Source organism: Porites lutea, chromosome 4 (genome assembly GCF_958299795.1).
Source record: "Porites lutea chromosome 4, jaPorLute2.1, whole genome shotgun sequence".
In the NCBI taxonomy this organism is placed as follows: Eukaryota; Metazoa; Cnidaria; class Anthozoa; order Scleractinia; family Poritidae; genus Porites; species Porites lutea.
The window spans coordinates 23334913-23394144 of NC_133204.1; the positions used below are offsets into that span (position 1 = coordinate 23334913).

At 41.6% G+C, this 59232-nt stretch overlaps 4 protein-coding genes across 4 annotated transcripts; 1 reads left to right on the forward strand and 3 right to left on the reverse strand.

Annotated features, from left to right (window-relative positions):
• Window positions 1-12782: 12782 nt before the first annotated feature.
• On the reverse strand, window positions 12783-15849 carry LOC140932990 (uncharacterized). The gene is made up of 2 exons (XM_073382497.1): window positions 13810-15849; window positions 12783-13164 (listed from the first exon to the last, which is right to left on the reverse strand). The coding sequence occupies exons 1-2, from the start codon at window positions 15455-15457 to the stop codon at window positions 13013-13015; spliced, it is 1800 nt and encodes a 599-aa protein (XP_073238598.1). The 5' UTR covers window positions 15458-15849; the 3' UTR covers window positions 12783-13012.
• A 3346-nt stretch (window positions 15850-19195) lies between these two features.
• On the reverse strand, window positions 19196-21177 carry LOC140935163 (uncharacterized). Its single transcript, XM_073384695.1, has one exon. The coding sequence runs from the start codon at window positions 20882-20884 to the stop codon at window positions 19268-19270; it is 1617 nt and encodes a 538-aa protein (XP_073240796.1). The 5' UTR covers window positions 20885-21177; the 3' UTR covers window positions 19196-19267.
• An 8965-nt stretch (window positions 21178-30142) lies between these two features.
• On the forward strand, window positions 30143-36488 carry LOC140934417 (uncharacterized). The gene has a single exon (XM_073384044.1). The coding sequence runs from the start codon at window positions 30147-30149 to the stop codon at window positions 36486-36488; it is 6342 nt and encodes a 2113-aa protein (XP_073240145.1). The 5' UTR covers window positions 30143-30146.
• Window positions 36489-55701: 19213 nt separating this feature from the next.
• Window positions 55702-56196, reverse strand: LOC140934418 (uncharacterized). Its single transcript, XM_073384046.1, has one exon. It carries the CDS (start codon window positions 56194-56196, stop codon window positions 55702-55704), a length of 495 nt encoding a protein of 164 aa, XP_073240147.1.
• Between the last annotated feature and the right edge of the window lie 3036 nt (window positions 56197-59232).

Sequence of the window (59232 nt, forward strand, 5' to 3'; positions counted from 1 at the left end):
ACCAGGGAGAGTAAGATTTTAGGGGGAAGTGGATGTTTTTTTCGATTCTCGTATTTCATGTTCGTGACATGTTGTCGTCTCGCCTTATTTCAGACATTTATACCTTGTTTTAGATGGTTTTAGATTGTTTGCGAGTGGTTGTAGATGTTTTTGAGGTAGGTGGTTGTAGATGGTTGTAGGTGGTTGTTGAATTTTTTGAGGTGGTTGTAGGTGGTTTGTATGGCGTTCATTTCTATTAGTTTTAGGGGGTGTATATATAAATGCAAAATTTGCAATAAATTCACACTGTAGTTATAAGAAAACTTTAGCCATAAAGTCACTTTGTATATTCTACAAACCGAGAATTTAGCCATTAATTAACGGCTAAATATTTTCCTTCTTATAAAATTATTTAGCCATTAATTAACGGCTAAACATTTCCTCTATATATGTAGTAAATGAAAATTAGCCATTAATTAACGGCTAAATATTCCTCCTATATATATATGTAGAGTAGGTAAAATTTAGCCATTAATTAACGGCTAAACATTTCCTATATATAAGGAGAAGGTTAAACTTAGCCATTATTTAACGGCTAAATATTCCTTTTATATATGTATAATAGGTAACATTTAGCCGTTAATTAACGGCTAAAAATTTCATACATATATGAAAAGAAGGTTAAACTTAGCCATTAATTAACGGCTAAATATTCCTTTAATATATGTAGAGTAGGTAACATTTAGCCGTTAATTAACGACTAAAAATTTCCTATATATATGAAAAGAAGGTTAAACTTAGCCATTAATTAACGGCTAAATATTCCTTTAATATATGTAGAGTAGGTAACATTTAGCCGTTAATTAACGGCTAAAAATTTCCTAGATATATGAAAAGAAGGTTAAACTTAGCCATTAATTAACGGCTAAACATTTCCTATATATATGAAAAGAAGGTTAAACTTAGCCATTAATTAACGGCTAGACATTTCCCATATATATGGAAAGAAGGTTAAACTTAGCCATTAATTAACGGCTAAACATTTCCCATATATATGGAAAGAAGGTTAAACTTAGCCGTTTATTAACGGCTAAACATTTCATTAAAATATATGTGTAGGAAGTTAAACTTAGCCGTTAATTAACGGCTAAATAATTCCACTATAGGTTAGAGAGAAGGTCAAACTTAGCCGCTAATTAACGGCTGAATAATTCCTTTTTGTTTATAGAGGTTTAACTAAGCCGTTAATCAACGGCTAAATAATTCCAATATATACCTGAGGGAGGTCAAACTTAGCCATTATCTAACGGCTAAATATTTTCAACATATATACATAAAGGAGGTCAAACTTAGCCATATTCTTTAGGAGGTTCAACTTAGCCATTAAATAACGGCTTATTATGTACGAACTATAGGAACCGGGCGGGGGAGAGGCTAAAGAGGTTCAGCTGTGAGGGAAGATCAAAGGATAAAGCACGTCAGAAGCCAATAAAACCAGGAGAAGGCGACTTTTGTTGTGCGGTCTATTTGGTTTTTAGTAAGGGTGGTAGAGAAGGGGGGCTTTTGCCAGGAAAGAAAAGTCTCAATTTGGAAAGAAATGCAAGGCCGAATCATGGAATGACATGGAAATTATCCCTCCTCCCCGGGAATTTGTGGGGCTTTTTTTTTTTTTTTCAGAACCACTACAATTGCCCTACGGTAGAGGCTGGGGGCCGGGGATTCATACAAAGACCTCACGGTGGGGCTGAAATAAGTGTGCAAATGCCCGACCTCGGGATAACTCTAAAATTGCATTTTATTGTCATCTGTGGTTGAGGCCTAAACTTCAGCAATGTTATCAAATTTTATTTGAAGGAGATGTTTACCTTAACTGTATACTACTCGCGAGAAATGTTGTGTTTAAAAGTGGATAGATCGACTTTTTCATATTATGGAAGAAGGGGTGGGACAACTAAAACTAGCAACTCAATACCCATTAAAATGTAATTTATTGAAACAGCGTGATCAATGATTAAGATTTAATCTTTTATAGTGTACACGAAGGAGATGGTGTTTCAGCAAAAACTCTTAGAAAAAGCCTATTTCAATGTCGAAATGACTGGTCCAACCATGGTCCGGCCAGCCACGCAGTTCTGACTTTTGGAAAGCGCCTTTACTATAGTATCAAATGACGACTGATTAAAAATGATCACTTCAGAAAACAACAACCTATGGTGTGGTGTATTAACGGCTAAGTTGAAACTCCCATTTATACACGTGGAATATATTAAGCCATTCATTAAAGGATAAATTGATTATCCCGTACCGTGGTTGTATGTAGGTAACGGCTAGGTTGTACCTCCTACGGCTCACTCAATTCCCACCCGCCCCGGGCCTTTCTGTCAGGGTGGTGGGGAATTTGTAAATGATAAAAAATAGCGGCTAAGATCTTTTTGCGAAGGGTGCTTCACTGTCAGGTTTTCATCACACAATAATGGCTCCTATCATTTGCAGGTGATTTCCTGGTGTTGTCCTGGGTTGGGGCATTTAAACCCCTTTATTAAGCTCCATCGTGGGGTGTTTGTATGAACCGCCTAGCCCCATCGCCATTAACCTCCTCTTCAACAATATATAATAACCTCCTCTCCATATATGTATTGGAAATATTTAGCCGTTTAATAACGGCTAAGTTTAGCAGTCTCTTTATATGTTTTGGAGGTATTTAGCCGTTAAACGACAGGCTAAAAACGCATAATACTTATATAATGGGAAATAGTTAGCCGTTAAATAACGGCTAAGTTTAGTTGTATCCTTATATATATCGGAAATATTTAGCCGTTAATTAACGGCTAAAGATGCATGATACTTATGTAGTGAGAAATAGTTAGCCATTATTTAATGGCTAAAAATGCATGATACTTATATAGTGGGAAATAGTTAGCCGTTATTTAACGGCTAAGTTTAGCTGTATCCTTATAGTCATAGGAAATATTTAGCCGTCAATTAACGGCTAAAAAGGTATGACACTTATATAGTGGGAAATATTTAGCCGTTATTTAACGGCTAAGTTTAGCTGTGTTTATATATATATCGGAAATATTTAGCCGTTAATTAACGGCTAAAAATGCATGATACTTTTATAGTGGAAAATAGTTAGCCGTTAAATAACGGCTAAGTTTAGTTGTATCCTTATATATATCGGAAATATTTAGCCGTTAATTAACGGCTAAAGATGCATGATACTTATGTAGTGAGAAATAGTTAGCCATTATTTAATGGCTAAAAATGCATGATACTTATATAGTGGGAAATAGTTAGCCGTTATTTAACGGCTAAGTTTAGCTGTAGCCTTATTTATATGGCAAATATTTAGCCGTTAATTAATGGCTAAAAATGCATGATACTTTTACAGTGAGAAATAGTTAGCCGTTATATAGTGGGAAATATTTAGCCGTTAATTAACGGCTAAAAATGCATGATACTTATATAATGGGAAATAGTTAGCCGTTAAATAACGGCTAAGTTTAGCTGTATTTATATATATATCGGAAATATTTAGCCGTTAATTAACGGCTAAAAATGCATGATACTTTTATAGTGGGAAATAGTTAGCCGTTAAATAACGGCTAAGTTTAGCCGTATTCTTATATGTACGGCAAATATTTCGCCGTTAATAAACGGCTAAAAATGCATGATACTTGTATAATGGGAAATAGTTAGCCGTTAAATAACGGCTAAGTTTAGCTGTCTTCATATATATATGGGAATTATTTAGCCGTTAATTAATGGCTAAATTTCTCGTTTGTATAAATATTTATGAAAATTTAGCCGTTAATTAATGGCTAAATTTTTCGTCTGTATAAATAGTTAATGAAAATTTAACTTATAAATAGTTAATGAAAATTTAGCCGTTAATTAATGGCTAAATTTTTGGTTAGTAAAGAGTAAAATTTAGCCGTTAATTAATGGCTAAATTTTTCTTTAATAATAATACAAAGTGACTTAACGGCTAAATTTTTCTTATAACTACAGTGTGAATTTATTGCAAATTTTGCCATTGTCTAAACACCGGTTGAACAAATGCGGCGGAGCGAGCTAGACTGAAAGGAATAGGACGTTTGGTATCTTGATGTGAAGGAATAGTCGCGTGTGAATTTTATGGTAGGGTGAATTTCATTAAGAAAGGAAGTGAATGTGTTAAGGTCCTGTACTGATCGTGTCCATATCATAAAGATGTCAAGCCTGCGAGCAAGCTCTCCTATTTGGGCGAGCGAAGCGAGCCTCGCGAGAACGCGCGCCCCTCGAACTTCGCCGCTCGCTCGCGCGTTCTCGCGAGACTCGTTTCGCTTGCCCAAATAGGAGAGCTTGCTCGCAGGCTAAAAGATGTCGTATGTAACGCCACCGTATGAGGGTTTGGAAAGGGGCACGTGATAAGGTGTCCGTCTCGAATTCGGCGAGAAAAAGGTTGGCGTATGAAGGAGCCATCCTTGTCCCCATAATCGGTACCATGTGTCTGTAAGTAATGTTTGTCATTGAAAGAGAAAATGTTCATAGTGCGAATCATGCGTATGAGGTCACAAAGTGTTCCAGTACTAGTGCAGGCACTGGTACTGATGGATGAAGCGTTGCGATCGCGTCTATTGAGAAAATAGGGACTTTACTTTGCGATAAAGACTGAAAGAACGCAAATTCACTTTTAAGCGACGTTCTCATTGCCGTCGCGTCATTGGATCTTAAAGTCCCTAACGACCGTTTCAACGAACACTGCAGACCAGTTGACAACCCATGTAATGTCTCTAAACCCACCACAGTCTCCACTTTCTACAGTACTTTCTTTATTATTTTTTTTAATGATCACTCTGCAGGAGCCCATGGGCTCCTGTCCGTCCCTAAATTTTCACGTGTTATTATAGTATCATATTGCACGCTATTCTTTATTTCAAATTGTAACGTCTTAGCTAGACTTCCTAGAAGTCGAGCTCTTGGCGAGCGGAGAGAGCCTTTTTTGGCCGCAAAGCCGCTGACCGCGAGCGACGAAGTCACAAGAGGTCGACTTGTCTCGCTTGAAGAGTTTCTATTGGCATTTCGCCCCAAAAATGGGGAGTGGCGTTTCCCTAGTCCCTGTACGGCGTTTTCCCAGTCCCTCTTGGTCAATTCGTTTCGGTGACGTATCCGAGGCGAACAGGCGGGAAACGGCCTCACATTTTCGCATGGACCACGTGACCTGAAACGCTTTGGTCGCGAGGAAAAATGAGGCCTATGGACTAGGCGAGAGTGGCGAGACATTTGTAGCCTGAGATCAACCTTAGATCAGGCCCAATTTACCGCTAAAATTGGGCCTGATCAAAACTCATTCACGTTTGTGCTCGTTACGGCCAGATCTTGGGCGTAACGCTGATTGGCTGTTAGAACAATGCCACAAGATCTGATTGGCTGTCGGAAACGCCGGAAGTTGAAAGTGCTTATTCTTCGCGTGATTGTTTTCGTGAATGACCCGTCGTCGCAACCCTGGGAACGAGGTTGCCGTCATCGGCGGAGAGAAGGATCGATTTTGCTGTCTTTTTTATTGTTTTATGGTCTTATGGTAGGAAAATATGCCTTAATATGTGCCATGGAAATTCAGAAAATTCATGTGGTTGTTCATGTCTTCTTAGGATTTGCTTTATTCACAGAAAATGAGTGTATCGCGGAGTTGAATCCCTCTGCAAGTTGTTGACCGCTAACAAGTTAGTTCAAGTTGCCTTTTGATTTACCAACAAACGAGTGCAAATCAAAATACTGTCCATCTCAAAACTGGTTTCATTTGAAAGTTTAGCCGGGAATGACTTCTCTGAACGGGGTACGCAAGCGGAGGCTCACAACGAGAGAAACCTCAATCACCAACTGTGAAGTATTAGACGAAAAATATTGCATCGCTGTTCAAGGAATTTTCAGTGTAGGTATTCTTATAAAAGCTGGTGGCTAAAGGTAACAGACTGGTTGTTTGCCTTCGCTATTTGTAAAAAATAAACCAGGAAAACCGGTGCCCCCGCTCGTTGGCTGATAGCTTCTGTTTTTAAAGGTTTATGTACTGAAAATCGGGGGAAATTGCCGAGGAAAATATTAAGGCAACAGAAAGATAGAAATTTCAGTATTTTAAATTCGAGCGCGCCAAGCCAAATAGAACATCGTGTCGTCGCCGTCTTTTCGAAAACTTTTTACCTTCTACGCTAACAGAAATAACCTTCGAGATCTCCCTTAATCTCGCAAGAAGTTAAATGTGATTGTGCTGACTGTTTAATTTATTTTTAGCTGAAAAAATTAACAGATAAAAGCTATTTTTGAGGTCAGCCTGTCTGCATTTTTCCCACGCGTGAAAAATTTGCATACTCGAAAAACAAGCAACGGAAGTAATTTTGGTTGGCTGATTCGGCAAATGTCAATCAATCAAAAAAGTGGGCGGCAAACGTTTCGTAGAAGGTTTGTATCAGGCTCTCTTTTCGTTTCGCCATGCCCGCCGGAGTGTAATTTTCAAAGCGAAACGAAAATAGTAACCTGCGAAAACATCCGTTTCTCCTCGCTCTTCGCCGCTGGGGCCGCGGGAAACGTCCCTAGCGGCGAAGAGCGAGGAGAAACGGATGTTTTCGCAGGCTACGAAAATAGAGCCTGATCTCAGGTTATGACATTTGGGGCTTCAGGTTTTATTTGCGAGTCCTTGACTTCAATGGCGGAATGTGCTGATTCCACCCCGACTAAATCTATTGAACGCACGTGTATCTCCACCATCGAAAGAGCAAATTTGTATACTTTGCGAAAGTTGTCTCTTACAGTGATTTTAGGTGATTTCATTTTAGGTGACGAAAAATGTGTTGTAGTCAGGTCTCTTAGTGCAAAATATAGGCCGGATCGTTACAGACGTGACAAAAGTGTCAAATTTGGCACAGAGCTTACTTTGCACCTGCCGATTAATACTGGAGGGGGTGCCCGTTACAAATGGTCCAAATTACAGATAAAAGGGGGGGTTAACTTTCACCTATAATAGCAGATTGGGTTCTCTGTGGTGAGTACTCTTCTTGTTTGATTTGGCTAAAAAACATTTGCTTCAAATTTTTAAGTTTTTAATTTTGTAATGTTTAGTTGTGGTTACACTATTCAAAATAGTTTTACATGTACATAATACTGACTAGTGCCCAATCTCCACACGGTAAGTGTGGCCATGTTCACTGTGCAGCTATCAGTGTAACTTCTAAGACTTGCCAGTGATCATATCATTACGTATCATTTTAAACAGATCACAAAGCCAGCTTTCAAAGATGTCATACAATAACATAAAACCCAAATGTATCACATCCTAAACGATAGAATCGTTAAATTTTGACATGCTACATGAACGACGTCATGAACCGTAATTGACAACGCGCCCACTTTGTAATTGTGCAGCTAAGATTAGATTACTAGGAGTAATCGGAGCCTAGGAGAGTGCGCTTGATATGTTTGTTAGGCGTACAGGCAGGTAACAGTTGAGAGGGAAGACTGGATGGTTAATTTGCTTCGTTGGCAACCCCGTCCTTGAGATAATGATTAAAACATGACAACCTCGTCCCCAGGGGGAAAAGGAGGAGCAAGGGTGGCACAGTTGGTTAGTGCGCAGCCTTCGGTGCGCGAGGTCCCGACTTCGATCCTTAGTGTTAACACGTCCTTATTTCACTTCTCTCCTTTCTGAGTAGCTTTGACTAGCTTTAAATACCCTTAAAACGGAGCATTAATGGAGAGAGGGGGGTAAAAGGAGCGCACCGACTACCTCAAGTTTATCAGTTATTATTACTGTCACGAGTTAGTATAGGTAATAGCATGATTTGTAGTGATATTTGGCATAAATACCATGAGTGATATTTCGAAATTGTTAAACGTAATTTCACGAGCCGTTAGGCGAGTGAAATTTGAGACAATTTCGAAATATCACGAGTGGTATTTATGCCAAATATCACGTACAAATCATGCTATTATTTGTTTATACTACTACCCGCAAAAGGTTTGTAATTTTCACTTGTAGGTATTTCAAATTAAGCTGAAATACCACTGCTCTAAGCCAATCAAATTGCAGAAATTTCTCATGTAGTGGTATAATTGATGTAAAATATAGTCGCTTTACCTTTTTCTACCTTTGTATTAAGCCCTGGGGACGAGGTTGTAAAACATGCCTCTCCAGGAATATTTAACACTTTATTTTTTACACATTTGCATTTAAAAAGACTTGTATGAGGTCCCTGCATGCCTAAACACCTGTAGGGAGCTCATTCACTTCAGAGCCCTTGCACCAGAGTGTTAATGTAGGTCTATACGGTCTTTCAAAAAAAAAAGGAAGGTCGTCGCGTGTGTTACAATTTACAAACAAACTAACTTCAGAAGAGCTGAAAGTTACAGGAACATGGCCTCTTTTAGCTAACCAATGATACATCATTTATGAAAATGAATGTAATTTGTTTGATGCAATTAGGCAAATACCCCGTGGATACGAAATCTTACAATCATGAATTCCTCAAGAGCAATTCAGTTACCAACTTTTCACAAAATAATGCTGTGGAAAATTACAGAAAATACCAAAAAAGGCAAAGGTCAACAATAATTATGGCTTGGTCCCTTATAATGATGGAGTGGTCATGATAAAGAAGCCCATCAGCCTCAACTTTGACCACTCAAACAGATTTTTGACAGATTACATACCGCAAAACTTTGCATTCACTCATGCCTATGTTGCCACACCAGGAGCCTAGAAATCGGCTCCCGGTCACACCTTGTTTTTATTGCTGAATATCATTCTAAAGTTCTGGCTTTACCAAATAATTTTTTAGCAGGGGTGTTTTGAACATATGATTGAAATTAAGAGATGGTGACAAAAACGAACACAAAAAAAGTCACAAAACGAGACGCATGAAACAACCGCAATCTAATATTCGTGTTACACTGATATAATGGCTCCTTTGGCTGCTATGCTGACGTTTTTGAAGATGGAAGTAGTATCACCGCTAGTCCCGGGTTAGGTATTATTACCAGTTTCACGGTTCCTGAGACTTAAGGCCTGTTAACATAAAGGTGGGGGACCCCAGGTAGGTGAGGTAACCTGCTCAGGTGGGGCAACAAAATAACCCTCCTTCACATGCAATCTTACAACTCAGCCACCCTGGGGTGCACTTTCTCAAGATTATTGAATGGTCGCTAAGCACTTAAACAAGAAAAATGCTGGCAAACCACGTCTACGCTCACTTGATGCTCTTGCTGCAACCTTCAGTGTTGTGGCTTTCTAATGTTACCTTTAATAATTATGTGAAGGCAACCGGCGCTAAAGTGAATTTTGCGCGAATTTGATGTAGAGTAATTAAATGTTTACAACCGACAGAGTAATGTATCACGAATCCGACCCCGACTAGCCTGGGTTACCTTACCTTGAAACGTTGACATGGCAGAATTTGACCTCAGCTGAGAGGGTTACCCGGTGTGGCAGACCGGGCTACCCACCTTGAAGGGTCACCCCACCTATCATGTAAACGTGATCAAATTAAAATGAGAGATTATATGGACAGGCGGTTTACCCCACCTAAGTGGGTTGCCATGCCTACCTGGGGTCCCCTCCTCCATGTAAACAGGCCCTAAACGTTAGCCCGGCCCCCTTTCTACAGTTTCAGCAGTTAAACTATTCACCATTTATCATTTGAGTCAATTTTATACCACTTGAGTCTCACTTTTACGACTTGATAAGCTGTTATTATTTTTGGACATGAGTACTTCAGTACCAAATGTAGAGGCTTCATGATAAGCTGTGCTGTTTTTTGAAGCCTGGGCTAACTTGTTTCTTTTTTGCGTTTATAAGACCAGATTCTTTTTTGTTTGTTTTTGCTCTGTAAAGCTTAGACAAACGGCGGGAATTGTGCCACGATGCTTGCTTCTCTGTCAAAACATGCAGATAGAGAGAGACTGAAAGGCATCCAGGCCTATGTTTAGCTGAAAAATTTATTACCTCCTTAGGAAAGAACTATTTTGGGTTCTGTCATTTCGTTATTGGCTCTTCATGAACAGCTGTCATAAATGTAGTGTTTTGAATTTTATTGTAATATTACCGTAATTCTTATCGCCAAAGGTAATAAATAAAGGTATTATTATTATTATAATCCCTGATAATATGTGATACATCAGACTCTTCGACAATTTCTTTTTTCTGAAATTTTGTGTCTGAATCGCTATGCCATGCGCTTTCTTTAGCTTAAAGTGACATGTAATGACAAGTAATACGTGATAAATAAGGCTTAAGCCACACAATAAGGCCTCCTCTAATTGAAATACATTAGAAAAGGAGAAGAGAACCCGCGAACCTGAGTACTTGCAAGTTATGAAGCAAAGACGAGGCCATCTTAGAAATGACTTATGAAAATGTGGGCGGACTGTGGACTTGCTTTAAGGGCACAGTAATAATCAACTTAATTATACAATCAATAAGCTAAGAATGGATGGGAATGCCAGATGTTCGAGTGAAATTTTTGTTTACAACATCAGAAGAGCATTCTGAGTGATTTAAGGTATTAAATAAAAATTTTCAATCAAAACACCACAGGGACCCCAGCATGTGAAATTTAAAATAATTAAATCCTGTTTAGCACGCTTCAGTGGCATATTTGCATTGGGCACCCCCTCTAATATTCATGGTAGTGCAATAAGCTATCGCTGTGCAAAGTTTGGTGCTTTTGTCAACTCTGTAACGATCCTGACCTTAAGAGACCTGACTATTGGTGATAGACCTTGTCACGGTTTTCGACGCCATCTTGACGAGTAGGCAAACGCGTGAGAAATTACAGTGTTTGTATGAGAATCTAATGTCGAATAATTTCCGTAAAACGGCCGTTCTGAAAAAAATATTAATTGCAAACTAAAGCTACAAAGCAAAGGAAGCATTTGGAAGCATTTGGAGGTGTACCTGTGCTTAAATTTCTCCAGAGGCTTGCTTTAGATTTTCCATATGTTTGTCTGTAATTTTCGCCGGACTTTCCTACAAACAAATGTATAGGAAATTTAAAAAGTGGTTCTAGGCCTTCTAGAGCATCTAACGCCCTCAAATTTTCTCAGGAAAATCCTTAGGAGTGAAGCTTTAGTTTACAAATCATATTTTTTTTCAGAACAGCTGTTCTACGGAAATTATTCGAAATTAGATTCTCATACAAACACTGTAATTTCACACGCGTTTGCCTACTCGTCAAGATGGCGTCGAAAACCGTGACAAGGTCTATTGTTGAGGTGTTCTGCCGAACACTTGTCTCCTACGGACGATGCTCTAATGCCACGGGAATTTAGGTTTGAGACCTGATCTTTATTAGAGAAATCAACGGAACAATCACAAACACGATGGCATAGCAATCCTCCCCAAATAAACGATCGAAAGTGTATGGAGCCAGCTCAAAAGGTCAGACTCTTTCCAGCTCTGGTTGGAGCAGACAAAAAAATATCCGTCCCCGACATATTTGCCTGCGTGCAGACGTCTCCTATTTCCTTTGTTGCACGCGTGCAACAAAGGAAATAGGAGACGTCTGCACGCAGGCAACGACAGATTAGCCTGCGAAAACATCCGTTTCTCCTCGCTCTTCGCCGCTGGGGACGTTTCGCGCGGAGGAACGTCGTTTCTCCGCGCGAAACGTCCCCAGTGGTGAAGAGCGAGGAGAAACGGATGTTTTCGCACGCTACCGACAGATATGCTTCGGTAAAATAGCCTGTGCTCGAGAGCATCTTTCATCGCTTTCGCAATCGACCCCATGTTGGAATTTGAACCGCAAGTCACGTTTCAATGCGCTTAGTACTTGTGAGTGACAACTTTATCCCCAAGGGTCCTTGGGAGGTACTTTGATTGGTCCAAGCGCACCGACCGGTAGGAGAGAACCCCTGGGAACGAGGTTGCGACCGGTTTTTGAGTCGGTAAAACTGGCGCCAATCAAGTATGAAAAGTCCTTCGTCCCGCGCCATATGAACTACGACGAACGACTTTTTTGAAAGTCTACGTCTTAAGCTTAACCTCATCATTGTATGTGAGACCATGAAAGGAAGGAAGGCTGTGCCTTCCGAAGTGTTGTTGTTCGAAATATTCCCGACTGTAAAATCAGCCTTGCTTCTCTTGTTTAATATCTAGCTTTAGTAGCCCATGAGGTGTAGTATCTTTGTTGCCTAGTCCCTAGCTAGGCCTCATTTTTCCTCGCGGCCAAAGCGTTTCGGGTCACGTGGTCTACGCGAAAATTTAAGGCGTTTCCCGCCCGTTCGCCTTGGATACGTCACCGAAACGAATTGACCAAGAGGGACTGGGAAAACGCCGTACAGGGACTAGGCAAGGGCACAGTTTCTCCCAATACACGGCCTCCCAGCCGGTGAATTATATTTATATATTTTTACGTGTTGCTGACTCCTCCGAAATTTTAGTGATATTTGGCATTTAAGTATCGGTATACCAGTCAAATCTTTGCGTTTGACTTTTTTAAATGTATTGCCAAAATCTTCTGGTGATATTTGGCTTGGTGCTAGGCGGGACTCGCGTCATTAGTATCAAGTAGACCGCTGACATACCAGTGTCAGATCCATCCAGGAATTTTTTATTGGGCTGGGGGGCGGGTGGGAGGAGTCCAAACTTTGGTTAAGAAAGGACTGTTGAACTTTTTTGTGGCAAATTACTTCTCACAGAGACGACCACGTGTTTCTCAATCTGTGAACGCTGCTTGCCGTTGGCGCGGGAAATACTGCTTTGCGAGCAGAGACGAACAGATCCCAAAAACCATTACATTTTTAATATCCCCGAAATTTAGTTTAGTGGCAAAATGCAATGCGCGTTTCATTAAACAAATCTAGCCTGTGTACAGACGTCTCCCAATTTTTTCCTGGGGGAGGGGAGACGTCTGTACACGGTCTAAACAAATCAGCCAGAGTGATATAAGATGCCGTCGATGTAGGAATTTGAGTTTCAAACAAGCGTCAGGTCTGAAAGTGGGGGATCCGTACCCACCGGATACTCTCCCTGGATCCGCCACTGCATACTCCTGGTGGGCTTTTTTCATTGCTTTGTGCCTGATGCACAATCTTGCTCCAATCTTGCTAACTTCGACAGGCTGCAATAAAACGCCGAGGTTTCTGGCGAATAAGTCGTTTGATATGAGAATTCATCCAAGTAACAGACTTTCTTCTCCTCTGGTGGAATACTACAAACTGACGCAAGCAGCAAATTTGTTAAATTTTATTTGTTGGGCAAAAGGATTTTTAAAAAATTAACTAAGGAAAGCGTAAAAAGTAACTCACATGAGAGATCTCAAGAATTTGTTCACATTCTGACTGACAACATGAAGTCAACATGCGTGGCGTTTTGGCGCGGATACAGAGTAACTAAAGGGTTGTGTATTTCAGATAACATGGCTGCACATCTCAATGGGGTGAATAGGCCCTTTAAAGAGAAACTGTCACATGGTACATAGGCACCCTACTGGAGGGCAAACAATACAGTGGGAAAAGAAAGGATATTATTAGCTCTTTGAATGATAAAATCTCTTTGTTTTTCTTCCCCCACTGCACTGCGTCGTTTGCCCTCCCTTTTCGCCCCATCCTTTTCGCCGGCTTTGCCAGCTTGCACCGGAGCATTTCCCCGAAACCACCGGTGAGACTGCTCGCAGGCTAATGTGACCGTTTCTCTGCAAAGGGCCCATTCCAGCTTTTTCCAAGAAAACTAGATGATTATAGAAGGACCATTGGAATACAGGTAAAAGATTACCGCGGAGTTACGTTTTTATAGAACAGACCGGACATCCTGATATTTTATGAGCGACCATCATGTTTCAGACACTTTTTCTAAGTCTTCACCTTTTTCTTTCTCGTGTAACATTCTATCATGGAGTCGATCATCCGCTACTTTTTTGCGAGCTCTCTCAAGAACAGGCTGTGAGTCTGAATCACTGGGAAACTTAGGAATATGTACTTTGACTTGTTTTCCCTTGACGGTCATTTGCATAGTGACGTATCCTTTACAAAGCGACCGACCTGGTCGCGCGTCGTAAGCGTAAGTGACCGCGCCAGTCAAGCGACTGCTGCGTTCTGGATCCGATGAAAATGCGGTCACTTTGGATTTACGAATGTTCATAGACTGAGAACCAACACTCATTCTTTTGGATTCTCTACCACTATTTTCTCCATGGCTTTTAACAGATTCTTGACAGTGAACACCACTAAAAAATTTTGAAGGCAGCGTTACTCTTCTCACAGGACCAGCCTTTTTTGACAACTGTACATGTGGTAAGTTTTCTGCGTTATTGCCACCCATTTCCATTTGAGCGCTAGAGCGTTTCTTAAACGTGGTTTGTTGATTGTTAGACGTTCCTTTCAGTGGTTCAACAAATGCTAGCCTTATCGGAGTCCTACTAGCACACGTGGCGTGTTTTCTCATTGGTTCATACGCCAATTGGGATGGTTTAGTTACTCCTGAAACAGCTGTTAACTTGTCTTCTCTATGATAGCTTATCACATCACCTGAGGCGCTGTCATTTAAGTCTGGATAGCTGTCTGGTGTGCATACTTCCGTCATATGATCCAAGCTCTCACACGACTTTGATATCAATTTCGTTGATTCTTTAGTCCCTAGGGTTGCGTCACTTGAATCACCACTTTCTGTAAAAGCCTGGTTTTCTTCTGAACAGAGCGGGATTAGCTGGGGCGCACTTGAAGGTCTTAACTCAGAAATCTCCTTTATAATATTTTTCCTTTTCTGCGAAATAGATCCGTCACATGACTCACATGATTCAAAATGTTCTTCTCCTTGATCTATATCAAACTGTGAGTTATTCATCAAAGATTTTACAAGCCGTGGCGACAAGATCTTACCCCGATAATCTAACTTTATATTAGAATCAAGTAAAGTTTCTCCTGATTCTTCGTCTTCTTTCTTCTTTAATTCCTTTAGTTTATCATTGGAAAGTTGAACAAAATTACGTCGTGATCCCGGTCGGCTCGGTGGTTCAATAATCCTAAACTGGTGTCTTGCGCGGGACCGAGCAAGATCTGTTTTCGGGGGTTCTTCACAACCGTTTCCTGTCTCCATTTCTCCTGTCTCTTGTAATTTAAACTGTGTTAGTCCTTTGACTATTTCTCCGTTGTTCAGGATGTGGTTTTGCCTATTTGAAGTTCTCTGGTTAGTCAACTCAGGCATGGAATATTTCTTGATAACAACCGTGTCATCGTTGTTAGTCGAACGTGTATCTATTGTGTATCCTTGAGAGCGGAGAAGTTTCCTTCTCTCAACACTGATTCCCAAGTTTTTTCGTACGGACTTGATCTCTTCCATCTGCTTTCGAAGAGAATGTTTCTCAACGTGAAACTCCGCATTCTTCTGACTCTTTTTACAATCCAACACCTTAAGTCTTTGTTCAAGAAGGAAAGATTGAGTCTGGTTCAATCGTCGAGTTCTTATTAAACTATCACACTTAGGTGGTGTTCCTTGCTCCCTTGGAATAGCCATGTTATTATTGTGAACTTCATATAACTTTGTTGGAGGTGACGAGACAGCAGCAGCTTACGTTTGCCGATTCTGAGCAAACACTGGATTTCACGGTTAACTTAATAAACGCGTTTCAGTTTTAAGGCACTTGAATGTCAATCACTGAACCGTCAACTTGCCCCAGAGATTTAGGTCATTTAGTGTTGCGTGTGGCAAATCACAACACGCAACAGGTATCGAAAATTTTATCCGCTGCTTTTGTATTCAGGAAAGCTTTCTAGCATCGAAGGTAATAATTTTTGTCGGCAACGTGTTACTCAGCCGAGAAATCTTACTGTAGAATGATAAAGCTGGTTTGAAGCAATCGGAAGTTCTTAATTTACAATATCACATTGACATAGAAAGCGAGTGTGTCTCAGTGTTTAGGCGCCTGTTCCTATGGCATTATCATTGAAAAGAACAGTTCATTTAATTTTATTTAGCTGTTTTTTTATTACAGCTAACATTGTTATTGGATTTGTAATTCAATATTTACATCCACGCAAATTGTTTCATCTATAAAAAGAAATTGCCAAATGGATGTTCATAGTGAAAGAGACGTGATTTGTGAACAAAGGGTTAACCTAAGTTCTAAAGTGCGCATAAATATTCATAATTAGAACAATTGACTGTCAAAACGCATTAACGGATTTAAAAATGAAAAGAGCAAATTATAATTTTGTGATAACTGTTAAACAGCTGAATTAAAATTAATCTTAAAATTAAGAGAGGCCAATATCGGACAGGTACCACGTAACGAATCTGTGATTTTTCTAGTATCATGATGGGAATACGGTATAGTATAATGAAACAGGTGATAATGTATTGGCCGGCATTGAAGTTCAGTCCATAGTTCCGCTTTGAATTATAAACAAAACAGTTTGTCACAAACTTTCCACATACATTTGAGCAGCCCCTTTTGACAGAGTATAACTGAAAGGGCTTTGATTGAGGTGGTTTTGAAACGGCTATAGTTCTACCAGTCTTACTGTAATTGAAACTTCAAGATTAACTCCTTAAAAGTACTTTTGAGTGGAACCTTAAAAAGCAAACAAGAAACTAAAATTACATAATTACTTATATTTTGAAAAATGGATGTTAGAGAAGGCTCTCAAAGCATAAAAACCTATTACTTTGTAATAAAAATTAATGGCAAAGTAAATTGAGAGACTCGGCTGAGAATGAAGAATGACGTGAGGAAGAGAGGCCTTTTGCTCTTTATACTCTAAGGACTTGCAGATGTTTCAGATCTAATTTGACGAAGAGATTGAGCGTTGCATACTTAGCCCTCCTACGTGACCTAAATAGACTTTAAATATAAAAGTCCTAACTCGGTCCAGTAAAAAGGACGAAAGGGAGCAATTGCAAATCATTAAAGCTGCTCACGGTCGATCTTGTACCGGTAAAGCTCAGTCTGAATTCTTAATATATTTATTACACAAAATAAGACCCCGCGATCATCGTTTCTATCTAGCATTGTTAGTGAAGGCATGCATTCAACAGTTTGAGGGCGGACTTCCACCAGGGGCACCCAACGACAATTTTCGGAATAATATCTGTTCGGAAGACGATTTGAGATCTAGAATTTTGGAAACATTTGTTGTAAAATTTCTTGCTTGCATGCCTCTCCTAGGATTTTCGAACATCTAAAAAATGGTATAATTGCCCATTTCTAACGGATTTTTACCCTAAAAAGGTCACCTGGAATTTTCAGGGGCCTTTTTTCTGACTGAAATTTTCGAAAAGGTAAGTTTTGATCCCTATAATTTTCGGATCACTAGACTTTCAGCTAGGAAATCCGAACAGATGAAAAATTTTTAGGGGATGAAAATATGCCTATATCTACTGTTTAAATACTAAAATACGTTTAACAATGCTATGTTTAAGTGGTTTTGAACTATATTCTCGTTGGGTGCCCCTGTTCCACGAGCCACTAGGCTTCTTTTGCGGCTTCTTTTACGGCTTAAGTGTACGAGCCAACTTCTGCAACATTTAGCTCCATTTACTAAATTTGAACGAACGCAGCTATCAACCACGGATTTCACTGAACAAATTAGATTGAAAATGGGCGTAAGGTCAACAATCTAAAACCCAAACGGCGGAAGTTGAGCATGGGTGACTGATTTGCTCAAATTTCACTTCCTTGTCTGTTAATCGCTAGCGCTGAGACTTAATATCACCTCTACAGGCGGACACTACAACCACAAATTTGCACAGTAAAATCAACCACAGACCTATTTATCACTTGGCAACTACTTTCAACATTCAACAACAAGAGACTTAGGTTTATTTTACATTCACTGGCGAAACGTTTTCTTGTACTGGATAAAAGCAGTTCACTTTGGACAACCTCAATCTTAAAACAGACAATTGATAATATCACATAATCATAGCCGGATTAACTTGTCTCGTCTCACCTACATGCAAATCACAGAGCCTTTTTTGAATCTCAAAAGCCACTGAAAAACGTAATTAAAGTAGAAATCTCGCGAGCGTTTAAGAAAATAAAACCGAACCAGAACACATTCTTATCAATAATCAAAAAGAAAATAGGATCATGGTCTAGAAAGTTTGTTTGATAGTTTTTTTAAAAATCCATCATTGCCCCAAAACAATGTGAGCCAACCATGTGGGTAAAAGATATACTAGATATTGGCCAAGTTCGTTTTTTGTGTTTTTTTTATTTACCTGGTTTTGGTCCATAAAATGCAAAAACAATAAAGAAGAACAAGGCCAATTTACCGAACAAATGAAAATCTTCCTTCGGAAACAAGGCGGCAAATCCCGAGCGGTGACATCTTGCCCGTTCGGGTGATCAAACAGAACGCAACATTTGCTTTATCTTGCCTGCTCGAGGAGCCAGCCAAATAATTGAAGTATTTTGAAGCTGAATTCAGCCATTGATTTAGTGAACAACTTTGTTTTACTGGTCGGTCTATGCTTAGTCAGCTGTTTAAAGGACGAGCTAATTCAGTTCTCCCTGTTCAGTACTTTGTTCTCCATTTGATAATGATTTAATTACTGATGTGAAGACTTATTCGGGTTATCCCCTTTTAAAATTTTGTTTCAGTGGAGTCTGAGACGATAGGGGACACACTCTCAGCGGGCCATTTCTCATATGAGAAGGAAAAAAGAAATGACAAATAACGTCTTATCATTGAAGTATCACTAAGGACGCAATTAAAAAGAGGCTATTTAACACTTGAAGCTGATAAAATATCATAATATGAAATTGAATTCATTAGTTCTTGCCGTATCCTTTCCGAGAGATAAAAATAGTCCGACATAATTAGTGATTTAGGAGAAAGATGAGCGATTTTAATTGCCGCAAAATTATTAATCAATGTTTAAGGTGGTGCTACTATGAAAAATGCAGATGGTATAGGTCTCAAAGTAACGGTGAAAGGCAGAAAGTAGCTCACCTCGTAGCCTGGCTTCCCGTAATTTCAACTCACGTCAGTGTGTCCCCTGTATTCACTTTTACTAATTTTCTACTAAGTCACGCAGGCTGACTTAACGAGCGGAGGAGGAGGAGGAAGCTGAAATTCAGGCCACTCACCTCGGTGAAGTCTTATTTTACTTTAATCCAATTGAATGAAATGTTTTCATTAAAAAACACATACACAATGTTAAACTCGTATAAAGGTGCTTTAATATTTCATTAAGTCAATTACACTATTGGTAACGGTTTTCAATAATGTCATCCATTAGAGCTATATGTTAAAGAAATCATAGAGTTTTGTAGTGTGGTGTCTCGCTCTGGTAAATCCACGTCCGAACCTGGCGTATAGGTTATCTCCTATTTTTCAACGGTCGGCCCTGATTACCTACAGCTTTTATAGCTGATTTTGCTCGAGCTCTCTCGACAACATCATCCAAACAATCAGTAGAGAACTTAGGTACATACACTTTGACCTGTTTATTGCCAATAGTCATTTGCATGGTGACGTAGCCTTTGGTCAGAGCCTTGTCGGGTTGTGCGTCGTACGCAAAATTATGACTGGATCGTCTGGATACTTTTCTGGAAGACAAACGCGAATGAGGTGCACTTTGCGCGCGTACATCGCAACTTGTTCGACTTTTTGTACTCATTACACTTTCCTTTCTACCATCTCTAACAGCGAAAGATTCCGTTGATGGTGTCGGAGAACCATTGAAGAGACTGCTTTCGTCAATCCTACTTTTGCGATCGTCATTTAAATTATCCTTCCACGAAACTTTCCTTTCGGTGAATTTAGACAACTTTTGTTCCACTTTCTCATTATCTTCATTTATTGGACTAAATTCAGGAGTGTCCGGCTGAAACCATCTACCAGCCGACGGGGAAGATGGAAGACGAATAGATTTATCTCTGTCCAAGCTCATTCTTCTAATACCAACAACGGTTCGCGAAATACCAGAGTGGGATTGTCCTGATACCACGGTCATCGACCTTGCCCTTAAACCTGGTCTAACGCTCGGACTCAACGGGATAGTCTCTTCCAAAACTACGTTGGTATTCAGGCAAACTTCCTGCTGGTTGCCTTTTGCCTGCATCATCTGCTCTTCGGTCGTTTTCGTTGTGGTGCTTGTTTCATTGTCCACAGAGGGATTTCCACGAGACTTTTTTCTTGTATTTCCAACAATTCCTGAATTTTTTCTGGATATCTTCCTATAAGGGGCCGAGGTGGTTTCGCCGGATTGTACTTCGGCCGGGCAGGTGCGACTTCTCGGACGCGGTGAAGCTTGACGATCTCTTTCCCTTAAATAAGCAGTCTGTGGCCTTAAAATTCCATATTTTCTTTCCATGCTGCTGAGTTTTTCAAGAAGTTTTTCTTCATCTTCCGAATTTTTTTCCTCGACGTCCTTGAAGTTTCTTCTAGATCCTGGCCGTAAAGGCGGTGTTATGTTCCTGTAACGAAATGGTCTATCCAAAGATATGGTATGACGCCGATTTCGACTTTCAGGTAATCCGGAATCCAATAGCTCTTCACCATCGGAATTTTCTACATCAAGGCATGGAGTTCTAGCTGATTCATGTACATCGATGCTAAGGCGTTTCCTCATGGTCTCTCCATCGTAAAAATCTGAGCAAGAAATAATAACGTCCTTGCCTTGTGGGGTCCGCACTTTGAAGTAATCGTCTTTGTCGTTATGCTTAACGGGCAAAATTCGAAGCCCCTTATCACGCAATAGTTTCCGCCTTTCTACGCTAACACCAACATTCTTTTTTACACCTTTTATCTTGACTAAATTTTGGCGAACCCCATCAATCTCGTCCGAGATTTGTGAATAGTTATGCTTGCTTTCAAAGTCAATTGTTTTCACTCGTTCCTGTAGCCGAAAATTTTCCACTGAATTCTTGCGATGAGTTCTCAAGACTCGCGTGGACACAACAGAGGGTGATTCTCGAACGCTTCTTACAAACATCGTGGATGCAAAAGAGTGCGGAGAATCATAATTTGTCCTCTTCCCACTCGCTTGTTTACCATGTTACGAGTTATATTTGTTCTTCACATCGATATCAAAGCACTATATCGTGCATTATTATTAATCCAGTTAATTAACTTGTTAGTCCCTTGGGAGGATATTGTACAGTTCGGCCTTCATTGAAGTTACTAGCGCAATGGCGCCACTCTACAGGTTAAAAGATTAATTATTTACCCACTTATACCAGTTGGTCAAGCGCTTTCTCCATTTGTTTCTGCAAATAGCGTTTTCAAACAAAGCAATAAATCCGAATCGGATTACCTCATTCGTTTTCTGCATTGTTTCTGTCTGGACGAAAACAGCATCAGTGTAAAGAAAATGTTTGTTTTTGTGAATTGTTAGCTACTATTAAAAAGGAAAGGAAAGAAGTGAAAAGTAATGCTGATGCCGGTTATCAATTCAGGACCAATGAATAACAAGCTAACATCGACACATCTATTAATTTGCACCATTACTGTTAATCGTCTCACATTAGAGTGTACATTATTTGTCTATCTTTACTGGTTAGAGTGAGAAAACGTTCAATATTTATAATGCTCCTTGTCATGCAGCTTCATACAGTAGGTACGTGGGGTATAGTGGTCTTCTTGAAAATTCAAAACAACAAAATCCTTTCCATCAGGAATAAAATGATTTTTCAAATTTGTAAAACTAACAAAAAATCCGGCGTTATAAAAAACTCTTGTATTTAAAAACTTAGCTCAATTCAAGAATCATAAGTAAGCACATTTTGCCTATTGAAGTAAATTTGCCGTTTTCTACATCAGAACAGTGAGTAGTTAAACTTTGCGACTTTTAAGCTTTTTTCTGCACCTACAATGTCACATAACTTTGTGATACATGCATTTTGTATGTAGCACACCGCTCCCCCCTCCCCCCCGCCCCCGTTGAACATATGGACCTTAAGCGTCGTTCGTGCATAAAGGTGATGTTACACGGGACGATTCGCAACGACGATTTTTAGCGCAACACAGCTTCGCAATGCTGGAACAACGTTGCGACCATCCGAGACAATATCGCAACAATGTTGTAATGCTGTGGTGCGCTAAAAATTGTCGTTGCGAATCGTCTCGTGTAACATCACCTTAAAGTGACTTCTCGCTCGACTCCCCGCTTCAAATTTAAAGGGCTTATTCCATCTCTTTCAGTTTGTCAAATGTTGGAAAATGTTTTTTGGAGTTGAATTCTAAGAGACAGTATTAAAGTTGAGGAAAAGAAAAAGAAAATTGCAGTCTTGTGTACGAGTCCTCCACAAAACGTGAAATTAGGCACTTTCACGTCGTAGTCTTGCTGTGACAGCAAAAGCATGATGCAGGTGCAAAGTTGTTGTCTCGCCAATCTAAACCGTTCTCGTTCTCTATTTAGCTTAAGCAACGAAGACGGCGACATCAACGAGAACAGCAAAACAGAAATAAGATAGGCAAAACAAAAACTTTGCACGTGCATCACCATTTTTCATACATTTCTTAGCTGTCACTGCACGACTCCGAGCTGAAACTTCCCAATTTCACGTTTTGTGGAGAACGGGAACACAGTTTTTCAGAATACAACTCCAGAAAACATTACCAACATTAATCTTGACGAATAGGTCATTTGCACTAAGAGTCACGTGACATCATTTTAATGAAAATGAAAGTTATATGATTTTGCCTTCAAAACCGATTAGTGGGTCATATCTTAAACAAAATAACAGTGATTTAGTTTTTCAAACCCGCATCATTTTCTTAAATGAGTAAGTTCATAGCTGGTCACGAGACCAAAACGTGATTCTTAACTTATGAATTACCTCTCTCTGAAAACAAAATGTTGCACTTAAACTTCAAGGAAAATGTTGAAAAGGATGATGTGGTAACGTTTACAGCACATCTGAACGTAACTAACAAACGTTTAACAAGACACAAGCAAAAAGTAGTTTTGGCCGCCATGTTGGAGGACAAGAGTATGCCCTCCAACATGGTGGCTAATACAAATCATAGTACTTTGTTGAAAAATTGAAGTACCATAAAATATCTCCCTTAAATGCGTTTCCTTTCAAATTTCGGGTCAGTGTAAGATAATTTTTATGCGCAGGGCGAATTCACATTTTAAGTGACGTTTTCGTAGCCGTCGCCGTCAGGTGTTTGCAAGAGGGACCTTAACGATCCGACAACGGCGACGTAAATGAAAACATCGCTGGAAAATAGACTTCGTATTCTTTTAAACTTTTTCGCGATTATCCCAATTTGCCTTGTTACTTAAAAGAAGGGAATTTTGGTTGGAGCGGAAGAGAAGGAACCGCGGCCGAGTTCAGAGAGAGATGGTAGAATTTATCGCCTTGCTGTTCCCGTTCCCGTTGGTCATTTCAAGGCGTAGTTGTGCAGGGACGGGAAAGAAATGTGCAAAAAAGCATGATGCACGAGCAGAGTTTTTTTTTGCTCATTAAACCTATTGCTTTTATGACGTTCTCGTCGCCGTGGCAGTTTCGTAAGGTCGCCAGATAGAGCTTAAAGGTAATGTTTCACGAGACGATTCGCAACGACGACTTTTAGCGCAACGCAGCCTTGCAATATTATGACATTGTTTCAAATTGTTACAACATTGTTCCAACATTGCAACGCTCTGTTGCGCTAAAAATCGTCTTTGCGAATCGTTCCGTGTAACATCACCTTAAGCAACGACGACGGCGAAGGCGACGGCTACGAAAACGTCACCTAAAAAGTGAATTCGCATTGTCTCAAATTTTATCGCGCTTACTCCATCTCGTTTAATTCGTCAAATGTTGACAAATGTCTTTGAAGTTGAATTCTCAAGCATTGTATCAAAGTTCAGGAAATGAAAAAGAAAATTGTTGTTTTGTGTTTCCGTCCTCGACAAAACGTGAAATTAGGCATTTTCACGTTCTAATCATGCAACGACGGCAAAGAAATGTACAAAAAACTGAGCGTGATGCACGTACAAAGCTGTTATTTTGCTAACCTAAAACCTATCGGTTTATTGCCGTCTTGTTGCCGTAACCGTCGTCGTTGCTTTCGCTCCCTAGTAAAACGCGGGGTTGGGGTCTATCTTTTAAAATTAATATTTGATTTAAATAAATAAATAAATTAAATAAAAAACGATTTGGAGGTTGCGATCAGGTGAAGTAGTCGATTGGCACTGCACATAGTGGTTCTTCGCCTACCTGATTCCTGGTCGAATTGGAATTTGGAAATGTTGGTTTTTGAGGAAAGGGGAAAACTGGAGTACCTGCAGAAAAACGTCTCGGAGCAAAGGAGAGAACCAACAACAAACTCAACCCACAAATGGCGTCGACGCCGGGATATGCACCATGCACTGCACCACCCTTGCTCGACCCCCTTGCTCCTCATTTTCTCCTCTAATATCTGAGTGAATTGTAAAAACCGCTTTGGCTATTACATTAAAAACGCTGTCAGTTTGGTAACTGAAAGCCTGAGACATAACGAAAAGTTCGCAACGTGATATACAGAGGATGGGATGGTAAGTCCGTGATAAAATCAGTGCATTGTAAACAAGAGAGGACAATAGGACACAAAAGAAAACTTTCAATGATCCCTTTTAAGTGTGAGACACATGGCACCAATGCAACGACGAATAGTGCTCGGAAAACAAGACAAACGCTACCTGAATAGAGGTGTCCGTTCAATAAAGGTAGCAGATACACAGATTATGTGGACGTTTTTCCGACACAAAATTTTGTGTTCCCTGAATAGAGGTGTCCCAAAGGATAGGTTCTACTGTATTTGTATATTACGAATTGGAAATAACTGAGACAAATTGTTCCGGTTACCTTAAACTTGCGAATTGAAGGTCTGGAGTGGTGTAGCTAACATTGAGACCCATGGTCGAGAAAAAAAATCGAAAAAAAGGGGAGCCAGGAGGTTTAGCAATTGTTTATTTCTCGTCTTCGATTAAGTTTTTTTCCATCCTCATTACCTCATATTCAGTTTCCATCTGCCCTTTTCTTTCTTCATTACTGTTTTTCAAATTCTCTTTTTAACCATTCGCAATTTTGAATCCGCTATCAGCAGGTATGAGGTCTGCTTTAAAAACTTGCCAATTCTTTGAACACCTCAAAGGTTGTGCCTCATTGCGACATTAGGCTGTATTCATTGTGTACACCACGGGGGGTGGGGAGGGGGGGGGGGGGAAACAGAGGATTTTTGGGGGAGCCTTAAAATTTTTTGAAGGGAAAAGACGGGTGGTAAAAAGTTTTGAAGGCAGGTAGGGAGGGATGCCAATTTTTTTAGATGCCATTCAAAGATTATGTATTTGTAACATTATTGATAAACCACTACGCAAGTGAAGTTACTTGTTTTCTAGTTTATTGAAGGATGTTTTTATTATTAATGCACTAAACTGCAATGCCCTTTACTTTGTGCATTAACCATCTCTATTTAAATTGTCATTATCACCTTTACTTTTATCCTGCTTTATAACGTCAGGGATTGTTTTCATTCTCATAATCGGCATCATCATCATTGTCATCATTTTCATCATCAGCACCATCATTATCATCAAAATTAACCTAGTTTTCTCACTTTCAAAGCTTTTAAAGTTATGATTTAGTCCTCAGCTTTTATGTTCCCAAGATTTAAAATCAACTTTCGCAGCTTAGAAGGAGTGATAATGATCAGTAATATTTGTTTGTTGGCTATGCAGTTACGCTGCAATCAGAATGATATACTTGACTATTCTCACTGCATATATAATGAGCGCGACACGGCAACTCGTTAAATTCTTGCTTGGTAGCCTCGGGTATGATCCTTCGTTTGCCCCTCCGGGCATAAAATCCGTCTGCGTTGCATGAAATCTCACAGTTTGACGGGATTGCCTCTTGGGGTACACTTTGTGCTTCGCTCTCCGTGGTCACCGCCACCAGGCTACTATTCTTTCTTTGTGTCAGCTTTTCTCGTCTCCCGTTATGGCTGAACTGGCTTTGCCGCCTTTCCAGGACCGTGGCCGCGAACCAGCAGAAAACCCAGTTGTTGCGGAGCCGGCTGTCCCACTCGCCGAAGCCGCCGTCCCTCCGGAGGGAAATGAGGTAATTTCTTAATCCATTACTTGTTCGACGCTATTCTTCGCTTCGCTTGGCCGCCTTGTATTTACCTGCATGTCGTTGGTTTGTTTCTCTGCGTTTCATCTTCGAATTTCGGCTTTATGCGCTTGTAGTTTTCTAAGTTAGCGTTAGTTTATATGTTGGTCGTTCGCTTTCCCAGTGGACTTTGCTTGCGCTCCTTTGTTTATATATTCCACCTCCGTTGTGGCTGTGACTGGCGGCACATGATAGCCGTGGCGATGAACATAATAACAAAACGTTTAATGATACACGAGGCTGAATCAACTCACAAGTATCATCACAAACATCCGTTAGAAAGCTTTAGAAATCCGTAGCACGAGAAAGAAAAACTGAAACAAACGACTTACAAAACACTTGGGAAACTTAAAGAAAACCTTAGTAAAACTTCAGGTTATTTCACGGTGGCCTCGTGCCCGCCAATGTCGAGGCCCCGTGCGCATGCTCCTAATAAACAAGGGGGTAAGCCCGCTGGTCAGGATACCAGCAGTTACATCCGTATTTGCAATATTTTTCCTCACGCAGCTTCACGTCATTGTCTTCCGGACTTATTTTGCTTACTTTTTGCAACCCCCCGATTTCGTTTTTTTTTTCAGTTTATTGTTATGCATATTTGTATTACTCTGTTCGCTGGTAGCGGCGTTCGTCTTTGTTCTATGTCTTTCGCACGCTTTAGTAGCTGTGGTATTTTCGTGTTGCAATTCGCGCCTTAGTTTTTGCTCTATGGTTTTCACAATTATCTATTCACAATTGGGTTATTTATCAGGAGAGGGTGACAGGAAAAAAGGTGAGGACGAGGACAGATGGCAAGAAAGAAGTAGAGCGTGGATAACATGGATAAATGGCAGGAGGATAGTTGAAAAGGAAAGTAAGGAAGAGGAAAGAGGTAAGGAGAGAAGTAACATGAAGTAACATGGAGCATGGATAAACTGGAGGAAAATGGTTAAAAAAGAGGAAAGGTGGAAAGAGAGAAGTAGAACATGAGTAGCATGGAGCGTGGATAAATTGAAGGAAGATGGTTAAACAAAGACAAAAAATAAAAATAAAGTAATAATAATAATGATAATAATGAAAAAAATTTTATTGACAACAATGCTAACTATTAAAATCCTATTTACAATTAATTCGCTTGAAAAAAAGAAAAAGCTATTTATTCAAAACACTATTTACAATTCCTTTCGATTTAAAAAGCACTTTATTTAGCTTAGAAAGAGTTAATTTAACTAAGAAAAATTTATTCGAATTAAAGACATTTCATTTCAATAAAAAAAACTGTCTGCCTCTAAAATTCAAAAGTTTCTTTCAACTGTTTAAAAAAATAAAATAAAGACAATTAATAAAGCATCTATATAATAATAATAATAATAATAATAATAATAATAATAATAATAATAATAATGAAAAAGCATGTGGACGGATAGTCCGGGTCAACAAAGGGGAATAGGGGTTTGTTTGCACCCCTGTTCGGTTCTGGTCGACCGGATAGTTGGTGTGACTTTCATGCGGTTTTGTTTTCTGTTTCTCAGCCGGTCGATCGTATTCGGACCTTGGAGACGAAGTTGAAAGCTTTAGAGGACGAAAGAGCTCGTAGGAGTACGGAAGATACACTGGTGGCTCTTCGCAGGCATCTGAACCGCCCGTTAAATATGTTTGATCGTTATGAGGCAGTTAAGCTGTTGCAGTCTTTGGTCCGTCTCGCCAGCAACGAGGCAGACGATATAAGGCTGGCGAGTACCCCGCAGTACTGGATGATGTAAGGGCCAGGGCAGATCAACTGGACAGGGAGGCTTTGCAGGGGCTTCTCACTGGCCTTTTGGGTGATCCGGTTCGCGCCGGGATAGCGAAGGAGGCCACTTTCATCCCCAAATCCTCATCCATAGTCTTGGTAACCCCGTCATGTGGAGCTCAATACAGCCGCCCGAGGCCTTACGGCAGTGTTCGTTGCTTCGCCTGTAAACGCTTTGACCACATGACGCGCGACTGTTTTCTCGCAGCTCACTTATCGTGCTCCCCGTGGTGGACATAGAGGCGTTAGAAATTAGCGTCGAATTTACCTTTTCAGCCTTTTGAGTAAACGATCCTCGTATTTTCCTTGTTTCTCTGTCGCTTATTGCTCGGCGTACCGCGGCTGCGTTTTTCTCGCGCCCCTTAGATGTTTCTTAATAAAGTTTCTCTGGAAATCAGTATTGTTGGGCTATATTATATGAGCATTTGTATTGTCTCGTTGCTATTTGGGCTTATTCTCTCATAGTTAAGTTCCCAAATGGGGGGGGGGGGGGGCTCCAACTCTGCTTTCGTTGACCTTTGGGGGGCCTTCCGTGTGCCTCAATTAAGGGCTTGGTTCGGAGCCTGGGGGTCATCGAAGGGTTGGGTTCCCTTCTGTTTTTCCTTTTCGCAGCTGCTTATCTCCGCCTGCTTCTGCCTTGTTCTTATGGGTTACCCCGTTTTCGTTTCGATGAAAACTTAACGATGCAGTTAGGGCCTGTAGGGCAACCGAGCCATCTTGGTGTGCCACTGTCGAGGGAAACCCGGCCTTCGTTGGCCCCTTGGCCCTCCTGTCCATGGTGGCGAAGAACCCAGCGCTTGCAAGCTTACGTAATCTTCGGTTTCGGGATCCAGTTGACATTCAAGCAGGTTCGTTACATGCACATCCCACAGTTTGGGAGGAGCTGTTACATGGGGTCAAATATAAGCACGCTGACCTCATGGCCATTATTTACGAGGGGGTTAAAATTCAACATTTCTTTACCCACTTCAAGGGAGATTTCCGTGGTAAAAGATTTCATTTCGATCGTCCTCCTCCTACGGTGCTGGAAAATTGCAGATCGTGCGACGGCTTTGCAGATTTTATATCCACTACCGTATTGAAGTGGGTGTCGGCCAGTGTCTTGTCGGTCTGGGGCGAGATTGGCCGGGTCGCGCCGCCCCATCTTGTTCTCCCCCTGACGGTTGAGCCCTCAAAGCCTCGCTTATGTCGCGATGAATGTTGTCTCAATTTGTGGATAAAAGACCTCCCCTTTAAACTGCACCATTTATCGGACTTGCCAAGGTATGTCCTACACGTCCATTACCAGACTTCATTCGATGAGAAAAGTGGTTACCAACCTGTTAGTCTCTATTCGTCTTCCCGTACTTCTTTGGACTGTAATGGCAGGGTTTTTACTTCGTATTTTGCACATTACCTTTTGGCTGGAAAGCGAGTGCTTTTCTTTATCACAGTTTGAGTCTTGCAGTATCTTGCGCGGCGCGTTCGTTTGGTGCTCCCCTTTCGCAGTACATCGATGATCGTCACGTCGGTCAGCTTTTAGTGCAGTCGCCGGGGCAGCCCTGGACCCCAAGTGTCCAAAATGCTGAGGCGGGGGCATACATTCTGTGTTATCTGCCACGTTTGTCACATTCCTTGGTTTCATCTGTGATTCTATCCGGCAAGCATTCTTGCTGTCAGAAGGAAAGAAACTCAAATTTAAGATGCTCAGAGAGAACATTTTGGAATCCAAGACTATGACAATGAAGACCTCTCAGTGTTTTGCTGGTAAAGCCGTGTAAGTGATTTGCTATAATCACGTTACTTTTCGTTGCGTAACATCTGCGTCGTAGTTATGTAACAGTTATTAACGCAGATATTATCTTACACAATCAACACAATCGTACACTCAGAAAGACAGGTTATTTGGAAGAGAGAAAGACACGTTTATTTTAGAGTTTTTAAAAGAGTTCAGATAGGAAAAAGAGGTATGTTTTCGCTATCCCTTATTTACGCACGTCATGTAGTTTGATTGTATTCCATATTATGTTGCTGATTATCCTTAAACCTTTTGAGTCGCTAATTGTAAATTTTATTTTGGGTTACGCCCCCATTTTTCGCGTCCAGATATATTTTGGTTAGTTATAGACATTTCGTTGTATTGTTATTTCAGTTTTTACGTGATTCCAAGCCACATTATTAAAGAATTATGACAGAGTAGACTGGCTTTTGGTGGAAATCGTTGTAAAGGCCCTTATCCTCGCGTGGTCAGAGAGTAAATTTGTGTTTGTTTACCGATCGACTCACCTCTGCCCCCGCTACGGTAAAAACTCTTTTTCCGTAAACGCATGAGACGATAACGTATTGATTATACCGATCTAAGTAAAATGGCTACTGGCTATGATTTCCAGAGCACTAGCGGATCCTCTCAGAAAGGAACTCGCAAACAGACTGCAAAAGGCAGGGAATTCCAGAGACAATTGCATGAAGATCAAAGGTCTTCCGCCCAGCGTGGCTGGCGTAGACAGATAAATAATATCGAAAACTGCCTCGCTGACTCAATCGATCCAAACAAGTTGCAAAGCGAGAGAAATTTTCTGGAATCTAAAATGGATATCTTAGTCTCTGCGCAGGAACGATTTCTAGACACCCTGGAAGATTCAGAAGCAAAGCGTGTTGCGCAAGATAAATTTGAGATGTGGGAACGAGAGCACTCAGATGCACTAAAACGAGTTAACTCGAAAATAACAGAGCTTAAGAACGAGAACCAAAGCTTACTCTCTTCAGTGACAGCTTCTTCAGGCCGCAAAAGTAAGGTCTCACTTCACAGTGCGAAGTCACGTTCGAGCAGCAAAATATCGCATTCATCAGCTATAACTGATAAGAAAACGGAAACCGCTGTCAAACTCGCCAAGATAAAGACGGAATTGAATTTTGCAGAAGGCGAAGCAGCAAAGGTTGCAGAATTAAAGAAGTTTAAGCTTACGAAGGAATTAGCTATAGCGCAAGCTGAAATGAATGCCATCACTAAGGTAGAAGAGAGAGAGCTAGGCTTAAACGACGGAAATGACGGAGCCATATTACCCGGATTTATCACTAAAGACGATCTCCTACAAGATTATCTCGTAACGCAAGCCTCTTCTGTAGCTATAGACAGCCCTTCAACTGTGCAGACAGGTCTAACGGAAACAAAAAATCCCCTTCTGCTAAGTACATCTTTCCCGATCGCAAAGTCACTTGAAAACGACCAACTGGAACCGAGAGTGGAAGATTCTAATAACCCTGGGTTTCCTGTGATAAATTACCCATCATCGTTGAATCCATTCGCGCAAGAATACGTCGCTTTGAAGACGCCTGAGAAAGCGGAGCGCACAAGTCTGCCTATCGCGCAATGCAAACAATCGACTCCAAATAGCATGGGACGAACAACTGGAGACGTCCTCGAACGGTTAGCTGACCTGATGACTCAGCGTTACGCGCGGGAGTCGTTGCCGCTACCCGAACCAGAAACTTTCAAAGGAGATCTTTTGCATTATCCTTCATGGCGGAAATCCTTTGACACCATTGTGGAAAAAAAAACCGACAGTCCATCTCAGCGTCTCTATTACCTTGGAAGATATACAGCCGGCGAAGCCAAAGAAGCAATAAGCGGCCTTCTTACCTTGGAAAGCACGAACGCCTACCACGAAGCTAGAAAAATATTGTCCGACAGATTCGGAAATCCGTTCCTCGTTGCAAATGCCTACAGGAAGAAAATAAATGATTGGCCTAGGATTCTTCCTAATGACGGTATAAGTCTTCGAAAATTCTCAGACTTTTTGGTTAATTGTCAGACAGCCATGAAAGAGATTCATTATCTGACGGCATTAAACGATCCCGAAGAAAATCAGAAAATGATCAGTAAACTTCCGCGAAACATCTGCGATCGGTGGGGCCGCGAGGTGGATCATTGGCTTAACATGAGAGGACAAGAACTCCAAGAGCCAACAGCCACAAAGTCTCCCTACCCCCCTTTTTCGGCCTTCTGTGACTTCCTGAAACGCGAAGCTAGAATTGCCTGCAATCCGGTGACAATGGCAAGAGCTGAGGAAGAGGCAAAGAAGGTGGAGACGTCTCAACAGAGACTTGTAAAATTCGGCAACCGGAAGAAGGAGCCGTTAGGAGCGAACAGCCTCGCTACTGGCTCAGAAGAGGTGAGCAACGGGAACAAAGGCGAAAGAAAACAACCTGAACGATGTCGTTTATGTAAGAACACCCACAATCTGAATGAATGCGACAAGTTTAAGAAAATGTCGCACACGGAAAGAATAGAATTTGTCAAGTCCAATGGTCTTTGTTTGGGGTGTCTCAAGTACGGGCATATGAAGAAAGACTGCCGAGGGAAGAAGGTCTGCTCGACTTGTAAAGGTTTCCATCCAACGTCCTTACACACAAACGTACCGAAACCCGAAGGAAAACCAGGAACGTCTCCGAAGAACTCATCCGCGGAAGTCACGTCACATCGCGTAAACACTCACGAGCCTGAGGACGGTGGCTTTTGCGACTCTCACTCCTTAATTGTTCCTGTCTGGCTTTACCAAAGAGGCCACCCTGAAAAGAAAGAATTAGTTTACGCCCTCCTCGATGACCAGTCTGATGCCTGTTTTGTATCGGAAGAGATCCTTCAGAAGTTAGCTATTTCCGGACCTCAGGTTCAGCTGAAGCTGTCAACAGTGTTAGGAGAGGACTTCGTTGCTTGCCAGAAGATTAACGACCTCGTTGTACGTGGTGTAAATGAAAATCAAGAGGTTATGCTCCCAAAGACGTATTCGCGGAAAGAGATCCCAGCCAAACGAGGCCAAATTCCAAGACCTGAAACCGTGAAGGAGTGGCCTCACTTAAAGCGTATTGAAGAACACCTATTGCCGTACCAACATGACGCTTATGTGGGTCTACTGATTGTGGCAAACTGTACCAAAGCAATAAAGCCAAGAGAGGTGATTCCTGGCGCCGATGACGACCCGTACGCGGTGCGAACGACGTTAGGATGGGGCGTGATTGGAGTGATCAACCAGTCAACCATAGACAGCCAGGAAAACAGCCATTGCTCCTGCAATTGCATAGTGTCGCGAGAAATTGAAGACAGCCTCGTGAAGACTGTAAGTCACGTGGTAGCAAAAACTTCAGCTAAGGAATTGTTCGTACCAGCACAAGTTAACAGAATGTTCGAGCGCGATCTTAGCGAAGTCTCTAAGGAAGAAAAGACGCTCTCGTTTCTTGACCGAAGATTCTTGAACACTTTGGAGTCAAACACCCAGCGCCTGAGTGACGGTCACTACGAAATTCCCTTGCCACTAAAGGAAGAAGGATTAAAGCTACCAAACAACCGAAACTTGGCATTAAGCAGACTCCATAGACTCAAACACAGACTCAAGAAAGACAGCAAATACCGCAGTCATTGCGAGACCTTCATGAAAGACATGATTGACAAAGGACAGGCTGAGAAGGTGCCTGACAACGAACTTCATTTAGATAACGGTCGTGTTTGGTACATCCCGCACCACGGAGTATACCATCCGCAAAAGCCAGATAAGATCCGTGTTGTCTTCGATGCCAGTGCAGAGTTCAACGGAGAATCCCTAAACAAGCATCTCTTGCAGGGTCCCGACTTGACCAACAATTTGACTGGAGTCCTCTGCCGTTTTCGCAAGGAAACTGTCGCCTTTACCTGCGACGTAGAAGGAATGTTCCACCAGGTGTACGTCCATCCTGATTACAGAAACTTTCTAAGATTCCTGTGGTGGGACAAAGGAACCCTGGAGAATCAGCCGGCCGAGTATAGAATGAAAGTCCACCTCTTTGGTGCTGTATCGTCCCCAGGGTGTGCGAACGTCGCACTGAAAAGAACCGCAGACGACTTTGAGGAAGTATTTGGCAGAGAACCAGCAGAATTCGTGAGGGATGACTTCTACGTTGACGACGGACTCAAGTCGGTCCCATCAGCCACTCAAGCCTCATCCCTAATAAAGAGTACAAAGTGCTTGCTCTCTAAGGGCGGATTCAACCTCCACAAATTCATATCTAATAGTAAGGACGTGATTGAAGGCATTCCCAAGGAACAGCGAGCAAGTGATATAAAGGAGCTGGATCTTGCCAAGGATGTTCTCCCCATCGAAAGAGCCCTAGGAGTTCAGTGGTGCGTCCAATCAGACGAACTCAGGTTCCGTGTAGAACTTAAGGACCGGCCCTTAACAAGAAGAGGGATTCTCGCTTCCGTCAGTTCAGTCTACGACCCTTTGGGATTGGTAGCCCCTTTTTTGTTGACAGGCAAACAAATTCTACAAGACCTCTGCAAGAACCAAACTGATTGGGATGAGCCTATACCCGACGTCTTTCGAACCAGGTGGGAAAAGTGGAGGAGTGAGTTGCACACTTTGGCCCAGCTGAAGATTCTTCGATGCTATAAGTCCGACGACTTTGGCGAACCCAAGTCCATCGAACTACATAGCTTCTCAGATGCCAGCATCGGTGGGTACGGACAGTGCTCCTATGTCAGAATGGTGAACGATCAACAGAAAGTGCACTGTTCCCTGGAAATGGCCAAATCACGTGTCACGCCATTGAAGCCCGTCACTGTGCCAAGGCTTGAGCTTACCGCCGCCGTGGTATCGACGAAAATAAGTGCCTTCCTGCAGAAAGAATTGAAGTATGGTTGTGTTCCCGAATACTTTTGGACAGACAGCAAGGTCGTCCTTGGATACATCTCCAACGAAGCAAGACGTTTCCATACGTTTGTTGCTAACAGAGTACAGGCGATTCGCGATCACACCTCCCCTGACCAATGGCACTACGTCGACACCAAAGACAACCCAGCCGACGACGCATCGAGAGGTTTAGGAGCTGGAGAACTGATCAAAAGCAACAGATGGTGGAATGGACCAAACTTCCTGTGGATTCCACAATTAGAAATACCAGCTTCAGAACCTCAGATTTCCCCGGAAGACCCTGAAGTTAAGAAAGTGACAGTGCTGGCAACCAAGGCCATGGAGTACTCATCTCTACTTGAACGTATTGCGTATTTTTCCGACTGGTATCGCACTAAAAGGGCAATTGCAATTTGCCAGCTGTTCATTGAAAGAATGAAATTTCGTGCAAAGAAGCGTTCAGATCCCGCCATAAGAAACGACGTGGATCCACCCCTTGAAGGCATTAGAAGCGAGCAGCAAGAAAGATCCTCAAAGGGCGTTACCGTGACAGTCAACGATCTCCAAAGAGCCGAGCTGCTGCTAATAAAAGAAGTCCGACGCCAAGCCTTTCCAGAGGAGGTCAAGGCCTTGAAAACCCACAAGAAGGAACAACGAGGTGTGATACACGGCAGGGAGAGAAAGGTGACGAAGAGATCAAGCCCCATTCATCGCCTTAATCCAATTCTGGACAAAGATGGCATCCTACGCGTTGGAGGACGTCTCTCTCAAACCAGTCTAGCATATGTTGTTAAGCATCCTGTCTTGTTACCAAAGAAAGGGCACCTCACAGACCTGATAGTTCGCCATTTTCACCAACGTACAGGCCACCAGGGTCGAGCGCGAACGCACGCAGAAATCCGTTTGTCAGGCTTCTGGATAGTGGACGGTAGCTCCATAGTTGGCCACCATATATCCAAATGTGTAACCTGTCGGAAACTAAGAGCAGCACCTCAACAGCAGAAGATGGCAGATCTTCCTTCAGACCGATTGGAACAAGTCGCTCCATTTACCTTCAGTGCAGTGGATTACTTCGGGCCATTTTACATCAAAGAAGGGCGAAAGGAATTGAAGCGATATGGAGTGCTCTTTACCTGCATGGCTTCGCGTGCCATCCACCTGGAAACAGCTTCTTCATTGACGACGGACTCATTCTTGAACGCGCATGGTCGATTTGTTTGTCGCCGCGGTCCTGTTCAGCAGCTAAGGTCGGACCAGGGCACCAATTTTGTAGGCGCGAAGAATGAATTAGAGGCAGCCCTCCGTGAGATGAACCAGGACAAGATTCGCAGGGAACTCCTAAAGAGTGGCTGCGACTGGTTTTCTTGGAAGATGAACGCTCCACACTCCAGCCACATGGGTGGCGTGTGGGAAAGACAGATTCGCACAGTAAGAAGCGTACTAACAGGTTTACTTCAGAACCATGCAAGCCAATTGGATGATGAGTCCCTGAGGACTCTCATGATAGAAGTAGAAGCAATAGTTAACAGCCGCCCAATCGCAACTGATGATCTGACGGACCCAGATTCTCTAGATGTACTGACACCAAACCATCTTCTCACAATGAAATCGTCGGTCATCCTTTCCCCTCCTGGAAACTTTCAAAGAGCTGATGTTTACTCACGGAAACGATGGCGCCGAGTTCAGCAACTAACAGATGAGTTTTGGCAGCGCTGGAAGAAAGGTTACCTGCAGTCCCTTCAGGTTCGACAGAAATGGACCTCACCAAAAAGAAACCTTCAAGAAGGAGACATCGTTGTTATGAAGGATGACAGCGTACCCAGAAACCTTTGGAAGCTTGCTCGCGTAGCTGCCGCCCACCCGGATGAAGACGGTTATGTGAGGAAGGTAAAATTAGCAGTTGCTGATCAATCTCTTGACTCCAATGGCACGAGAAAGAAGCCCTCTATTTCCTACTTTGGCCGACCCATTCATGGATTAGTTCTTCTCATGTCACGCAGTGAGGAGGACCGGGGATTCCCAGCCGAAGAGCCAGAGGAGCCATAAAGACAGCCCTGCTGTAAAGTGACGTTACACCCTCTAGATACTTTGATTAACTTTGATGATTGATTCTTTAATAAGGACATTTTAGTGACATTTTAGTTATCGTTTTGTTGAATAAATTGGTATGCAATTTAGGGGAGCCATGTAAGTGATTTGCTATAATCACGTTACTTTTCGTTGCGTAACATCTGCGTCGTAGTTATGTAACAGTTATTAACGCAGATATTATCTTACACAATCAACACAATCGTACACTCAGAAAGACAGGTTATTTGGAAGAGAGAAAGACACGTTTATTTTAGAGTTTTTAAAAGAGTTCAGATAGGAAAAAGAGGTATGTTTTCGCTATCCCTTATTTACACACGTCATGTAGTTTGATTGTATTCCATATTATGTTGCTGATTATCCTTAAACCTTTTGAGTCGCTAATTGTAAATTTTATTTTGGGTTACGCCCCCATTTTTCGCGTCCAGATATATTTTGGTTAGTTATAGATATTTCGTTGTATTGTTATTTCAGTTTTTACGTGATTCCAAGCCACATTATTAAAGAATTATGACAGAGTAGACTGGCTTTTGGTGGAAATCGTTGTAAAGGCCCTTATCCTCGCGTGGTCAGAGAGTAAATTTGTGTTTGTTTACCGATCGACTCACCTCTGCCCCCGCTACAAGCCGTTTCCTTCAGCTTCGCGATAGCCGGTTGCAGATTGCACCTTGTGAAATCTTCAAGGCCATCTCGCGCGTAATTCAAAGGTGGCGACTAAAGTCACCGGTCTTCTCCGATCTGAGTTGGAATATTGGCGATTCCTGGATGACTGGGCAGGTTGCTTGCCTTGGAGGTCGGAAAAACACATCGCGGTCTCTTTATATTGCGACGTTTCTAAACGAGCTTGGAGAGGAGTGTTGTTGTCGCGTAGTGGCAGAATTGAAACACAGGATTTTTGTTCAAGACGAGTCGGGCAGCATTAATTTTCTTGAGGCCAAGGCCTTGTTCTGTGCTTTGGATGCCTTCAAAGCCAGGATTCGAGACTCCCGCGTTGATGTCCACACCGACAACAAATCTCTACTAGGTTTGTGGAAGAACGACGGTGGGAGTAACTCCAGATAAACGAAGTCCTCACGGCTGTTTTACGGTGTAGCAGTACGCCCCTCCAGTTGAGAACCTGGCTGACGCTCCGTCTCGACAGTATTCGGATCTCGATTGAACTCTTTCTGACGAAGTGTGGTCTCGAGTTCAGAGGGTGTTTGGGCCACAGAATTCGCTCGACAGCAACTGCCGCCGTGATCGCTTTGGCAGTCGTCTGTCCCATTTCACGCCATACCACACCCCTGATTCGTCTGGCATCAACGTCTTTGCACAGCAGTCGCTGGTTGGGGAAAACCTCATGTTTTCCTCCCTTCGTGCTTATTGGTCCGCTCCTCCGTTTTCTCATTGACCAACGTTTTCAGCTTCATTTTACGATAATCGTGTTAGACATTCGACCCCGTCGGTATTGGCGGGAGTTATTACAAGCCACTAGCTTTGTTCGATTTCTCCTGGGGTAAAAGGGTGACGATTCGGTGTTGCTTTTTCCTTCTATTACTTGGGATGCTTCCCCAGACCGCTTCAATGGGACCTCTGGGCTTTCCGTTGCGTCTATTGACTTGCGCCCGTTGTTTGCCGAAGAACATATTAAATTACCTGCTTGGAATTCTCTTCTGTAAATGTAAATGTAAATGTCGCGATTGAAAGGACAAACATACATGTCCTCTTTACATAGCTTTCTGCAGTGGGCTCGGACATCAGCATACTAAGGGCGCCGATGGCAGCCGCTATCAGTCCATTTATGAGCCCACTGAACCCTCCCAACCCATGATGAGTGATGATGTAAGTGATGAAGATAGACCACAACACCGGGAACTACGTCCCCTACTCTTTTCGAATAGTGTGTGGGTGGGTTCTTTAACGTCCACTGAGTTATATGTGAATAAGGTTTGTGAGACGGGACCTCCGGTTTATCGTCCTTATGCGAGAAGACTTGAAAGTCTAATCATTTGCAGATGTCATTACAAAGACAGCACTTTCTCCTAAGTTATTTTTAAGACCCTGAGTGTTGGTCCGGCCAGGATTCGAACTCGCGACCTCCCGCTCAGCAGACCGGCGCTCTCCCAACTGAGCTAACCGGGCGGCGGTTCTGTAGGTCACGTCCCTGGAAAGCATCCTGGCAGTGCACATCTTTCCTTTACCCTACCGACCATGACGCAAATTTCTGTCAAGCTTGTGGTACGTCGACGGAAGACCCTATTGTTTCGGCGGTCCAGCCGGGGCTAGACATGTCGGCCGTCAACAGCCGTTTCAAGGCGTTCAGATCCTTCTCGAGTTGCATGCCTTATCAGAAGCAAAAGTCGTCCCCGGAGCGGCAGTTGTCAAGTTTCCTCGCCTCTCTTTCACCCCTGAAGTCCATACCCTCTGTTACCACCGAGGGCATCGTTAAATTTCTCATTAGCAAGGACGGGACAGGCAGGACCGTTGTGCACACACGGGCGTGTGATAGGAAAGTTTGTGAATGTCGGCTTCGATTGACGGCCGTTTCGGTAGACTCCCCCATCAGGAAATTGCGCGCTATTTATAAAAATTTACGCCGTTGCGCTTATTCTAACCCAGTCTCACACTTGTTAATAAAGGAGTATTTAAAATTGGTTAGACAGGAACAGGCTAATTTAGCGATTGTTCCGAAGCAGGCAATTCCCCCATTCTTTGAAAAGTTTAAGTCACTTGTCAGTCATTTTAGGAAGAAGATGGCTGCTAGCGCGCCGCTTTTCCTCGTTAGGCAAGTACATCCTAGTTAGAGACGCTAACATTTTTGTCGTGGTTGTCTTCACTAGGAATAGTAATTTATTCTTACCGCATATCTATTGTAGCCGATCACGTTAAACTAAGTTATGGGAGAAATCCGCTCCCGGCCCCACGACAACCACTACGCCCCGCCGGCACTGTGGGCGGCGCTAACTCACGTACACGAACAAGAAACACATACCCAAAGGTGGTATAGCCGCTTAATTCTACAGACGCCCTTTGCATAACTCAGAGCCCCACACCCAATTAAATGACCAAGAAACCCGTACTATGTAAGTAAGAACAGCGTTCAAGTAACTAAACTATCGGTTGGACGTTTCCCAGATGGGAAATGGTGGCACAACAGTTGGGGCCAGTGCCATAACATACTCCATTAGGTTAAGCTTACTGGACGCTTGAGATACGTGCGCATAGTTCCTGGCTATGTCGCTACTTTGCCAAGCCAAATACAGGGCGATCTCTTCCGGAGAACAGCCCAACAGGCTAAGGGTGTTGGAAAGCCCGACCCTGAAGCTGTAGGGTGTTTCCCGTCACAGAACTGAGCGTCGGAGAGATGGACACGCAAGCGATTCCTGACCTCCGAATCGAGAAATGGCCGCTTCCCGACAGACCTCCCGCGATCAGAGCCCCGGAAAAAATACCCTCGCGACAAGGAGACCCCCAGAGCTTAATACTCCAACCAAAGCATCGAGCAAACATCTGGGTCTCGAAAAGGAACGAGGATGAACTCACGGAGGGCGCCCTTGCAAACTGTATTCGTAAGGGACAGCCAAATCAAAAAGCCTTCCCGATCCCTTAGCCTGAACACTTGGTTGCAATTAAGATGCCTTAAGTCCGACGCTCTATTCTCACTGCATATATGATGAGCGCGACGCGGCAACATGTTAAATTTTTCAAATCTCCAGGGGTCTAGCTAGGAAGCGTCGGGTGTGATCCTTCGCCGCTCCTCCGGCATAAAATCCGGCTGCTTTGCATGAAATCTCACAGTTTGACGGGATTGCCTCTTGGGTACCATTTGCGCACCTCCAACCTCCCCTGGTGGCGGTTACCACTCCTCACCCAGCCTTGCCGCACGTCTTTTGCCTAGGCGGTCGCAAACTTCTCCCATAACTAGTTTAACGTGATCGGCTACAATAGATATGCGTTGAGAATAGATTACTACGGGTAGAGCTTGGTTCTATAATCAAAAGTGATCATATGAAAATTCCCATCAAGTTGGCAACAAATCTCTAGACAGCTTCTTTGATTTACATCAAGAATGGAATTTGTTAGGATACAAATTTCTTACAATTCAGGTGTCATTAAAGAATAACGAACGAGGACTACAATATCTGTAGAAAGCTTTCCTTCTATCCAGCCACAATCGGTAGCTTGTTGAGAATATGCTTGTTTGAGTCAGAAGACCACATAATTTTCAGTACGGAACCTGAAGCCTTCCGTGGAGTAGGGAGAGTGCCACTGATCTCAAATTACATTGGTTTCTATTGCAAAAACTCATTTTCGTATCCTTACCATTCTCTGGTAAAAGGAAAATAAACTTGAACCAAGGTAAATTTTGACGCGATGCATAACAAATATTACATTCCTTTTTTTTTCTCTTAGTGATTAAATACTCTAGCTGGTAATTTGGCCTTAATGATTTAAATAGTGAATTAAATTCCATCTCCTCTTTTGGAGAGATTTGTATTTCACTGAATGTGAAGTATGTGGACCTTTCGTCAGAAGTAAGCTGACTAGCAATTCCCCTTTCTTTTTGTGCTTAATTGATCACACTGTAAGCTATGCACTCTTGCTCATAAAGCCGCTGTACACTACTTTCTCTCTCTTCGTTCGCACATAAACTTACATTAATGAAGATTATTCAAACAATATACTCGGTTTCGACTTAAACAATCTTAGAATACAAAAATGCAATCAACCAAGTCCTTGCCAAATGGCAATGTAAATATTAACATAGCTGAGTTCAATAGAAAGACTTGAGTCTTTAGAAAAAAAAACTAGACTTAATACGAAACACAATCGCTCAATGTTTCTGGACCTCTGATAACCCTTCCAGATCTCCTTAGAGGGGGTGGCTGCTCAGCACCCGAAACTGGGACCTTGGGGAGTGTTCCCACCGTTGCTGGTGGTAAAGACATCCTTGGAATCTCTGCTGGCGCTGGTGCTGCAGTAGGTGTCACCGAAGTTGGTGCCATAACTTGTGTAGCTGACGCAGACGCAGCTGTTGCAGACGCAGATCCGAGCTCTGACTGTGATGCCGCCCTTTGATGGTCTGGAATGTTGAAGGGTTTAAATATGCGGCATATTTCTCCTGTACTCCCCCCCATTCGCCGACCTCAACACAACTTGATCCCCGTACCGAGTCATCACATCATATGGCTCCTTCCTAAACGATGACGATAACTTGTTTTGTCTCTTCTGCTCCAACAGAAACAATTCTCCCTCTCGCACGTCTCGCTCTTTCGCATGGAAATTTTCGTCAACATAGTCCTTGCTTGCTTCCCTCGTTTGGGTGTCACGGTCTCTGACTCCTTAGTCACTTATGTCTGCTTCCTCGTCATCTAAACCCGTCAACTCAGGCATTTTAGTGTTTAGCACTCTTCTAAACAGCAACTCTGCTGGACTCTTCCCCGTTGTCGAGTGGGGCGTGGACCTGTATGCGAGCAGGAACTTGTTTAATTCTTCCCTCCAGTTCTTCCCCTCCGCGTGGGCCGCTCTGATAGCTTTCAATAGTGTTCTATTCTGCCTTTCCACTTCACCATTAGCCCTTGGCCACAGAGGGGTTGTATGTCGTCTTTGAGATAATCCTCAATCTGGTTGGACACTAAATTTGGGCCATTGTCAGTCCGCAAACTCTTGGGTATTCCATATCTCGCAAACTAAGCATCGAGGCGTTGAATAATTATCTTGCTTGTGGTTGCCCTGACAACGTCAACCTCTATCCACCTGCAGTGATAATCCACCAGGACTAACAGATTCTCTCCTGATGGAAGTGGAACCAATATATCCAGAGCTAAATCTTCCCATGGTCGCTGAGGCATAGGAGTAGGTTTCACCGGTGGGGGTAGAACATGTTTGGTCACAAGTTGGCACCCATAACACTCCGAACACAGCTTTTCTGCATCCCGATCCATCCCCTACCACCAGACTTTCGTCCTGAGTCTCTCCTTTGTTTTGACAACTCCTTGGTGCCCCTTGTGTGCCAGGCTGACGACTCTCTTTCGTAGAGTTTGAGGCATCACAATCCTTGTTCCTCTCAAAATCACATGACCAATGAACGTTAACTCATTGCGCACTGGCAGGTACTGCTTTGGAGTACCGTTCCACCTTTCTTCAACAAGGCACTTCCTGACGGCCCATAATTCAGGATCTTCGGGTGAAATTCGTTCAATTTCTTTGATCTTCAGGGCAGCTGGTGCAGCATGCAATGCCACCATGCGCACGTATTCATCATCATCCTGGGATTGGTTTGAAGCAACAATCTTCGTTAGCCTTGACAAGGCATCTGCAACATTCTTTCTTGAGGACAAAAAGCAAACTTGATAATTGTAGGTCTGAAGGCGCAAAACCCAACGCTCAATCCGGGCTGATGGTTTAGACTTTCTCCAGTCAATAACTTTTAAGTGCTTCATGATCAGTAACAAGGTCAAATTTGGGCAATCCATAAACATACAAATGAAACCACTCAAAAGCCCAAACTAAGACCAATGCTACCTCTCGGTTTGGCTGTATCGGCGTTCAACATTGCTTAAGGTGCGGCTGGCATAACAAACAGCACGACGCTCCCCATTCCTCTCTTGTACCAGTACTGCTCCAAGTCCTACTGGACTGGCCTCCTCCCTCAGATTGGGATTGTGGTTCAGAAGCCTCGACTACAGTCCTGATCTTTTCCTTAGATGGACCGATCCCATGTCTGGTCAAGAGGCCTTTAGACCTGCCTTTTAGACCTGCCATTGTCTGGGTGATGATATGCTGATACTTCTCCGGGGCTGCATTGACACCAAAGCTCAATCGCTTGTATCGGAAAATTACATCATCAGTAGCACAAGAAGTAACATCCCTCGAGTTGGGTTGCAGTTCGATCTGATCAAAACCCAACGCAAATCAAGCTTAAAAAACACACTGTACTTCCATTTAGACTCTCCAGTACCTCATCTACGGTGGGTATGGGCAAACTCTCACGCACTATAGCCTCATTGGCTATACGCATCTCAACACATAAGCGTATGTCCCCTGACGGTTTTGGCACAACAACAACTGGGCTTATCCATGTTGTAGGCCCTTCCACTCTTTCAATAATGTCGTTCGCAAGGAGCTCATTAACTTTGGCAGTCACTTTGTCCTCAAGTGTAAACGGAATTCTTCGCATCTTTTGGACCACTGGGATTACTTGAGGGTCGATGTGCAGATTCAACTGGTAATTCTTCAATCTACCAACACCACTGAATACACCTGGAAACTTAGCTTTGAGGCTTTCCACAAAGGGGCAACCGACTGTGTTACAGCTTTCAGCAATGGGGTTAGGTACTGGACCCACGTGGAGAATTCCCAGTTCTGTTGCTGTTGAATATCCGACCAGGCACCACCCTCGTTTGACCACAACTAAGTGTGTTAAGACCTGTCTCTTCCACAGCCAATTCTGACTTAAACTGACCCACAACCTCAAGCTTTTGGTCACCATAGGCATATAATTTCTTGCTGCATAATTGCAATTCAATCTTTAATCCTTGACTTTGCAGGGTTTTTTTTAACTCATCCTGGCTAATCAGATTACTTGCAGAGCCAGAGTCAACTTATACTTCTTTGCTAATTCCACCAATCTTCACAGTAACAACTGGTTCACTGGCATTTGATAGGGCACATGACTATTCTTCTATAGTAACAGCAAATGAATCATCTTCACTCGACAGGAGTAATCTCATCGACAAGGTTGGCTTCTCTTCCCTTTCCATGAAGCGGCTGTCTAAGACCACGGCGATATAAAGGAGGCTGTTTCGAAGGTTTTGTCTGGGCAGAATGCTGCTTAAATCTATTCTTGCAAAAGCGAGCGAAATGGCTATATTTTTTCACATTTTGAGCACTTCCTTCCCTTCGCAGGACAATTCCTATCACGAGAGAAGTGGCCCTCCTTTCCACAACTGAAACAAGTTTTGCTATATGCCTTCTTTACTCCCACAGAATTTAGTAGTTACACCGGTTTCGTCACTTGAGTTTGTCATTTCAGTTCCTTGATCACGTGCTTGTTCCCACAGTCAAACTTTATCCATTACATCTTCAAGCGAAATATTTCTCACCTCTAGCAGTTTCTTCTTCCACTCGATTTCAGGCAACCTCTCGATTAACTGATCCCTTAGATTATCGTCTAAAGCCTCGCCAAAATTACAATGCCTTGCTTGTTTTTTTAAGCGAACCAGGAACTTGTCGGCAGATTCTCCTGACAGTGGCGCCATGCTACGAAACACGTGTCATTCATATCTAGTTTTCGAATACAAACTTTATACACGTCGTTCGTCGTTGCGTTAATCGGTCCCGGGTCTACCAAATATTTGACCTCGGCGGTTCTCCTTCTTTAGTTCTAACCGCCGAGGTCAAATATTTATCTCGCAAAATAGACCTTAAAACAGCAAGGGACGGCGAAAAAAACATGACACATGACTCAGTTAACATTTTCTTCAAACTATTATTGAAAAATTTGCTTTAAATTCTGCATTTTGGAACAAATTATAGCCACCGTATTGTTCATATGTATTTCTTCTATAAATAACAAAAGATCGTTGCTCAGATTTCAATCAACAACGGCCCCCACTAACAGAGGGTGGTCTGCCTGTGGTCAAAGTGTCAGTACCTCGTTTTAAGTAGCCTGAGTATCAGGCGTTTCTGGGGAAAAGGGGAAAGATGGAAGGGAAAAAGGGAGAGAGCTGAAGGAGAGAAACGCCTGACACAGATGCTTTTACTGGAGCCTTCCACCCCTACACAGCATGATTCGATACCATCCAATCAAAATCACTTCCGGTCATTGGGTTGTCAGCTTCACGTGTCAAAAAGCTCGCCTGAAATAAATCTCATTCAACGGTTTGGCCGAGCTCCGGTGCTTGTGTTGCTACGATTCCTTTTTTTTTTTTAAACCTCCAATGATGAGTTTTTGAATATTTGTAATGTAAAACATTACAGGAATTATAACATGTCTTAAAAATTGTGTTAGTGTAAGATCGCCAACGCTCTCGTTCGTAAATAAACGTGCCCCAGAAAATTGTAAATTGCTTTTGTTTACAGAGTTACATCAGGCGCTTGTCTGGCAGCTAAAAAGCTGATGTTATCCCTCGTATCCTCGGGCGGTGGAAAGGAGCTGCAAGAATAAATAGGAAGGTGCGATGGTGAAACACCTATGCCTAGAAATTATCAAGCAGCAGCAAATTCGACCACTTCACGGAGAGCTCGTGAAAGCTGTTACAAGTTTTAAAAAAGTGAGAGCCTATAGCAAAGGTCAATCCCGTTGGCGAAATATGATGGCGCCCGCTTGAGCTTAAGACATTTCAAAAGTGAGAGAATTTTGGAAGAGGAAGCGAACGAATTCCAATCACGTACGCTATCGTAACCGCCACAAGCAAAGTCAAACTTTTTAAAAGCATTGGTGCTGTCGGCTATCTCAATATATGGCTACCTCGCTCTATTTTCAGTTACAGTAACAATCCCCTTTTAACGGCAGGATATTGTAAATCAGAACTTAGATATCTGAAACACTGATATCGTCGTCTTTGTCCCGGTCTTTTGAAACCAATACTCAGACATAGTTTCGGCAGAAGCTGGTATGTATGAGGCTTTTCCATACTCCGAGTACATCTTTCCTTTAAACTACGAGGCCTTGAAAAGACAATTCTTGCTCGGATTTTATTTTTATTCCAGGAAAGAACTTGAGAGCGCCCTCTAGAGCCGTTTTGAATTCCTCTCTGCGTCCCCTCTGTCCATAAAAGTATCCATACCGGTAACATGAAATCAAAACATCTATGAAAAATGTCAATTGCTTCTTGCCGATCGCTCTTGCGGTCAGTGACGCCAGGGGGTATTGTGTGTTATCCAATCACTGCCACATCCAGATTTTGGATGTGTCACACGGTTTGCTGAATGGTTTTGTGTCAGGCCTTCCTTTCTCTTCTCCCCCTCCCCCTCCCCCATCTAAAATTTCCTCTGCCCTAGCCCCTTAGGAAGGCCTGATACTCAGGCTACGTTTTAAGCCGAGTACGTGCTAACATAATGGTCATATAAAAACATAATGGTCATAAATTCTAAAAGCGTCCCACTCCATAACTAGTATAAACGGCTAGCAGGAACTAAAAGGTTACTCTGATAACTTTACCACATTGAAATCATCAAACTAATGGATTTTATCCCCATTCAAACGCAAGAAGAAGAATAGCAACACTCAACGCCACATGGATCGCAAAAATAAGAGTAAAAAACGCAGAACTACTGTTTTCTATACATTTCGTGATCTCGTTTTGCTATTCACTGGGACATTGAAAAAATATTTGTATTCAAGGCACGCTGTTACGATGCCAGTTCCTCTGTTCGCTCAATTCATGTACGTGACATTAACGCTGCACTCGGCAATGTGGTGCCAATCCATGCCGGATGCGAATGGGTGTCCGTAATTTGCAAGGCGACAACAAAAGAAACAAATCAGAGGTATAGAATTGACTTGAACTGCTTGTAACATAAAAACTGAATACAAGTAATCGTTTGCGAAAGAAATCCTTATGTAATATTGTAATGAATTTAATGAGTAGTCAGATTGTTTACACATGAACAGAGGCCAACGAGATGTAATGCCTAAAAAAATAACCATCGTTAAGATGTTCTTTGCGTCAAAATGACGATAAAAAAGACGAAGAAACCTCATTTTTCTATACCACGTTTTTGAAATTAAATAAATAAAATGAAAAATTACTCTGCTTAACAAAAAACAGGAAATAAGGGGAGGTTTCATAAAAAGAATTTCTACTGGAGGCAGAAAATTATTTTCGGCAAATCATTATAAGAAAATCCGGTAAACAGACTGCGGTGAGTGTGACCTAAAGCCTTTGTATTATTGCAAGAAATAAATAAATATGCAAAACACCTAAAACGAGGATGGGAGAATTGTAACCAACCCCTTTTCTTTTTTCCCTCAAGCCATAAGGCTTGACATAAGGCGGCAGGCACACTATATTACTAAGTACATATAAATACAGCAATGGAACCTCGTTAACTGAAGTCCTCAGTATAACGAACGATATTTTTCGCCCCAGTAATGGTAAAATATACGGAAAAGAACGTCGGGATACAAGGAAACCTTGTTATAGCGAACGTATTTTGCCAGTCGATCCCTTGGCTCTTCGTTAAATCGAGATTCCACTGCACCATATTATCAACTTATTCGCCTTGACAAAAACAAATTTGCCAAGCTTCTTCGCAATTTTTTAATATTATTTTTGTCCTCCAGTGTTTTCGTGAACCAACTCTGTCAACTTTCCGCTTTCACTACATATGCAATCAAAAATCAGGATGTAACAGGGAATCCACCCCCCACCTCGAGACCTTTCTTCCCACACCAGTGTTCACTTGTAGACGAATGTGAAATTGATCTAAAAACAATTTCTTCCGTGTCCGGAACCGATTTACAAATGGTAAGCAATTATGTCATTAACAAGACGTTGTCTTCATAAATTTTCAAACCTTCATGACAGGCACCAAGAAAATATGCAAAAGTAATGAACGTGCCGGAGCTTTTAAGAACAGCTTTCGCTGAAGTGCACTTTCACGACTGCAGTACGCGGTGGTGGTAGCTTCAAAACTTTTCAAATAATCTTAAGACAAATTGAAAGGCAATCTTAAGAGGCTTTCAAGACTCAAGAGGAAGGTAAAACTTACCACTGGTACCTTTTCTTCATTTACTTAAAACAAAAGGTTTAAACGTGAATAATTAATCCGAAAGGTTTACATTTTTCAATCGCTTTTTCTTTTCTTTCTTTTCTTTTTTTTTTGGTTTTGTTTTCTATCTGGTCAACATAGTTTTTATCCTCATTGTACCTATTTCTGCACTTCAGAAAGGTGAAGGATATTCTTAAATGTTTTGCTTGTAACGCAATATTTATACATGAACCTTAATTTAAATTACTTTAACAAGAGGCTTTTAGATCAGGTCAAAAGCCGCGATTTTTATCGCCGCGTTCTTTTTCCAAGAAACGGACATGCTCTTTTCACTTCTTAATTTTACATATCCAGTCGTCATTGAATAGAATTTATCTACCGCGCGTCCAATTCGGATATGTTTCCTCGTCTATTGCCTTAAAATCCGGCTATAATTTAAATCTACTTTCGGCAATACGAGACAAAACACAACTTTAACTAATGTGAAAATGGCACCGAAAATAGCGATTTTTGGTCCATTCGGCGTGATGTACTTTCTCCACGTTCTTTTTGAAAGAACATGCTCATCAGAACAACTGCTAGACGAACTTGTGAGTGACCTAAATCATTTGATAAACCGGTGTCGTATAGAAGCTACGCGTAGATTTGTTTTGGATGTGTCAACAAACGATTGCCTGTCACAACAAAATTAGTCAGAATATTCACTCATAATCATGACACATTTATTTCAGTGGCGATTTAAAATATATAATGTATGACAAAGATGTTTTTTTCAGTCAGTGACACAGGCGACTCGGGTGACACGTACGGGTAGATGAAAAGAAATCCGAATACTCCAATTAGGAGTAGATGGAGTAGAGCTTGTTACTTGTCCTACCACTGGGCTACAGGAGATTTGTGGGAGCTAAGGCCACTAAACTAGGTTCATGTGACAAACATGAAAAACCGGACTACTTATGTAGCTGGCAATAAATTTTGAGGGCTTCTAACTTCCTTTTTGGCAGATCGAGGCACCGCAAATAATAATTCGGCATTGTCTTGACATGCAGTAACAGTGACATCAAAAGGTGAGAGAAATCATCATTTCTTCAGTCAAAAGTTGCATTAAGACGGGTCCCGTTTTAAATGAGTCTTACCCCGAATATCTTCTTGTTTCAGAGTTAGAGATGAAGGCATGAATGAATGTTAAATAAATGAATGACTCGACTCACGGCCCATAAATCAAATGAGTTTCATAAATTTAAATGCACTTATGAGAACGGCTTACGAGTTCGTTAAAATTTACTTTTTTGTTCGAAAGTACTGTAACAAAAACTAAACAAGTGCGCAATCTTTATTTCAAAATTGAACGAAGAATATACCAACTTGCTATAGCATTTTTGAATGTTCATTTTGGCATTATTTCATACAATCTCAGCCATTCAGCCACCCAATTAGAGAAATGTTGAGCGTCTTTTAATTTCTCTTTCTTTGCTTATTCCGAGTTATCACTGGGTGTTCCTTTTAATAAACAGAAAGATTTAAATCACCAACCTAATTTGTTTGGTTGGCCAACGTTCGGTGAATAAAAACAAAAAAAGGAAAGGCAAATTGAAATTTATTTTCTCTTTCAAATAATTATCAGGAATATATTTAAAAAAAGGAACGAAAATAGATGGTAAAAACATGACCACAGGCGGCCCAAGCTCAGTGTGTGAGTTTTATCACCAACACATGTAGTTTCATATTGGGTAATTGAAAATGGCCGTGAATCAGGGGCACCCAACGAGAATATAGTTCAAAACCACTTAAACAAAGCATTGTTAAACGTATTTTAGTTTTTAAACGGTAGATATAGGTATATTTTTATCCCCTGAAAATTTTTCATCTGTTCGGATTTCCTAGCTGAAAATCTAGTGATCCGAAAATTATAGGGATCAAAACTTACCTTTTCGAAAATTTCAGCTAGAAAAAGGCTCCAGAAAATTCTAGGTGACCTTTTAACGGTAAAAATCCGTTAGAAATGGGCAATGAAACCATTTTTTAGATGTTCGAAAATCCTAGGAGAGACAGGCAAGCAAGACATTTTACAACAAATGTTCCGAAAATTCAGGATCTCAAATCGTCTTCCGAACAGATACTTTCCGAAAATTGACGTTGGGTGCCCCTGGTGAATATAAAGGATTTGTATGGGAATTCAGGTAAAAGATTCAAATCGATAAATACTCGCTAGAATGTTCAATAAAATACAGCTAACCGTATTTACTTTGCTCGTTTTTGTTTGCTGTGTGGTTATTTTTCCGATCCATTGCGATTTACAGTTTTTACAGTGGAAACTCGGGGTTAAAGGAAATCGCTTAAATCGCAATGGATCGGAAAAATAACCACACAGCAAACAAAAACAAGCAAAGTAAATACAGTAAGCTGTATTTTATTGAACATTCTAGCGAGTATTTATCGATTTGAATCTTTTACCTGAATTCCCATACAAATCCTTTATATTCACGGCCACTTTAAATTACCCAATATGAAACTACATGTGTTAATGATTAAACTCACACACTGAGCTTGGGCCGCCTGTGACCTGACAGGCCATTAAACGGTCTTAGTTTAAACGCAAGAAAATCAAAGAAGATGTACTGACGCCGGAAAGGCGCGTCGAAGTTTTTGTTTTTAAATTTTTTAAATCATTCAGGAGGTCTTTCTTAATCCCCTCTTGTCCACTGCTCTAGATTCAACGACTTGGTTCTGCTTTTTATGTCTGTGAAAGATAGTGCTATGGCTATGATTTATATTTAGCTGCCACTGAAATGAAAGACGAAAAGTTATTACAGTGACTATGCCACTTAAATAATGACTGGTTCTAAAACTTTCCGTCCAGGGGTGAAACTAATTAAAACTGGCTACACAGTAACACTTGAGCTACTGTCGAGTGGGTGTTGCTTGTCAGGCGGTTATAACTTTTTTTGTCTCTCGTGTGCGTCTTATTGTGAAATGGATAACTCAAAACGGTCAGACAGGCTTGTTGGCACGCCACTAACCTGAACAAGTTGGTTATAATTCAACATCTCTAGAATGACATAGAATGACATCTATAGAATAGCATCTTCACCTTCATCTTTTCAAACTAGTGCCGCGTTTTCAAAACTTCCGTCTCAAAAAAAAAAACCCTGACAAAAACAAAAAGTGATGTCCATACTTGGCTTGGAGAAGCCCATCCCAAAACCCCTCGGCCAGGATAAGCCGCGGCTTGAGCTGGCCTTGGGTTGAATAAGCCGTGAACATAGATTTTGTACCATTTATACGGGGTGTTCGCGCCTTATGTAAGCCGCGGCTTATTTTCTCTCGTATAAACAGCCCTATTGTTGGGATGCTTTTGTTGTTCCAACTAATATGCATGATATGTGGCCGCGAAGGCCATGGTGCTGAGTGCATGGTCAGTGCACAGAAAGTGCACAGCGAGCAGAGGAGTTTTTTGTTACCTTGATTGCATCCCCGGATACCCGGGGAGGGGTGGGGATCAGTCGGGCCGGAAGAAAAGGCGCGACGAAGGTTTTCAAGCACAGACGGAAGAGCCCCTGGGTACCGACTCTCACCGGACCATTTCCAAACGGTCAAGCGAATGCTAGCTCCTGATTGGGCACCAAAAATGCTTTGTATTATTGTGCCCAATCGGCGAACAGCATCTCCTGAGTTCTTTTCGTGAGTTCGTAGACGACGGCTATTGTCTCGATCATGGCTTGTCTGGCTCATGCACCAAAGAAATGTACGCAGTCAGGAAACTTTCAGTTTGATATAAACTCTCCATTTCAAAATACTGTCTACTCGAAAATTAAAGACGCTTTTGCAAAAATACAAGCTTGAGCTCACAAGAGGTATTCACGCTTGCATCGATCACGCCTTCGTAAATATTAGGGAGTTTGCCACGACAGCCGACAGCAACGAAAACGTCGCATGAAAAGTGAAGTCACATTTTTTCAGTCTCTATCATGATTTTTCCAACTTGCTTACTTTGTCAAATGCAAGCCAACTCTTCTGGAGCTGAATTTCTATCAACCATATCCAGCTCATAAAGAGAAAGAAAATTTTGTCATTGCTTGTTTACGTCCTTCACAAAACGTGAAATTAGGCATTTTCACTTGGTAGTCGTGTAGTGACGGCTAAGAAATGTACAAAAAGGCGTGAAACACGTTCAAAATTGTTGTTTTGTCTTGTCAAGCTATTGCTTTTTTTACTTTCTCGTCACCTCTGCATCTTAAACTTCCTATTATTTTCGATACATTGTGATCCGTCAGGAACAGAATTTTCTCAGTGCAAATTGCATTGCTCCTGCTGATAGCTTCCGAAACGTTTTTAGACTCATCGGTAGTTTCTTCGTTTCTGGTTAGGAAAGCTTGGTGAACGAACCGGGCAACTGTGGCAACAAAATAGCCGTCGTGTACGAACTCACGAAAGGAACTCAGGAGAAACTGTTCGCCGATTGGGCATAATAATACAAAGCATTTTTTGTGCCCAATCAGGAGCCAGCATTCGCTTGACCGTTTGGAAATGGTCCGGTGAGAGTCGGTACCCAGGGGCTTTTCCGCCGACTTTTGCGCCTGTGCTTGAACAATTTCGTCGCGCCTTTTCTCCTGGCCCGACTGGCCGCCCCTGGGTCTCCGAGGATGCCTTGATTGTTGATTGTAGTCAATATTACAGTTGATACCGCGCATCGCCTTTGTTTTTATGCTGTGGAGTCGAGCAAACTGTCATGCGATCGTCTTACAAACCTGGTAAAATATTATCCAATGCTCCGGAAAACGCTTAAGGTAATCTTAAAAAAACAATGCGAAACTCGACAAAATGCCACTTAAACCGGCCAGGACCGACAAGGAGACGTTCAATTGAAGGTATGTTAATTGGCTTTGCTTTTTTATATTTTTACTGCCAGGCTATTTTAGTACGACAATAGGGTTTTTAAATGTGGCGCTCGTAAGAGTGTCAGAATCGATAGGAAATTTCTAGGGGAGAATTAACCAGGACAAGTCAGTACAGAAAGATATAACGGTAAAGATATATTTATTTGAAATATTACATATTTTTAAATTCCTCTTCCGAGTCGAATATCGTCGACTCTTAGTCTAGCTCCGATCGATTTTGTCCATGTTGTTGACACGCACTACGTCTAGGCTACCTGTGGATGGAGCAAAAGCAGATTGACCTTCTATCGTTGACGCCCGCAATCCGAACATTTTGGTTATCACTAGTAATAAAAGTAATAGTTTAGCGTGCTATTATAGCTGTTATATAAGTAAATTATAATTATCATAAAAAACCTCCCAGAATTCTTTGAGGTAATTTTTAAAAAGCTTTGACAATTTTATATGTAGAAGACTGTCAGACCAAACAAGATAACATTTGATTTGATAACTTTTAGGTCTAACTGAATCTGAGGGTCCGGGTTCGAATAAGATAAGATAAGCACTTTATTTTAGCACGATAAAAAGATCGGCATTGCTGGTGGGGTCGTGCATACTAACAATTACAAGAAAAATAAGAAGTACTAAAAGCAAATGTACGATTAAAAATTAAAACTGTTAAAAATGTTTAAAATAGGTCGTGAAAATATACAATTAAAAATTAAAACTGTTAAAAGTATTCGTAACTGATATCTCTATTTTTAGTAGTAGCTAAGATTGGTTCGAAATGCATTTTATCGGTATCAAATTTTACAAGACAGCGTTTAAATTCTTTTAAGGTTTTGGCTCTGTTTCCTTGTTCGTTAAAGTGTTCCATGCGATTGCTCCTCTAAAGCGTATGGAGTTCCTGATAAAACTTGTTTCTGGTCTTGGAAGAATGATGTTCTCATTTCTTCTGCGGCCTGAATTCCTCTGTAAAAACAAATCTTTAAATTCCGTGAAGGTATAACCTTTTAAACACTTAGAGACAAACTCCGTTAGTCGCAGTTTGTACATTGTTTCCAGACTATCCCATCCAGTTCGCATTGAGACATCTTCAGCGCTGGTGTCCCATGGCAGCCCATATACAATCCGTCCAGCCCTTGCATGGAGTTTCTCCAGGTTGTTTAGGTGCGTCTTTCTGCACGATTTCCACACTGTCAGACCGTATGTAACTGATGGTAGTATCACTTTTGTGTAGAAATCTTCTAATTGCTTCTGAGGGAGGAATCGCATGCATCGGAGTAGACTTAACTTGAATGCGAAGGACTTCGCTACATTTGCAGCGTGATCTGACCAGATCAACTTGATCTGACCAGGATCAACTTGTTATCAACTTGTACTCCGAGGAGTCTTTCTGAGTTTGTCCACCTTATGTTGTTGTTGCCAAGGTGAAGAGCTTGGATAGGGCCAGCAAATGTTGATTTGCGCTGCATGATCATTGCTTTACATTTTTTTGGGTGTGGTACCATCGAATTTCTGTCGCACCATTCCTGGAGTTCAGCTAGAACATTGTTTAGTGAGTTTGTTAGCAAATCCATCGTTTCTGCGATACAGTATATTGTTGTGTCGTCTGCATACAGATAAGTTTGCGCAGAGCATAGTGATTTTGGGTGGTCGTTTGTGAAGAGGGAGAATAACGTGGGTCCGAGGACCTACCCTGCGGCACTCCTTGAGCTATAACGTGTGTATCGGAGTCGGATTCTGACGAATTGTCTTCGTTCTGTAAGGTAGCTCTTTAACCACAGCCAGATATCTCCTCTGATTCCAAGGTCGTCCAGCTTTTGTAGCAATATATTGTGCGCCACTTTGTTGAAAGCTTTTGCGAAATCCACAAACAGTATTCCCACAAAAGGCTTTCTTTCTACTGCTTCTCTCCACCTCTCGGTTAGGTGTATTAATAGCTGTTCTGTTGACTTTCCCTTCCTATAAGCCAATTGTCTGTTATCAAGTAAATTTTGCGTAACCACGTGATTAGTGATATTACTTGCGACGCGGGATTCCATTACTAAGCATAGACAGTGGTCTGTAACATGTTCTGTCTTCCTCTTGTCTTTTTTTGAGCGCTGCACTGACTCTAGCTATTTTCCATTGGTCTGGTGGCTTCAGTGCAGGCTTCAACACTCTGAACACGCTCGTGAGAGATGGGGCAATAGACATACCTGCATACTTTAAAAGACTCGCAGATACGCCATCTGGCCCCGTGGCTTTCTTCACTTTTAACTTATAGATCTTTTCCTCGATTTCCTTCTGACTGATCGTGATACTGGTCATAATCGGTATATCCACATTCTCACGGCTATGAGCTGAATGGCTGAATTTCATCCGCGGGGCCAATCAATTTTTCATCAATTGTGCAGAAATATATCGTTTAACATGGTTGCGTTTTCAGTATCATCTGTTGTAAGGGTTCCATCGTCCTTCTTTAATGGGTGGGCTTGTCTGTTTACTTTTGTTGTTCCTGATGTCTTTTTCAGTAGTCTCCAGTAAGCAGCAGCGGATTTTACTTTATCGAATAGACTGGAGTAATAATCGTCTTTGGCTTTTTTCGTCATCGTTCATATTTTATTTCTAAGTCTTTTATAGTTATCCCATAGCAGTGGATCATTTAGCTGACGCGCCCTTTTCAGAGTCTTGTATCTTTGATTCATGGTTATTCTGATTTCCTTTGTTACCCAAGGCAGGCTGTTACTGCGTACTTTAATTTGTTTAAGTGGTGCGTGTTCGTTGCATAATTCTGTGAAGAGCAGGTTCCATGCGTAATAAACATCAGTGGGGTCATCAAAAACTTCGCAGACTTGAAAAGGCGCTCGGGCAATGTCACTTTGAAAGTTCCTTTCGTTGAATTTGTTAGAGTTCCTGATGGTAATTATTTTAGGCTGGTCTCTCGGGATACTGGCTGATAAGGTTGCATAAATCATGTCGTGATCTGAGATACCCAGGTGACAAGCGCCCTTTTGTTTGACCAGATCTTTTCTGTTCGTGACAATGAGGTCAATCAACGTTTTAGAATGGTTAGTAATTCTTGTTGGTCCTTTTACCACGTTCTTCATATTAAACTGTTCGAGTATCCCTTCAATTAATCAATCAATCAATCAATCAATAATCTTTATTTATACACGATAAGTATTTAAAGCGACGCTTCGCTTGTGGGGTCGTGTCTAAATAATTGAATAAGATAACTAATGAAGTAGAAAATAAATAGGATATGCACCAGCTAAAATCATATAGCTACTTACTACTTACAAGTCTAAAACGATAAAAGCTTAAAATTCTAAAGTACAAGGTGGTACTCTAGTATCGACTAATTATTAACACTAATTATACTTAAATTCTTCCTCTCTTCTTGTTAATGTTTGAGGGGAGATACAGTCGAAATCTAGCAGTGTAGCAGACTCCTTTGACCGTCTTGCCATAATCGCATATTTCTTAACATTGTCTATATCGTCATTAAGTTGAGGAACCAACGTGTTCCAAACTATTGCTCCTCTACGAGCTACAGAGTTCCTCATGTAGTCGGTGTTAAAACGAGGGACATCAATTTTCAGTTTCTTCCTAGGTTGATATCGCTTGATGTTATCATTGTTCTTAATAATAGCTGATATAGCGTCTGGAGTCAGGTTATTGTGGATTTTATTCATAAGCTTAGCTAAGCTAATTTTATACATAAAGGCTAAAGAAGACCAATTAGCCTTTTTAATAACATCTGTATTAGACATCTCCCAAGGTAGCTCAAAGATAATTCTCGCAGCTCTACAATGCAGTGCTTCTAATGCCTTAAAACCCTCCTTATTTGTGAGGCCTCCCCATACTGATATACCATATACGATCTACGGCATAACAACTCTAAAATACAAGTCTAATAACATATTCTTTGGAAGAAATTTGTTACGTTTTAACAAGTTTAACTTATCAACAAAGCCTTTTTTAACAACACTAACATGTTTAGACCAGTTTAGTTGATCATCTATCAATACGCCTAATAGACTAGAGTGTGTAACCCATTTGATGGTGTGCTGGGCCAACGTTAACTCTTTCAATGGGCCAGTGAATCTTCCACGATGGAGGATCATTGCTTCGCATTTCTTTGGATGAGGCACAAGGGAGTTTGTTTTGCACCAGTATAGAAGCTCTTCCAAAGCTTTGTTAAGTTCAGAAATTACTGCGTCGATAGAATCGCCAATGCAATATAGGGTAGTATCATCAGCATACATGTAGGTTGTCGCAGTGGTTATAGCTTCAGGTAAATCACTAGTGTAAAGACAAAATAAGGTCGGTCCTAGAACGGAACCCTGCTGTATTCCAGATTTAACAGTGTTAAGATCTGATGCTATACCATTTAGGACAGTATATTGTTTTCTATTGTCAAGGTAACGGCGCAGCCAGTCGAGTAGCGCTCCATTAATTCCAAAATCATTTTCTGATTTACGTAATAGCACATTATGGGAGACACAGTCGAACGCTTTCTGAAAATCTACCAGCACTATACCAACAACTTTATTTGAATCAATGGCACTCCTCCAAATTTCTGTCATATGTACTAGCAACAGCTCTGTAGAATATCCTTTCCTGTAAGCCCATTGTTTGTCTGTAATTAATCTATTTTCAATAAACGCATGGTGAATGATCGAATCAGCAACAATGGTTTCAAGTATTTTGCTCGGAACACTGAGAAGAGATATGGGGCGATAATTTCCGATTTCAGTCTCATCATCCTTTTTAAAAACAGGATTGACTCTCGCAGTCTTCCACTGGCTAAAGACGTAACCATCTTTCAAACTCATATTGTAAAGGAACATCAACGGGGATAGCAATGCATCTCCAGCTTCCTTGACTATTTTCGGTGATATGTCGTCGGGTCCTGTCGCTTTATTTGTTTTGAGATTAGCTAATTTTCTCTCAATGGCCGAAGGCGATAGTGCAATGTTATTGACACAGGGAACAATCTTAGTTGACGTGGCCAGGTGAGATAGATATTGGGGCTGGAAACTGCCAGCCAGTTTCTCTCCGATGTTAGAGAAGAAATTTAGGGTTATTCGCCTTTGAAAGCTTTTCATCTTGTTTCCTTCGTACGACGTGTCGCCACGTTCGTCCTGTAATAGATTGGTACTAAAGTCTCCAAGAAGTACCATATTTGAGAATTTTGTCCAGATATTTACCATTAATTTCAGTTTGGAAACGCTGTGAAGAATTCATTGTTTTGGTTTGGTGGTCGATATATAGTTCCTACCAGGATGTCTCTTTAGTCAGCCTTTACTTGCATACATATCCCTTCCACTCGTTCATCTTCCAAGTCCGGTCGGTGGATTGCTTTCAGCGACTTGCGATAATATTTCACTCAGCCCCTGCCTTGTCTGCCTGGTCTGTCTCTTCGGATGAGATTGTAATCTTCTATGTCTATTTCTCCGTCGATGATTTCACTGTTCAAGTGCGTTTCTGTTACTCCGAATACGTCGAAACGGCAAAGCTTTAGAAGGATTCGTAATTCGTCCACCTTTTTCCTTAAGCCACGGATGTTTAAGTGTGCTATTTTAAGATGTTTTGCATTGGTAGTAAGTTTGTGAACTAATTCCTGTAGGTATTCATCGTTATGGTCTTCGGTATGATCTCTGAATCCCCTTGAAGCAAATTTTTCGAAACCTTATTTTTTTTCTCTTTTTTAAAAATCTTCTTTTTACTCTCTTTTCTTACCTTTGTGGTGCATATAGCTAGTATAAACATAATGTGGTAAATTGAAAGCAAAGTTTACCGGAATATATAAAATGCGGTATGTATCATTGCGTATCTAACGGTATTTTTAGTAATACTGGACACTGTTTCATTACCCAGCTCAATCGTCGATTTTCACTTGTGCCTAATTTAATTCGAGAGGTAACTGCTTTGTGATGGGACGTCTGAATCAACTAAATTCGACAGTTTCAAATTAAATACGACTTTGTTGAATCTGCGACTGAAACAGTCGAAAATTCGACTTAGGTTCAACATTTGATTTAGAAGTCGCATTTCACATGTGCCGAGTATGATGCATTAATTGTATAAACCCTTACCCATATTGGATAAACATTTTTCTAGAGACTGGGAATATTTAC

Bases quoted from the DNA above. Each gene is read 5' to 3' on its own strand.
- LOC140932990 (XM_073382497.1), bottom strand. From the start codon at position 15,457: ATGGCTATTCCAAGGGAGCAAGGAACACCACCTAAGTGTGATAGTTTA. The intron at 13,165-13,809 runs GTGAAGACTTAG...TGCTTGCGTCAG, and splicing joins GTTACACGAGAAAGAAAAAG to TTTGTAGTATTCCACCAGAG.
- LOC140935163 (XM_073384695.1), bottom strand. From the start codon at position 20,884: ATGTTTGTAAGAAGCGTTCGAGAATCACCCTCTGTTGTGTCCACGCGA.
- LOC140934417 (XM_073384044.1), top strand. From the start codon at position 30,147: ATGGCTACTGGCTATGATTTCCAGAGCACTAGCGGATCCTCTCAGAAA.
- LOC140934418 (XM_073384046.1), bottom strand. From the start codon at position 56,196: ATGAAGAACGTGGTAAAAGGACCAACAAGAATTACTAACCATTCTAAA.